This window comes from Salvelinus alpinus, chromosome 19, assembly GCF_045679555.1.
Source record: "Salvelinus alpinus chromosome 19, SLU_Salpinus.1, whole genome shotgun sequence".
Lineage (NCBI taxonomy): Eukaryota > Metazoa > Chordata > Actinopteri > Salmoniformes > Salmonidae > Salvelinus > Salvelinus alpinus.
The window spans coordinates 52,714,206-52,786,294 of record NC_092104.1 but is presented as its reverse complement, the minus strand read 5'-3'; the positions used below and the strand labels follow the sequence as shown (position 1 = coordinate 52,786,294).

Below are 72,089 nucleotides of genomic sequence, written 5' to 3'. Positions count from 1 at the left end.
TTTGTGGATCCGGCTATTTCAAATCAAATCAAATTTATTTATATAGCCCTTCTTACATCAGCTGATATTTCAAAGTGCTGTACAGAAACCCAGCCTAAAACCCCAAACAGCGAGCAATGCAGGTGTAGAAGCACAGTGGCTAAGAAAAACTCCCTAGAAAGGCCAAAACCTAGGAAGAAACCTAGAGAGGAACCAGGCTACGAGGGGTGGCCAGTCCTCTTCTGGCTGTGCCGGGTGGAGATTATAACAGAACATGGCCAAGATGTTCAAATGTTCATAAATGACCAGCATGGTCAAATAATAATAATCACAGTAGTTGTCGAGGGTGCAGCAAGTCAGCACCTCAGGAGTAAATGTCAGTTGGCTTTTCATAGCCGATCATTAAGAGTACCGCTCCTGCAGTCTCTAGAGAGTTGAAAACAGCAGGTTTGGGACAGGTAGCATGTCCGGTTGAACAGGTCAGGGTTCCATAGCCAGAGGCAGAACAGTTGAAACTGGAGCAGCAGCACGGCCAGGTGGACTGGGGACAGCAAGGAGTCATCATGCCAGGTAGTCCTGAGGCATGGTCCTAGGGCTCAGGTCCTCCGAGAGAAAGAAAGAGAGAAAGAGAGAATTAGAGAGAGCATACTTAAATTCACACAGGACACCAGATAAGACAGGAGAAGTACTCCAGATATAACAAACTGACCCTAGCCCCCCGACACAAACTACTGCAGCATAAATACTGGAGGCTGAGACGGCCACACCCGTTGCTGACAGGTGTATAAAATCGATCACACAACCATGCAATCTCCATAGCTAAACATTGGCAGTAGAATGGCATTTCTGAAGAGCTTAGTGACTTTCAACATGATACTGTCATGGGATGTCACCTTTCCAACAAGTCACTTTGTCAAATTTCTGCCCTGTTAAAGCTGCCCCTGTCAACTGCAAGTGCTGTTATTGTGAAGTGGACACGTCTAGGAGCAACAACAAGCTCACAGAATGGGACCACCTAGTGCTGAAGCGCGTAGTGCGTAAAAAATTATCTGTCCTCGGTTGCAGCACTCACTAACGAGTTCCAAACTGCCTCTGGAAGCAATGTCAGAACAAGAACTGTTCGTCGGGAGCTTCATAAAATGGGTTTCCATGGCCGAGCAGCTGCACACAAGCCTAAGATCACCATGCGCAATGCCAAGCGTCGGCTGGAGTGGTGTAAAGTTTGCCACCATTGGACTCTGGAGCAGTGGAAACGCATTCTCTGGAGTGATGGATCACGTTTCACCATCTGGCTGTCCGACGGACTAATCTGGGTATGGTGGATGCCAGGAGAACGCTACCTGCGCGAATGCATAGTTCCAACTGTATGCATAGTGCCTGTCACATGAGTTGACGCTGGAGAGACAAAGCCGGTACGGGGAGTCAGGAACAGCATACAAGAAAACAAAGACAAAAGACAATCAATGCAGAAGCGAGGAACTGACAAATATAGGGGAGGTAATAACAGGTGATGAGTGAGTCCAATATCGTTGATGCGCGGGAAGGCAGGTGTGTGTAATGGATGATAGGAGTGCGTGATGCAGGGCAGCCTGGGGGGGGGGGGGGGGGGGGGCAGACGTGACAGTGCCAACTGAGGAGGAATAATGGTCAGGGGCTGTTTTTCATGATTCAGGCTAGACCCCTTTGTTCCAATTGTTAGGTTCTAAATAAACATAATAAACTCATGGACGACTAGTAAAGCTCTACCAAGTTTATTCAGCCACTGGGTCACGCAGCTGCATAGACAAAGACATATTTACAAAAGCATTGGTATTTAAACCTTCCTCCTATACTGCGTCTCCTCCTTACACATCTGGACAGCCAATACATCTTTGTTGCTAGACAGGACTTTAATGATGCCTGTTATTTCTCACTTCATCTGACCTGACCTCGGCCCACATTCCTCACTACTCCCCAACTCACGGCTGTCCTCTTGACTTGTACCAGACTGTGGCCCTTTTCCTTTCCATAGGATACCTAATGTCTAACAATAATATGTTCTGACAGAATGTAAACGTTCTGCATTCCCCTCCTCGGTAACAAGGATATATCATATTTCAAGTTTAGAACCCATCACAGTGAAGGGAAATCTTAACGCTACACCACACGATTCTGTGCTTCCAACTTCGTGGCAAAAGATTAGGGAAGGCCCTTTCCTGTTTCAGCATGACAATGCCCCCGTGCCAAAAGTGAGGTCAATACATAAATGGTTTGTTGAGATCAGTGTGGAAGAACTTGACTGGCCTGCACAGAGCCCTGACCTCAACTTCATCGAACACCTTTGGGATGAATTGGAACTCCAACTGCGAGCCAGGCCTAATCGCCCAACATCAGTGCCGACCTCACGAATGCTCCTGTGGCTGAATGGAAGCAAGTACCCGCAGCAATGTTCCAACCTCTAGTGGAAAGCCTTCCCAGAAGAGTGGAAGCTGTTATAGCAGCAAAGGGGAACCAACTCCATATTAATGCCCATGATTTTGGAATGAGATGTTCGACAAGCAGGTGTCCACATACTTCTGGTTAGGTAGTGTAGCTAGCATGATTGCACTATATGTTTTTAATAGGCTATCGGGTAAGTCTGTCATTATTTTAGGCTACCTGCTGCAATCTCTCTCTCTCAATGGCCCTCTTGCACTAACACACACGCAGGTGATGCACACATCATTACTTTTCCAGGATTTTCATGACCATATGAAAGACTGCTCGTGCCTGTCAATACAATAGGCTACAATTCTACTCCAATGCGCTCTGCTGAAATTGGGAGACCACTGATCCAATTCTGATCAAGTAATTGTTTTTGTCTGATAATTTTTTACTTGTCTGTTCGGACAACTTACATCTGTATTCTCCTTGCCCCCCCAAAACATGTTTTACTTGTCCCATAGAAGCGGAGAAGCATTATTGTCAAGCCTTGCACTATAACCCACCATCTCACAGCTGAAACTCTCAAACTGCTGTCTTTTTCCCTATTACACACACACACACATGACAGTTGATCTGTTCATTTTTGTCCTTTCATTTTCAGGATGCCATCTTGTTCTTCACTCCTCAAATAGTTCAAGCCCTCCGCTATCACAAGGTAAACACATAATTTGCGTGTGTGCATGTTTGTGCTTGTGCGCATGTGTATGTGTGTGTGCTTGTGCTCGTGTGTGTAGTTCCAGGTGCGTTACGTGTGTGTTCTAGATGGGCTATGTGAGGGAGTACATCCTGTGGGCGGCTCAAAGTCTCAGCGGCTTTGTCACCAGTTAATCTGGAACATGAAGACCAACATCTACCTAGACGAGGAGGGACACCAGAAAGACCGTGAGACCCTCACATACACACACACACACACACACACACACACACACACACACACACACACACACACACACACACACACACACACACACACACACACACACACACACACACACACACACACACACACACACACACACACACACACACACACAAGAGGGTATGACAAAGGAGAATACCTGGAGGATTGGGCTGAATGAAAAGGAAGACCCACTTTGTTACAATGTAAATAAGCTGTCCTTTGTGTAGCTGACATAGATGGTCGAGAAGATGACAGGTTCTCAGTGGGGTTCAGCCACAAAACACACACACAGACACTTTTACAACATCTCTCCTGTCTTTATCTCTCTCTTTGTAGCTGACAAAGGGGAATTATTCGAACAGATGGTCGAGGTGCTCTAACCGGTGCTCTCACTGGTGCTCTAACCGGTCCCGCTAAAGATTTTTACCAGAGAGAGTTTGACTTCTTCAATAAGATCACCAACGTATCTGCCATCATCAAGTAGGCCCCGACAAACACACCTCCTATACACATACACCATCCTAAACCACAATGCTAATGAGTTCCTCTATTGGCCTAGATGTTTATTGTCAGGCCGGTTCCCATAGGTACGTTCCACTGCTGTTATGGTCTAGTGGCCCCTGAATGCTGCTGTTCAACCATTATTATCCACTGTGCCTATGTGATTATTTAGCCATCTGGAATGACACTGGTGTCATGGAGCATTATGTCCCATTAGCTCCTTAGTTACCTGCCCATCTGTGTATTAATTGACTATCTGAGTGTAGGCTAAGGCTGCATCCCAAATGGCCCCCTATTACCTAAATATAAGTGTACTACTTCTTACCAGGGCCCATAGGACTCTGGTCAAATGGCGTCCTGACAGCCCATAAGTGCTGGATTATGGATGGAGTGTTTACACCCGATGAAAGGAACAGGTCGAATTAGAGAGGGAGCATTTAAACCCCCTACGAGGGATTCAGTTCGCTCTCCTCTCTCCTCATTAGGGCTGATAATGAGAGCTAATTATAACAAGCTGGGGGAAAACATATCTCCCTCCCTTCACTATTTCCCTTCCTGTTCTCCCCTCCTTCCTTTGCTCCCTTCACCTGAGGGACTACCCTAGCACATTGAGGGACCATCACATACAGGGGTTGCATCCCAAATGGCACCCTATTATATATAGGTCCCATAGGGCTCTGGTCAAAAGTAGTGCAATATGTGAGGAATAGGGTGCCAGTTGGGACACAGACATAGACGTAGAACAACCAGCAGAGCTACAGGTACAGAGTTCAGTCTGTGCTTGTTTACGATGTTGTTGTTTGTCAGGCCCATCCCTAAGGGAGACGAGAGGAAGAGAGCCTGTCTGAGGGCTCTGTCGGACATCCAGGTTCAGCCAGGCTGTTACCTACCCAGTAACGCAGAGGCCATAGTACTGGACATAGACTACACGTCTGGGACTCCAATGCAGAGGTAGGCCTAAGCCGCCATTCTTCAACCCTGGAATGAGAGAGCTAGCCTGGATGCCAGTATGTTTTTGCTCTCATGCGAACTCCTTATGGAATTGTCATGCCAAACATGTGTAAAAGCAGAAACAGATCTGACCAGGCTACGAGAGAGCTGCAGGCCTAGACTTTTACTATGAATTAACAATTAATAATGAAACTTATATAATCAATTCATACTAAGTTATTTTAAATAATTCATATTCCACCCCAATATTGTGTTGATCCCTGTTTGTCTCTTTAGTGTTGCCAAAGCTCCGGACCTGGCCAAAGTCAATAGGTATGGAGTCAGTGAGCTGGAGAAAGAAGGTACTTTCTCACTAAATTGAATAGTCTCAACTAATGTCTTATTTTTTCCTTACCCCTTACCTTTTTCTACCACTGATCTGAAAAGAACATGACAGATGGAAGCTATACTGTGTAAACCTATCCAGTCCTTTCACTCATAAGTGTTAATGAAAGAAGGGAAGGCATTTTATAGTTTTGTAGAAATATCCTCAACAAAGATTTAAAAAATACTAATCTAATTTCCTCTCCCCTGTTCCCCCTCTCACTCCTCCCCTTTTCTCTCCCTCACCCAGGTCTGCAGCGTAGGTCAGACTCCCTGGACAGTGAGGCTGACGGTGAGGAGGAGGTCTAGAGTATCTGCTGGCAGGCAGCCATCTTTAAAGTGGGCAATGACTGCAGACAGGTCTCTACACACACACACACTCTGTCTTTCGATCTATATCAGTATCTGTGTTCATCTTCTCTTGATGTCTTCTTTCTCTCTCTCCCATTGTCTTCACAGTCTACAATCTGTATCTTTCACACTATCGCTGTTTCTTCTTCTCTCCTCCTGTTTACTCCCACTTCTTCTCTCCTCCTGTTTACTCTTTCTGCCTCTCTCTCTCTCTTGACAGTACCCCCCCTTCTAGGAGCGGCTCCAGCCGCGGAGCCAGGGTGACCACCACGTAGTTGGTTGAAGTCCCGAACAAGTTCCGGATCCAGGATGTCTCGGGCAGACACCCACGCCCACTCCTTGGGACCGTAGCCCTCCCAGTCCATCAGGTAGTGCAGGGTTCCTTGGACCCGACGAGCCTCCAACAGATGCTGGACAGTGTAGGCTGGGCGACCATCAACAAGTCGAGGAGGCGGAGGGGAAGGTATGGGGGAGAGAAGGGACTGGTCCTTACCAGCTTGAGACGGGAGACATTGAAGGATGGACAGACCCTCATACACCTGGGAAGCTGGAAACGATAGATGACCGGGTTGATGCGTCTCAGGATCTTGAATGGTCTTATGTAAGGTGGTTCTTCCTTTAAAAGTTGCGTTGTACTGTAGCACAGCTTGCGGGCTGCTGCAGAATTCTATGGCATGTTCTTTTGTTACCAAATCACCTTATACCACCCACCACTGCGACCTATATGCTCTAGTCGGCTGGCCCTCGCTACATATTCGTCGCCAGACCCACTGGCTCCAGGTCATCTATAAGTCTATGCTAGGTAAAGCTCCACCTTATCTCAGTTCACTGGTCACGATAACAACACCCACCCATAGCACACGTTCCAACAGGTATATCTCACTGATCATCCCCAAAGCCAACACCTCATTTGGCCGCCTTTCCTTCCAGTTCTCTGCTGCCAGTGACTGGAACAAATTGCAAAAATCGCTGAAGTTGGAGACTTTTATTTCCCTCACCAACTTTAAACATCAACTATCTGAGCAGCTAACTGATCGCTGCAGCTGTACATAGTCCATCTGTAAATAGACCACCCAATCTACCTACCTCATCCCCATACTGTTTTTATTTTATTTACTTTTCTGCTCTTTTGCACACCAGTATCTCTACTTGCACATCATCATCTGCTCATTTATCACTCCAGTGTTAATCTGCTAAATTGTAATTATTCGCTCCTATGGCCTATTTATTGCCTACCTCCTCATGCCTTTTGCACACACTGTATATAGACTTTCTTCTTTCTACTGTATCATTGACTTGTTTATTGTGTTATTGGCTTGTTTATTGTTTTACTCCATGTGTAACTCTGTTGTTGTCTGTGTCACACTGCTTTGCTTTATCTTGGCCAGGTCGCAGTTGCAAATGAGAACTTGTTCTCAACTAGCCTACCTGGTTAAATATAGGTGAAAAATTTAAGTGTCAGCCGTTGTTGCCATTAATGCTAATTACTGCTAGTTTGACCATCAGAGGGCATCTTTGAGAAGCGTTTGACATTTTTTAATATTGGCTGTACTAGAGAATTTAAAACCTTTTTTGTAAGAACATAGTATATGGGATTGATTCATTTGATTAATATTATGGTGTTTTTATTCCAAGAAAAAAAATAACTCATGGTTTCCGTTAGGAAAATATTGCCCTGTACAACGTGACTGGTAGGTAGTAGGCTACTAAGTGACTTCGAGTGAAGAGCAAAATAATCCTAACATTTCCACACCCTAATTGTAGGCTAAACAATATCGAAATAGAGTTGCGCGAAACGGTGCTGAAATAGTTGACCACATGCGGGTAGGCTATTGCTTCAAATCCTATTATAACAATTGGATGACTTTGGGTGTTGCAGTAAGCAACAATTCGTTGCCTTCATTAGCCTACATTATTCCAATATTTCTGTCATTCAGTGATATTTATTCAGATAGTAATTCGTTATGGATCCATCCAGATATGGTTAGAAAACAATGCATTTGGTGGACTTGGTAAGAGTCTATTGTCCTGCTGATAGCCCATCAAGGGTGCATGGCTTCTTTTGTATTCCTAAAAGAACTCCGGGCCTAATAATGCTAAAAATAATGCTTAAATAAATCGACTGCTGGTCTTTACTGTATGCTGCACATTTTTACATTGTATTCCATTTCCAGCGAGACGATTCAAGGCATCGACTCACTGATGGGTGAAGATGATGAGCGATCAGCAGAGGCAATCAACATCGCTCTAATCACAGTTGACAGTCAGAAGACAGTTGAAGAAATGTGGGCCCATGTGCACCTTCATCAAGTGAACCACAACATGTAGGAAAAAGCGATTTAATTCATGAATCATTTGAACGTTTTTAATATTGTGATAGTGAAGAGCAAAACTAATCTTAACATTTACAAATAAAAATCTGATTGATTTATCAAGACCAGTCCCCATGCTATGTCATTCAGTGATATTTTTTCCCATAGTAATTCGTTATGGATCATTTAATATATTTAAAGTCCCTAAACTCGGCAAGAGGCTATTGTCCTGCTGATAGTTGAAATAAACATCTGCATTTTGAAAGAGTATTTGTATCATTATTTTATTAACGAAAGCATAAAGATGTTGATGAAGAAATACTCTACAGTTTACTGTATGCTTTATCCAACATTTTGCTATTGCATGAAGTTTGGAGTTAGAAATGTAAAACTTTAGAGTACTTAATACATTGCATGTTGGGGGGATTTTTTTCACACCTACCCGAGCTATCCTTTTGTAAAGATTGAAGATCCTATTGTCCTGCTAATAACCCATCATGGAAACGTTGGTTGCACCCATAGGTTTTAGGCCTGCAGTAGGTTATAATAATCCATGCCTTCTGGGAATGTTTTAAGTCTTTTGACAGTTTTGGCTGTCCGAAGTATTAAAATCAACCAATGTCAGCCTTTAAATGCTTTATTATCCAAATGTTTAAAGTGCGTGTGGGCGATGGCGAGAAACCAAATGGTGCAGTTTGGGCACAGGAGACAAAATAAATGAGTAAAAAAAAAAATAAGGAAAAATAAACTTGCAACACGCGTTCAAAATGAATAGGATTTATTTTGTTTACATTCTTCATTGTAACCAGGTCACAAATAATTGAACACACACAACATGAGCAGATTAACTTGGTCAAAACATTTATTTATTAAAGACTATCAGACTGAAACAGCTCCATTAATTTATGAACAGATACTCAATTTGTGCCACAGGTTAGACTATCGATAGATCAGCGATATTTTGGAGATTTTGTTTTCAAATAACCAAAAGTGAGCGGTTGTCATCTGAATAAAGGGAAAATACCATTCTTGAACATGGGGTGAGACAACAGGCCCTTTTAATTTTGTCTGGCTTGCCATTCCAAATATAATTGAATATTTTTTGCTAATGTAATTTAAACAGGTTGCTGGGTGTAGGCAAAACCATAAGCAAATAGATAAACTGTGATATGTCTAAAGAGTTAAGCAGGGTGATTTTTCCACAAATAGACAGGTATTTTCATCAAGGACGTTGTTTGCAGAGTCCACAAACAGGAGGTGGAGTTCCAGAGCTCACAGGTGTGCATGGATTGTGACTCTCTTGTTCCTCTCCCTCTTCAATGCGTGACTCTCCGACAATACCGTCTGACTCTCCGCCAATGACGTGACTCTCCGCCAATACCACCTGGCTCTGGATCAATGCATCAGCTGATTAATTTTACAATCACAGCTAAAGCGATTTAATTAAGGGTTTCAGTTAGGAAAATATGGCGCTGTACAACGGGACCGGTTCAGACTACTGTAGGTCTAAACTACTAAGTGACTGCAAGTGAAGAGCAAAATGTTACTAACATTTCCAAATAAAAATCTGATTGATTTATAAAGACCAGTCCCCATGCTCTGTCATTCAGTAATAATAATTGGATAACAGATCGGCTCTCTGAACTCATTAAGATGCGGCTTTTATCTTCAATATAATCATTAATTCAGAAGGTTAAACCCATAGGTTTTAGGCCTGCAGTAGGTTATAATAAACGAAAAATTGCATGTCAATTCATAAACCGTATGCCATGGAATTGGTATATCGAAAATCTCTTCCCAACTATTTAGCAATATATATGGCACAGCTGTACATTTTTTGGTCCTTAAATGAAACTGGTATATATTTTGATTTATCACAGTTGTCTTTAACCAATTTTGGGCTTTAATTTGGGGCCGACAGAAAAGTTCCTTACTTTTTCCCCCTTCCACTTGATAAAGGTTCCAATTTTTTAATTTAACCTTTATTTAACTAGTCAAGTCAGTTAAGAACAAATTCTTATTTACAATGACGGCTTACCAAAAGGCAAAAGGCCTCCTGCGGGGACGGGGGCTGGGATTAAAAATAAATAAAATGTAAATATAAATATAGGACAAAACACACATCATGACAAGAGAGACAACACAACACTACACAAAGAGAGACCTAAGGAAACAACGTAGCAAGGCAGCAACACAACACGGTAGCAGCACAAAACATGGTATAAACATTATTGGGCACAGACAACAGCACAAAGGGCAAGAAGGTAGAGACAACAATACATCACGCAAAGCAGCCACAACTGTCAGAGTATCCATGGTTGAGTCTTTGAATGAAGAGATTGCGATAAAACTGTCCAGTTTGAGTTTGTTGCAGCTCTTTCCAGTTGCTAGCTGTTGCGAACTGAAAAGACGAGCGACCCATGGATGTGTGTGCTCTGGGGACCTTTAACAGAATGTGACTGGCAGAACGGGTGTTTTATTTATGTGCAGGATGAGGGCTGCAGTAGATATCTCAGATAGGTGGGAGTGAGGCCTAAGAGGGTTTTATAAATAAGCATCAACCGGTGGATCTTGTGACTGGTATACAGAGATGACCAGTTTACAGAGTAGTATAGAGTACAATGATGTGTCCTATAAGGAGCATTGGTGGAAAATCTGATGGCCACATGGTAAAGAACATCTAGCCGCTCGAGAGCACCCTTACTTGCCGATCTATAAATTATATCTCCGTAATCTAGCATGGGTAGGATGGTCATCTGAATCAGGGTTAGAGGGGCGATTACGATAGAGGAAATCAAGTCTAGATTTAACTTTAGCCTGCAGATTTGATATGTGCTAAGAGAAGGATAGTGTACCGTCTAGCCATACTCCCAAATAATTGTATGAGGTGATTACCTCAAGCTCTAAACCATCAAAGGTAGTAATCACACTGGTTGGGAGAGGGGCATTCTTCTTACCAGTCCGCATTAACTTTGTTTTGGAGGTGTTCGGAACAAGGTTAATGGCAGAAAAAGCTTGTTGAACACTAAGAAAGCTTTGCTGTAGAGCGTTTAACACAAAATCCAGGGAGGGGCCAGCCTAGTATAAGACTTTATCATTGGCAAATAAATGGATGAGAGATCTTCCTACTGCTTGTGCTATGTTGTTGATGTAAATTGAGAAGAGCGTGGGGCCTATATTCGAGCCTTGGGGTATTCCCTTGGTGACAGGCAGTGGCTGAGACAGCAGATGTTCTGACGTTATACACTGCACTCTTTGAGAGAGTTAGTTAGCAAACCAGGGCAAATCAGAGAAGCTGAAATGGTCTAACCACAAGGACACCGTAGTGAAGAACGCACAACAAATGCAAGTAGTCCGGGTAGCCATTTGACTAGCTGTTCAGAAGTCTAATTGAGGTAATATGTACATGTAGGTAGAAAGTGACTATGCATAGATTATAAAGAGAGAGTAGCAGCAGCGTAAAAGAGGGGTCTGGGTAGCCCTTTGATGAGCTATTCAGGAGTCGTATGACTTGGGGGTAGAAGCTTGTTAAGAAGCCTTTTGGACCTAGACTTGGCGCTCCGGTACCGCTTGCCGTGCAGAAGCAGAGAGAACAGTCTATGATTAGGGTGGCTGGAGTCTTTGGCAATTTCTAGGGCTTTCCTCTGACACCGCGTGGTATAGAGGTCCTGGATGGCAGGAAGCTTGGCCCCAGTGATGTACTGGACCGTACGTACTATCCTCTGTTTTGCAGGAGTATTCAAAAGTTTTAAACAGTAATTAACACATCAATAGGCAAAAAGTAGAGAATATAAAATGTTGTTTTTAAAAGGTGTCAAAACAATAACTCTGCTCACCAAAACATATCATTTTGATTGGACATGAATTATCCTACCAAAGAAGCATTTGGGCTTAACCTATTCTCTATCAAATTTGGTTCAATTACACCCATTTCAATCCAGCTAAACTATTTTCTATTACAATAGAATAACGTTATTATTGTGTAGGAAAAAAAACGACATTTCCAAATATGGTTTCAACAAGGCTACATGTTGTTGTTTTAATTAATCAACAATAGATAATTATTATATAACATAAATTGTTCAGGGAAAGGAAGATAGTGTCAAAATTGTGTCTGGGTTAGGAGATAAACTATTTACCAGGCTTATCAAAGCTTGAATGACAATGATCATATTATTTCATTAATTAATCACATCTAACCTTCGATAGTAGCCATAGGCCTATCCACAGTGTAACAATGTTTTTAACCTACATGAGAAATATTTATACAGGCCTTTAACCTATATAATTCAGTACCTATTTTCAACATATTCACACTTAGAATCAAATTCTCTTCAATGTCTTGTCCCCCTTTATTGCAACATTCCTAATGTTTTGAGATGATCCTCTCTTGTTTGTAAGGGAACCTCATGTTTTGAAGACAGTATTGACCAGATGTCCGTTAGGTCCAGGTCGTCGTGGTCCTGGACTCACACTAGAGAAAAGAGGACATAGAAGCATTCAGATGTTAAACAACCCTTATGTAACCTTCAGGTCATTTTCACATTTCGAGTTTTAAGGAACTCATAATGTGGGCACATGACAGGTATATTTTCATCCAAATTGCCTATAATGAAAAATTGGTTTTCCTCAAAGGAGAAGAAGGCCACCTAACTCAACATGGAAAATTAACAGTGTAATATTGGCTACTTTAGAAATAAATAAAACAGAATTATCATAGGCTAATAATATATATGGAGACCTATTTATATATGCAATTATTTTCCAATAGAAAGTGGAGAACTCTCCACAGTATGACAACTAATTCATTGTAACAAGAAGATATCTGTTAAAAATGTAATATAAAGCACGACCCTTCAAAGTCATTAAACAAAATCTGCATGATGGGGTATGTGGACACCACTTCAAATTAGTGGATTTGGCAATTTCAGTCACACCCGTTGCTAACATGGGTATAAAATCAAGCACACAGCCATGCAATCTCCATACACAAACATATGCAATAGAATGGCCCGTACTGAAGAGCTCAGCGACTTTCAACGTGGCACCGTCATAGGATGACACCTTTCCTGCTAGAGCTGCCCTGGTCAACTGTAAGGGCTGTTATCGTGAAGTGGAAATGTCTTAGAGCAAGAACGGCTCAGCCACATAAAAATCATCTGTCCTTGGTTGCAACACTCACTACCGAGTTCCAAACTGCCTCTGGAAGCAACGTCAGCACAAGAACTGTTCATTGGGAGGTTCTTTAAATGGGTTTTCATTGCAGAGCAGCCGCACACAAACCTAAGTTCACCATGCGCAATGCCAAGCGTCGGCTAGAGCGGTGTAAAGCTCAATGCCATTGGACTCTGGAGCAGTGGAAACGTGTTCTATAGTGGCAGTCCGACAGATAAATATGGGTGTGGCAGATGCCGGGAGAACGCTACCTGCCGAATGCATAGTGCCAATTTTAAAGTTTGGTGGAGGAATAATGGTCTGGGGCTGTTTTTCATGGTTCAGACCAGGCCCCTTGGTTTTAGTGAAGGGAAATCTTAACACTAGAGCATACGATGACATTCTAGACAACTCTGTGCTTACAACTTTGGTAACAGTTTGGGGAAGGCCTTTTCCTGTTTCAGCATAACAATGCCCCTGTACACAAAGCGAGGTCCATGAAGAAATGGTATGTCGAGATCGGTGTGGGAGAACTTGACTGGCCTGCACAGAGCCCTGACTTCAACTCCATTGAACACCTTTAGGATGAATTGGAACGCCGACTGCTCACTAATTCTCTTGTGGCTGAATGGAAGGAAGTCCCCGCAGAAATGTTCCAACATCTAGTGGAATGCCTTCCCAGAAGAGTGGAGGCTGTTATAGCAGCAAAGGGAGGACCAACTCCATATTAATGCCCTTGATTTTGGAATGAGATGTTCAGAAACCTTGGTAGTAAGCTCACTTTAAAATAGAACTTTCATTTTTTGGAAGCATAAATCAGCATAACAGTCAGATTTAAGATATAAATCCTAATAGGATTTATAATCATTTACATGGAAACAAATGGATGTGGACAGGCATATTGACATGTATATCAACTAATGACAAATTATGCATTCTTGTTCAACCAAAGAATACACTTCTAGGTGCTTGGCCTGAAAATGTTTAATTGCACAATCAACTTTTGGAGAGTTGGCGTGCAGGCATAACAAATACTTTTTCTAAACATACTTTCGGGTAGAAATGTGCCCTAAACACATAAAGACTCCAATTCAAGATTACAAGAAAGGTGTCCAAAATGCTTGACTAATACCTCCTTCTACAGCAAGGTTTCCAAACCTTGGTGAACAGCGTTGCCCTGAGTGAGGCACAGCCTCTGATGTACAACAGCGGGGTTAACACAGCATTTAAGCGTGGAAGAATTCTAAGGGGATCGGTTCCTTCGTTTCTAAACGAATAACACGTTGACCCGATAAAATTACAACAAATTATGTGGATGAAAATGGGTAACCATGCCACCAGGAAAAACACTGCTACAACTATGATTAGGTACACCGAGGAGCGCTTGTTCTCTCTCTCCACAGAGGGCGGCTCTCTCTCCAACTGGAATTTAGCTATAAAGAACAGTCTAATATTCAGGCCTATCATAATGATCACAGTGAAAATGTTCCCAACAAAGGTACCGATACCCGTGACTTGTTTCGCGATCCCCATTGAAACTAGATTGTTCACCGCTACAATGGCAAAAGCGTAAACCCAGTAAAATAGGATGACAAGCAGCGTCCTGTTGCGGGTCATTCTCTGGGAGTATTTAAAAGGTGCTGTCACTGCGTGATACCTATCGGACTGTGCTGCCAGTATAGCCATGTACGAGAGCCCCAGGAATGTGGGAGCGATGTAAAACGTTCTTTTAGGGGAGTCATAGCTGTCCCTCACGTCTAGGACGCCCACATAGTAATAGGATACCCCAGAACAGATGTCGCTGAAAGAGGTACTCAGCATGTACATAAAGCGGTTCTCACTGCGCAGCGACTTGTTCATCATGATTGAGAGAAACACCGAGATGTTGAGGAAAATAATTGCGGCTGCCAGCACTATGCTGAAAAGAAACATCAGCACATTCCCGAAACTATTGAGGGGCAACACGGGTGACAGACCCACACTGTGGTTACTCATTGAGAGATACGAGAGGGAGCAGAGAGAGAGAGCGTCAGTCTTGTTACTCATGCCATAGCTCGCGCTTCTAAAGAGTCAGAGAGAGGTGGAGAGGTGCGCACTGTAAGCACTTGCGGGTGATAGGTATGCCACATCTATGACTGGACACTGGGTTTATATAAAAGATGCACGAGGGGCTGGTTAACAGGGATGGGCTCAATTCCCTTGGATTCTAATTAATGCATTGTTCGTATTCAAGGGAATGGTTGTATAGCCTAACAAATTGGGTTGAGATGTCAAGGGAAAAATGTATGCAATTTAATGAGCTATTGCCTATGTTATGAATATCCGATGACAAATATCCACTTGTTACAGGCCCATGGCTAATGGCTATGGTTCATCTCTAGGTTTCTTCCTAGGTTCCTGCCTTTCTAGGGAGTTTTTCCTAGAGACCATGCTTCTAAATCATTGCTTGTTGTTTGGGGTTTTAGGCTGGGTTTCTGTATAGCACTTTGTGACATCGGCTGATGTAAAAAGGGCTTTATAAATACATTTGATTGATTGATGCACTTTGTCCCATTTTCAGGATTCATCTTGGGTTGATTCGAACCTACAGCATATATCCAATATAGTTGATGAAATAAATTGAGGCATTGAACAAATATAAATAAGACAGCTAGATACACCTACTTCGAACCCTAGCAAACTAATAAAACATTGCTATGCCTACACAATACCACAGATTATTTTACATCAGCCAATGTCACAAAGTGCTATACAGAAACCCAGCCTAAAACCCCAAACAACAAGCAATGATTTAGAAGCATGGTCTCTAGGAAAAACTCCCTTAGGTCGGCAGGCACCTCGATACAACATGGTGCACTGGTCATTCGCATCAGGTTTAGTGGCTCGCGAGTACGGCACACATCATGATTTAGGTGTCACTCTGAAAAAATATGGGTAATCTTTTGAACTGCTAGAAACAAGCCATTTTCTCTGTAGTAATGGTGGCAAAATAACGGTCACGAATCTGCGCTCAGTGTATTCTCTATGGCACTCAGAGGTGATGTTTTTCTAGGTCACAAAGCTAGATATTTACGAGAAATTTAGAGCAGACCGAAATGGCTTTTGTCAATTTGAGCTAGCTAGCTAGCAAACATTAGCCAGCTATCTAGCTAGGTTAGCTAAGGAAACATGCAGTAATTCAACATTGGCAAGCGTTAAATATACTTATAAACAAGGCAAGGTACCTACCCAGCAGCTGATGAAAATATTATTCCACTTCACAGCCGCTTCAAGAAGCTATTTGCAAAAATTGTCTGAGCTTCATGTGTCTCACCTGACAGCATGAGGTTGGCGCCTGAAATGGATCATTTGAATCTACAGTAGGCATAAGCTATTACTGTAAGTAGATACAGTATGTTAGAGTAATTTCTACAGTAAGCTTCCGAATTACAGTTAACTTCTTTGGGCTAGGGGGCAGTATTCGGAAGTTTGGATGAATGAGATGCCCAAAGTAAACTGCCTGTTACTCAGGCCCAGAAGCTAGGATATGCATATAATTGGTAGTATTGGATAGAAAATACTCTAAAGTTTCCATAAAAGTTCAAATAATATCTTTGAGTATAACAGAGTTGATATGGCAGGCGAAAACCCAATGTAACAGGGTTGGTTATGTTTCCACTTGCCTCTAAAGAAATGTGTATTTGATGTTCAAGCATTCTTATTGGTTAGTTCAACTCTGATGACAATAAGGGGTGTTGTGATTGGCCCCGCTTGCAGATAGGGGGAGATCGCGAACGTCAGGTCTTCCCAGTATGAAAATGTGATGCAAGGGGTAGGTCACGTTCTGAATACTGTTTTCTATTTTCTATTTTACAATGTGTACAAGTTTGCTGTACGTTACTGATTTTATACATGTGTGGGTATATGGTACCTGTTAGGGATTGAAGGGCTTTCTGGGATGTGCTTTGGCATATGATTGCTATAAATAATTGTGTTAGCTAGCATACACCGATGTCATGGTCACATAAGCCACGGCTAACACAGTTGTCTTCATGCTACAGATTTTGCCATCGACAGCCATCAACACTGTTAAGCCCTGCACAACTAACGTGCTGTTTCCAATTTAACAACAGGTATTTACACATGTTATATTTTGTATTGTATTTTTGTATTTTGTTGGGCCAGTATGAAAATGTGATGCAAGGGATTTTGCCATCGACAGCCATCAACACTGTTAAGCCCTGCACAACTAACGTGCTGTTTCCAATTTAACAACAGCAGAAATAAATGATGCTCAACTGGGACTACTGGCCGAAGTTATTTATTTTGTGAAAACACAACGCATGGAGAGTACACTATACATCTGTTACACTGGTGCCGTGACTCGTCTTCTTGTCTTCGCCGGACGTCACGTGGAGGGATCGGAGACCCGGCTTCAAGAAGTACTGTGGTTGCTGATACACGCCTAAGGCCTAGGTTTTGTATTCTGCGCAAGTGGAGTTCTCAGGGAGCTCCTGGTAGCATGAGTGAGTGGGGAATATAATATACTGTTTATTAGTTGTATGTGTTGATGTTATGATTATTTAGTGATGTAATTGTGCTGTTACGCTACTGACCTTCGGAAGCCAATTAACGTGAGGGTGATGCCATTTTCTACCACACGGTGGCGACAACTATTTATTAAGGCGTTTCTTGTTACTTTTCTGTGTTGATTCTTGGCCTTGTTAGACAACCACTACTGAACTTTTATTTTGAGTGCATTATGTTCAAGCTGATTTTATAGAAGTGTTCATATTGATTGTGATAATTTTCATTTTTATTTTTTTGGGGCACTTAATATTTACAACAACAAAACAAAAAAAATATTTTTTTTTATTTTAAAAATGGAAAGTTTTGGGAGAGGTAGGGGAGTTTTCATGTTTAACCCTTCACTGCCAGTGGGTAGGGGGGCATCTATTTCTCCAGTTACTTCCACACCTCTGGCCAGGCCAACTACGCAGGCTAGTGTGCACCTTCCACATGATTTAGAGCTACCTCAACTCAGTGCATTCGAGCCAGTTTCACCTAATCCTAGGAAGGAGGATGTGTCTATGGATTTCCTGGCAGACATTGTTAAGCAGATAGGTTACTCAATAGGTGAAAATATTGCCTCTTGTTTGGAATCAAAGGCTATGGGAGATGGGGTGGGACAGAAGGTTGATTATGTTGGTGGTACCAAGGTTGGGGCCAGCTCTAGTCTAAATGTAGTGGTGAAAAATGATGTCAGGGAACCAGCGTGTTTCAGGGGGGATGGTTCAGAGGAATGCACAGTGCATGAGTGGGAGGAGACTATGTTAGTGTACATGCAGAAGAAGGGCTATGGTGGGCAGGAGAGGTCAGATGAAGTTTTGGGTAAGCTGACAGGGCGGGCACGTGACGTGGTAAGAGTAAGCCTACGCAGTAACCCAGTTGACTTAAGCCAGGGCCCTAGACCGGTTTTTGACATTCTGAAGCATCACTTTAGCGACACAATCAACTCTGACATGCCCCTAGCTGATGTTTATTCTACGTTGCCAATGGAAGGTGAGACTCCATTTGATTACTGGATCAGACTGAACAGAGCCATAGAGGTGGCAGAGGACTGTTTGAAGAGGCAGAACAAGGAGCTAGACAATCCATCACGTGTTCTGACTGTCATGTTCATCAAGCACTGTCCGAACCCAGAGCTGTCATTGATATTCATGTGCAAACCATTGCATGAGTGGACGGCTGCGGAGGTCCATGGCAGGCTGGAGGAGTACCAGAGGAAGTGTAAGGCTCCAAGTCCCTTGCGGCTGGCCCCACTGGTCACCACACTGACGCAGGAAGTAAGTAGGCCAGTGTCGGCTGTTGCAAACTGCCCGGACCCCTTGCAGCAGCCCACAAATGGCTCATCCGAGGCATTGGATCGTGTGATGTGCATGCTTGAACGGGTCTTGGAGCAGAGGCCTCAGCAACCTGTAGGCGGCTATAATAACCGTTTCCAGAGGAAGCCCAGAAGGGAGAACCCGCCTTTGCAATGCAAAGTGTGTGGGGATGCGAATCACAGCACAATGGATCATTGTTATTCTAACCACCTATGCTTCCTCTGTTATGCAGCTGGGCACACACGTCGGGAATGTCCTCGCACTTCATCGGTAACTCCCGTCGCTCCATCAAACAGCAACACGACACAGCGGCAGGAAAACTAGCTGGCCCGCACTGGGTAGGGGGAAGTGCTGGGCCTTGTGAGGTGCCCCAATTCGATAGTGTTGTAGATTTAGAGTCAATATATTCAAGTGTTTGTGATGAAGTCAAGTCGAACGAAAAAGTCATTATGCAAAATACACAGAGAGTGCTCCACAACGATGAACTCTTCTATACTAGTGTGTTACTGGGGGATGTTATAGAGGTGAGCGCTATGATTGACAGCGGTTCTATGGCATGCACATTGAGCTCTACAGTGGTGCCACGCCTTGAGAAAGCAGGTGTGCTCAAGAGTGGCTCCCTCAGTCCGACTGAAGTGGTGTTGGTTGGCTTCGGGGGGTTGAAGACCAAGCCTGTAGGTGTGTGTGAATTGAATCTGTCTGTGTATGGCAGCAGTGTCTCTGTCCCTGTTCTAGTAGTGGATGGCCAACGTGATGAGCTCATCCTAGGCAGCAACGTGATAAAACACCTCATCAGGGAGCTGAAGACGACCAGTGACTTCTGGGAGAAGATGTCATCATCTGAACACAATGGAGATGACAAACTGTTCCGTCTGCTGGCTAATGTAGAGAGATGGAAAGGAACAGAAGTGCCGGAAAGAGTGGGCACGGTAAGGCTGAAGCGGGCGGTCACATTGGAGCCCATGCAGGAACATTTAGTCTGGGGACGGTTGTGTACGCCTCAAAATGTATCTGCGGGCAGTGCTGTCGTTATTGAGCCTACGAGGGCACGCTCAAGACCGAAAAACATTCTAGTGGGGAGAACAGTAGCGACATTGTGGAGCGATGGCTGGGTCCCTGTCAAAGTTATCAATCCCTCACCAAAGCCAGTAACAGTGAGACGCAATGCCAAGATAGCGGATGTTTTTCCTTGCATGGCATTAGAGGACTTTGACACTGACTACATAGATGGGCCCACTGTCGAACCGGTCCCCCTGGTGCAGCAGGTACACAAAATGGATGCCAATCAAGACTTTGACAATGGTAGTGGAGATAGCTTGACCGTTGACAGTGCCGTAAAACCGCACAGAGTGACAAGTGAGGTGTTGCACGAGTTAGGGCTAGGTGACATTGACATTGAGTCCACTCAGTTGTCGCAACAGTGTAAGGCCCGGCTAGTTCAGCTAATAGCCCGCTACGAGTGTATCTTCTCCCGGAACAAACTAGATTGCGGGAAGGCTACTGGATATGTCCATCGCATCAGACTCAGTGACACTAAGCCTTTTAGGCTACCTTACCGTAGGCTCTCCCCTAACCATTATGACAAGCTCAGGCAGGCCTTGGATGAGATGGAAGAGCGAGAGATAATCAGGAAATCCAGCAGTGAGTATGCCTCCCCGCTCGTGCTGGTCTGGAAGAAGTCTGGCGATCTGAGACTGTGTACAGACTTCCGATGGCTCAATGCTCGCACCGTAAAGGATGCTCACCCTCTACCTCACCAAGCTGATGCTCTGGCGGCCCTGGGTGGCAATGCCTTCTTCTCTACAATGGATTTGACCTCAGGCTACTACAATGTGGAGGTGCATGAAGACGACAAGAAGTTTACAGCCTTCACTTCTCCTTTTGGGTTATATGAATATAACCGTCTTCCACAAGGACTGTGCAACAGCCCAGCTACATTCATGAGGATGATGTTGAGCATTTTTGGGGATCAAAATTTTTCTAGCCTTCTATGCTACCTGGATGATGTGCTGGTTTTTGCCCCGACTGAAGAACTTGGATTGCAACGCTTGGAGTCAGTTTTTGAGCGTCTCAAGGCCCATAATCTGAAATTGGCTCCAAAGAAATGCCATTTCATGAAGAGGTCAGTGCGGTTCTTGGGGCATGTCATCAGTGAAGGAGGTGTGGCCACAGACCCGGAAAAAGTGAAGGCTATTGCAGGGATGACAGAGAAGGATCTCATGGAGGATAACACGGACGTGCCCTCCCAGGGGAAGATTCGGTCCTTTCTCGGAATGATAGTCTATTACCAGCAGTTCATTGAGGGGTGCTCCACCATCGCTAAGCCGCTGCATGGGCTGACAACTGGGACGAAGGCACCACGCCATGGGAAAAGAAAGAGGAAAAGAAGAATACATAGGAAACTCACAGCAGCAGACTGGACTGGTGAGTGCAAACAGGCCTTTAGTCAGTTGAAACAAGCTCTCCTCGATCAGGTCATGCTAGCCCACCCTGATTTTAGTAGACCTTTCTTGCTGTCTGTAGACGCATCTAGTAATGGATTAGGTGCTGTCCTCTCCCAAGTGCCAGAGGATGGGTCTGCAGCCAGGCCCGTAGCATTCGCTAGCAAATCTCTTACTTATGCACAGTCAAAGTATCCTGCCCATAGGTTAGAGTTTTTTGCTTTACGCTGGGCAGTCTGTGAGAAGTTTAGTCATTGGCTAAGGGGCAAGCCTTTTACTGTATGGACAGACAACAACCCATTAACATACATCCTGTCCAAGCCCAAATTGGACGCCTGTGAACAGAGATGGGTTGCTAAACTCGCTCCATTCGAGTTTGACATAAAGTACATCCCCGGTCCCAAAAATGTCATTGCTGATGCACTCAGTAGACAGCCATTTGTGCAGCCGAGCGCTCTCCACCGCATCACAAGGGTTCCATACAAGGCCTTGCTGGAAGAAGCTGCGGGAGTACATGCTGAGAAGGTGCAAGATGTGTTCCGCTGGTCGAACCACCCATTCGACCTCGAAAGCTGCTCACCGTCAATTGAGGCAGATGCCTGTGAAATTGTCATGGACTGCCAAACTACCTCCTATCCTTCTCCTGGTTCTCTGTCAAAGGAAGCGGTGTCAGCAGTCCTGAGGTCGCAAGAGGAGGCTGGTCTACAGAACTGTGCGCTGCTACTGCCTCAGCTCACTCAGTCACTGGTGCCATCTGAGATGTCAGATGTGAGAGTGCTGTCCCGTGATGACCTGATATCAAAGCAGCGCCAGGATGATGCACTCGCCAGAGTTGTCTTCTACGTGGACAGGGGCCGTAGACCTTCTAGGAGGGAACGTGGCCATGAACCAATCGAGGCTCTGCGGATTCTGAAGACCTGGGAGAAGCTCACTCTGAAAATGGGTGTACTATATCGCGTTACCAAAAGTTTGCTGTCAAAGAGGAAGACGTACCAGTATGTAGTACCCACCTCAATGAGAGCGACAGTTTTGAAGGGTGTCCACGATGAAGCCGGTCATCAGGGGCAACAGCGGATGTTGTACTTGACGAGACAGAGGTTCTTCTGGCATGGTCTGGAGTCGGATGTGAGAGAGTATGTCAAGACCTGCAAGAGGTGTGTGTTCAGTAAGGCCCCCAAGCCAGAGGCCAGAGCTCCACTGGGGAACATCATCACGACTGAGCCCCTCGAGTTGGTGTGTGTGGACTTCTGGTCTGCTGAAGACTCCAACAACAAGTCCTTGGATGTTCTGGTCGTCACTGATCATTTTACTAAGATGGCCCATGCCTTCTTGTGTCCGAACCAATCAGCTAAAGCAGTGGCCCTTCAGCTGTGGAACAACATCTTCTGTGTGTATGGTTTTCCTCGTCGTATCCACTCCGACCAAGGGGCCAACTTTGAAAGTAAATTGATTGCTGAGTTGTTGAGTGCTGCAGGAGTCCAGAAGTCGCACACAACTCCCTACCATCCGATGGGGAACGGGGAAGTCGAAAGGTTCAATAGAACGCTGGGAAACATGATCAGGGCTTTACCTACGAGAGCGAAGCACAGGTGGCCCCAGAAGCTGAAGTCGTTGACCTTCGCCTACAACTGTACAGTCCATGAAACCACGGGCCACGCCCCTTTCCAGTTGATGTTTGGGAGAACCCCACGTCTGCCTGTCGACATGATGTTTGGTACGGTGCTACAAGACTCAAATGTTGTAGACTATGATGAGTACGTTAAGTCCCTGACGAGAGACCTGAGGGAGGCCATGGAGACTGTACAGTTGTCGGCAACCAAACAGCTGAAGAGGCATGCGGGCCTCTACAACAGGAAGATCAGAGGAGCTCCAGTGGAGGTCGGTGATCGGGTGCTGCTGGCGAATAAGGGTGAACGTGGAAAGAGGAAGCTGGCGGATCGCTGGGAGAACAACCTCTATATTGTTACGGAGAAGAATAGTGACATCCACATCTTTAAGATACAGAACATGTCGACTGGCCAGGAGAAAACGGTCCACCGTAATCTGATAATGCCTGTAAACTTTTTGCCTCTCCCTGACACTGCCTTAGAGACACCTAATACGGGAGACCGTGAGGATCCGAGTGAGGAGATGGAGGACTCATCCATGAATGATATACCAGAAATGGACATCGGTGAGAGGACTAGTGTGTGGGTATCAGAACAGACCTCGGAGGAAACACAGTCGGAGCCCTCTGAAAAAGAGACCCTAGATGTGCTGGAAGATGGGCCACTGGCGAGGGACCCTCAGAACTCACCACATTCTGAGGGTGCCACTGGTGGCACAAGCATGTCAGAGGTAACCTTTGGAGAAGAAATGTCCGAACCCTCTGAGGAAGAAAGGCATTCTGAAGATGCCACTGGTGGCACAAGCTCCAGCAACAGTCACAGAACCTTTGACCTTGACTACCCATCGACTGTGGACAGTGACCCACCAATGGTGGTTGTAGTTGAACAGGTTAAACGTAATGATAACTCTGTTAGGACTGTCAGGTCAGGGGCTGGTCGAGTTAGGAAACGCCCAGTGAGACTCATTGAGACTATGCAGACACAGAGGGTTTTTCATACAGAATTCATTAGAGTACCTGTGTGGGTGTAGGATTAGAATCCAAGTCTGTAGCCACATTTTATTTTTTTTAACTTTTAACTTTCAAGAGACCCTATAGAGGTAATGGGTCAGGGGTCATGTAGGCCAAGGTTTTTCTGTCTGAGGTTCTTATTGTCACTGAGTGTACTGAACATGTAACGGGCATGTTTTCCTACGGGGTCTTTGAATTCCCCTAATTCTCTTTAGAGAATAGTCTTTGCACTGGAATATTTGGTGACATATATATTGCAAGGTATTGCATACCTCATTTAGTTTCTTTGTAGTATGCAAGTGTAATTCAGCAGGGGAGAATGTAACAGGGTTGGTTATGTTTCCACTTGCCTCTAAAGAAATGTGTATTTGATGTTCAAGCATTCTTATTGGTTAGTTCAACTCTGATGACAATAAGGGGTGTTGTGATTGGCCCCGCTTGCAGTTAGGGGGAGATCGCGAACGTCAGGTCTTCCCAGTATGAAAATGTGATGCAAGGGGTAGGTCACGTTCTGAATACTGTTTTCTATTTTCTATTTTACAATGTGTACAAGTTTGCTGTACGTTACTGATTTTATACATGTGTGGGTATATGGTACCTGTTAGGGATTGAAGGGCTTTCTGGGATGTGCTTTGGCATATGATTGCTATAAATAATTGTGTTAGCTAGCATACACCGATGTCATGGTCACATAAGCCACGGCTAACACAGTTGTCTTCATGCTACAGATTTTGCCATCGACAGCCATCAACACTGTTAAGCCCTGCACAACTAACGTGCTGTTTCCAATTTAACAACAGGTATTTACACATGTTATATTTTGTATTGTATTTTTGTATTTTGTTGGGCCAGTATGAAAATGTGATGCAAGGGATTTTGCCATCGACAGCCATCAACACTGTTAAGCCCTGCACAACTAACGTGCTGTTTCCAATTTAACAACAGCAGAAATAAATGATGCTCAACTGGGACTACTGGCCGAAGTTATTTATTTTGTGAAAACACAACGCATGGAGAGTACATTATACATCTGTTACACCTACACAATACCACAGATTATTTTACATCAGCCAATGTCACAAAGTGCTATACAGAAACCCAGCCTAAAACCCCAAACAACAAGCAATGATTTAGAAGCATGGTCTCTAGGAAAAACTCCCTTAGGTCGGCAGGCACCTCGATACAACATGGTGCACTGGTCATTCGCATCAGGTTTAGTGGCTCGCGAGTACGGCACACATCATGATTTAGGTGTCACTCTGAAAAAATATGGGTAATCTTTTGAACTGCTAGAAACAAGCCATTTTCTCTGTAGTAATGGTGGCAAAATAACGGTCACGAATCTGCGCTCAGTGTATTCTCTATGGCACTCAGAGGTGATGTTTTTCTAGGTCACAAAGCTAGATATTTACGAGAAATTTAGAGCAGACCGAAATGGCTTTTGTCAATTTGAGCTAGCTAGCTAGCAAACATTAGCCAGCTATCTAGCTAGGTTAGCTAAGGAAACATGCAGTAATTCAACATTGGCAAGCGTTAAATATACTTATAAACAAGGCAAGGTACCTACCCAGCAGCTGATGAAAATATTATTCCACTTCACAGCCGCTTCAAGAAGCTATTTGCAAAAATTGTCTGAGCTTCATGTGTCTCACCTGACAGCATGAGGTTGGCGCCTGAAATGGATCATTTGAATCTACAGTAGGCATAAGCTATTACTGTAAGTAGATACAGTATGTTAGAGTAATTTCTACAGTAAGCTTCCGAATTACAGTTAACTTCTTTGGGCTAGGGGGCAGTATTCGGAAGTTTGGATGAATGAGATGCCCAAAGTAAACTGCCTGTTACTCAGGCCCAGAAGCTAGGATATGCATATAATTGGTAGTATTGGATAGAAAATACTCTAAAGTTTCCATAAAAGTTCAAATAATATCTTTGAGTATAACAGAGTTGATATGGCAGGCGAAAACCCAAGGACAATGCATTCAGATTTTTTCCCCCCCAGCTCACCACTGATTACAATGGCTGGGAATGGGAATATAAAAGGAAGACCTCCCAGATTGCAGTTTCTAGGGCTTCCACTAATGTTAACAGTCTTTCGAAAGAGTTTCAGGCTTTCAGGTGTGCACTTCATTATTTATCTCCGGTAATTGTCTCCGGTATTCTCCATCTTAAATTTTATCATTTATTTCCATATTAGGGTACCTGAGGATTGATTAGGAACGTTGTTTGATATGTTTGGAAGAAGTTTATTGGTAACTTATGGTATTCATTTGTATGCATTTTGAATGAGGGAAACCGGTGGATTACTGAGTCAAGCGGGCCATTGAAACTTACTTTATCGAACAAAAGGACCATTTGTTATGTAGCTGGGACCCTTGTGATTGCAACCAGATGAAGATCTTCAAAGGTAAGTGATTTATTTTATCACTATTTCTGACTTTCGTGATGCCTCTGCTTGGTTGGAAATGTATGTAATGCCTTTGTGTGCGGGGCGCTGTTCTCAGATAATCGCATGGTGTGCTTTTGCCGTAAAGCCTTTTTGGAATCTGACAAAGCGGCTGGATTAACAAGAAGTTAAGCTTTTAACTGATGTATAACACTTGTATTTTCATGAATGTTTAATATTACGATTTCTGTCATTTGATTTTCGCACTCTGCAATTTCACTGGATGTTGTCGAGGTGGGATACTAGCGTCCCAATGATCCGTAAGAAGTTAACAACAGTATTTTTCAGCATTTTACCCATAATGCAGTGCAATCTACAGCATGTAAAATACAGTGTTTTACTGTTGAAATTACAGAAAAGTCTTACAGTGTAGGCCACTGTGGGCGGCCCTCACTTATCATTGGTATGAGTGCACTCTGGCATTTGGTATAGTGCATACTGACCCTCACAGCATGCAGTGTCCACAATGGCCATCATCACAATTATTGTGCACTTTTCTGCCCCCCACAGCGTGGTATTGTGCACTCTGGCGCTCATCACAGCTTAAATGTGAAAACTCTTTGTGGTGACTTTGTCATGTGGAGAAGGAAAAGACAAACAAACAAGTGGACCAAACCCAAGAATGCAAATAACAACAATAGCGGGAATTCAACACGATGGACAGAGGTCGACCAAATCCCTGCGAATCTCAGGTTCAGAACCACAGAGATGTGGACAGCGGACGTCAGGAGAAGCTGGGCCCAATCCCAAATGGCACCTATAGGCTACCTACACCCTATGCACTTATGGAGATCTAAGAAGATTTGACAGGTGTATGCAAGATGGTAATACATCTACCTTGCCATTTTTTTTTTGCAATTATGTTGAAGTTTTTCCATATTGCTTCTACCAATCAAATCATCTCAGATCTTCACAAGTGCATCAGACATAGGGTTTAGGGGTCCATTGGGATTGGGCCATGTTCACTCTTGACCACAGGGAGAATCAAATCACCTCTATGATTAATAGCCTACTGGAAGGCCTAGTGTAATTGTTCCCAGCTATAAGCCTGAACAAGAAAGTGTTTCATGTTGACTTTAGATTTGTAAATAACATGGGAATAAACCTACCAACAAAGAACATATTGCATCCCAGTGATTAATTAAAATACCCACACAGCATGGTATATTGTGTAGCCTACTCTGGCCTCATAGTTGCATTGTATAGCTCTCTGGTTCTCATTCATAGCATGTGTGTCACACCCTGATCTGTTTCACCTATCTTTGTGATTGTCTCCACCCCACTCCAGGTGTCGTCCATCTTCCCCATTATCCCCTGTGTATTTATATGTGTGTTCTCTGTTTGTCTGTTGCCAGTTCGTCTTCTTTCTCAAGTCAACCAGCGTTTCTGTATCAGCTCCTGCTTTTCACCAGTCTCTCTTTTCTCATCCTCCTGGTTTTTGACCCTTGCTTGTCCTGACCCCGTACCCACCCACCTGACCACTCTGCCTGCCCCTGAGCCTGCCTGCAGTCCTGTACCTTTGCCCCACCTCTGGATTACCGACCTCTGCCTGACCTGAACCTGCCTGATGTCCTGTACCTTTGCCCCTGTTGCTGTAATTAACATTGTTACTTCGATACGGTCTGCACCTGGGTCTTACCTTGATTCCTGATAATACGAACAGGCCATGACTGACCCAGCAGACGCAGGCCAGCTGCGCAACACCATCTCTTCCCAAGGAGCCACCATTGAGAGGCACAAGGAACTGCTTCGTGACCTTATGGAGGGGGTCCAAACGTTGGCTGAACGCCATGACCGGGCATTGGAAGGTTTGCTGGTGCAATTCCGCCAGTTGTCTGGGAGGCAGTAACCCCACAGCCCCTCAGTAACAGCTGCTAGCAACGCCGTCTCATCGGCCACTCCACATTCTCGGGAGCCCCGTTTATCCCCCCCCCCCGTTCTCCTGGAGAGAAGCTGCCCGGAGGCTAATCAAGCTTCGGCAGGGCTCCTGCAGTGTGTCTGACAATGCATTGGATTTCCGGACTTTGGCAGCGGAGAGTGCTTGGACCCAGGAAGCACTGTTCGATATGTTCCTGCACGACCTCTCAGAGTAGGTCAAGGATGAGCTTGCTGCTTGGGAGTTACCCACGGATCTCGATTCCCTCATCGCTTTGACCATCTGGATCGATGGGCGACTACGGGAACAATGGCGGGTTTGGAAATTTGGCTTTGCTCGCACATCCAGGGATTCCACCTTGCCTCTGAGTAATCCCGGGAAGTCCCTGACGATCCCATTGCTGAGAGAACCAGAGGATTCCTGACCTTCCCCAAGAGTCGCCGAAGACGGCTGAGTCACCGCTTCCCGAGCTTATGCAACTAGGTAGCGGAACGGCAATACAGGATCTACACTGAGTTGTCTGTATTGCGGGACTCTCGTCATTTTCTGTCCTCTTGTCCTTTGAAAGAGATCAGGCTCACTGGTAGGAGTACTCTGGTGGGCCATATGGAGAACTTTCCTGTTTCCCTTGCTCGCACCCCTGTTCATGCCATTCTGCTGTGGGGAGGCCAGTCTAAATCTCTCCGGGTCATCATTGACTCTGGGGCCGATGAGAGTTTTTTTGGACGCTACCCTGGCTTCCGAGCTGAACCACTCCTATGGATGTTAGAGCGCTTGACGGGTGCTCTATAGGCTGGGTCACTCGTAGTACCACTCCCATCAACCTACGGGTGTCAGGGAATCACAGCGAGATTATTCGATTACTGCTCATCAAGTCTCCATAGATTCCCCTGGTATTGGGATTCTCCTGGCTCCGGTGATGCAATCTCCTCATCAACTGGTCCACTGGTGCCATCATGGGCTGGAGTCCGTTCCGCTACGCCCAGTGTCTGAAGTCAGCACGACCTGCCCCGGGACGTCTTTCTGGGGGCTCCGAAGATGCCCAAGACCTCGCAGCCTTTCCCGTGGAGTACCAGGACCTTCAGGAGGTGTTCAACAAGGCCCGGGCCATTTCACTTCCGCCGCACCAACCTTATGACTGCGGGACTGTCCTTCTCCCTAGCACCACTCTGCCCCAGGGACGACTAAATTTGTTGTCGGGACCGGAGACCAAGGCTATGGACACCTACTTTGAGGACTCCCTAGCTGCAGGATTTATAAGTCCTTCGTCCTCTCCCACCGGTGCAGGGTTCTTCTTTGTGGAAAAGAAGACCAAAGACCCTGTGCCCGTGCATCGACTACCGGGGACTCAATGACATAACGGTGAGGAAACGCTACCCGCTACCTCTCATCTCCTCTGCCTTTGAGCCACACCAGGGGGCCACCATGATTTCCAAGCTGGATCTGCGGAACGCCTACCACCTGATGCAGATACGGGAGGGGGATGAGTGGAAGACCGTCTTCAACACAGTCAGCGGCCACTATGAGTATTTGGTCATTCCATTTGGCCTCACGAACACCCCTGCTGTATTCCAGGCCCTGGGAAATTATGTTCTCTGCGACATGTGTTAAAATATTTTATCAAGGTTTAAGATAAATGATTAAATATTTCTACCCGGAAACTTAACCATTAGGATTAGAGGTTATGTAGCATGGACAAGGGGTAATTAAAAATGATAACCATTGGCGAAGAAAGGAATGTATGTGTGTGCCGAAAGAAAGCAGAGAACCGACACAGCTATAACTCTGGGGAGATAAGATAAGACAGGGAGAGCCCCTCCAGGTTTCCCGTATCTGGGGGGGACTGGAACTGTCAGCTGAGTGGTAATAAACTGTGGTAAGACTTCAGGAGAAAATCCAAATATTAGTGTGTATGTATGTGCGTAGGTTAGTATAATAGTATAAAGGGAATGTTTTTGTATATGCACCGTAGAGCTCTCGCAAATAAAATTGTATCTGACTAATTGTGAGATGGGAATTCTGTCTGTTTCATTTAAACCAGAACTTTACAACCTCTGGGTTTCAGACTTATAAAGATAATTGCAATTTATGAACATTAATTACTTAATTACATAACAAATGTTGAACCAGTTTGTCTTCGTTTTAAATTGATGACGTCCTTATCTTCTCCTGCTTCCCGGAGAAACAGCTGTTTTTTAAGGCAGAGAAGTGCGAGTTCCATCGCGCCACCATCCCCTTTCTGGGGTTTCTGGGGTCTCTCATCTCCGCTGGGAGTGTCCAGATGGATCCCGGGAAGGTGAGAGCGGTGGTGGATTGGCCCTAGCCTTCGTCCAGAGTGCAGCTACAATGTTTCCTGGGGTTCGCCAACTGGGTCCCCTGCTGCTGACCGGGTGTTCCGGGACCTCAAAAACCGCTTCACCACTGCTCCCATCCTGGTTCATCCTGACCCTTCCCGTCAGTTCGTGGTGGAGGCCGATGCGTCGGATGTAGGAGTGGGGGCGGTAATGTCCCAGCAATCTGCCCTAGACCTGAAGCTACATCCCTGAGTCTTCTTCTCCCATCGCCTCAACGCCACAGAGAAAAACTACAATGTGGGAAATCGTGAGCTTCTCACAGTGAAGATGGCGTTGGAGGAATGGAGGCACTGGCTGGAAGGGGCGGAACATCCGTTCATCGTATTGACCGGCCAGAAAAATCTGGAGTATCTCCGCACCACCTAATGCCTCAACTCCAGGCAAGCTGGATGGGCCCTACTGTTCACACGGTTCAACTTCTCCCTCTCATATTGGCCCGGGATCCAAGAAGGTCAAGATGGCTGCACTGTCTCGCCGTTATAACCCCAAGGCTATTACCCCGGAACCCGAGACCATCCTTCCCACCTCGTGCCTAGCAACGGCACTCAGCTGGGGTATAGGGAAACAGGTCCGGGAGGCATAGCGTTCCCAGGTGAACCCCGGGTGGTCCTGATAACCACACGTTTGTGCCTGACGATCCGCTCCATGGTTCTGGATTGGGCCAAGTCCTCCAGACTGGCTTGCCACCCAGGTTCCCCCCGAACCCTGGTTTTGTTCGATGACACTTTTGGTGGCCCACCATGGTTCCTGATGTCTCTGCATTCATTGCCGCTTGCACAGTGTGTGCTCAGAACAAGACTCCTCGGCAAGCTCTGGCTGGCCTTCTGCCACCTCTGCCTTTCCCTCACCGTCCCTGGTTCCACATATCCCTGGATTTTGTTACGGGTGTCCCCCCATCTGAGGGCAACACTGCCATCCTGATGGTGGTAGAACGGTTTTCCAAAGCTGCCCACTTCATTTCTCTGACCAAACTACCCTCTGCCAAGGAGACAGCCCAGCTCATGGTGCAGCACGTCTTCCGGATCCATGGACTGCCAGTCGACATGGTCTCTGACCGGGGCCCTCAGTTCTCTTCTCGGTTCTGGAAGGCGTTCTGCACCCACATTGGGTCGTCGGCCAGCCTGTCCTTTGTTGGTCAATTTCTTCAACAGATGATCAGGTCTATATAATTATCAAACTTATAAATTGGTAGTAGAAAGGAAACACAGACTCTGTGTTTAAGTATTAGGATTCTCCTTTAGTAATACAATTTTATGGCAGAAGTTGGTACAGAGTACACTATATGATAGCTCTCCCCAAGTTCTGCAAGGTGTTTAACCAGGTAAGCTAGTTGAAAACAATTTTTAATTGTTCTAATTTACAACTGCGACCTGGCCATGATAAAGCAAATCAGTGCGACAGATACAACAACACAGAGTTACACATGGAATAAACAAGCGTACAGTCAATAACACAATAGAAAAAAAGAAAGTCTATATACAGTGTGTGCAAATGGCATGAAGAGGTATGGTAATAAATAGGCCATAGTAGCAAAGTAATTACAATTTAGCAGATTAACACTGGAGTGATAGATGAGCAGATGATGATGAGCAGATGATGATGTGTAAGTAGTGATACTGGTGTGCAAAAGAGCAGCAAAGTAAATAAAAACAATATGGGGATGCGGTAGGTAGATTGGGTGGGCTATTTACAGATGGACTATGTACAGCTGCAGCGATCGGTTAGCTGCTCAGATAGCTGATGTTTACAGTTAGTGAGGGAAATGTAAGTCTCCAGCAGTGATTCAGTGATTTTTGCAATTCATTCCAGTCACTGGCAGCAGAGAACTGGAAGAAAAAAGGCGGACAAAGGACGTGTTGATTTTGAGCAAGTGCTACGGGTGGGTGTTGTTATCATGACCAGTGAGCTGAGATAAGGCGGAGCTTTACCTAGCATAGACTTATAGATGACCTGGAGCCAGTGGGTCTGGCGACAAATATGTAGCGAGGGCCAGCCGACTAGAGCATACAGGTCGCAGTGGTGGGTGGTATAAGGCGCTTTGGTAACAAAACGGATGGCACTGTGATAGACTGCATCCAATTTGCTGAGTAGAGTATTGGAAGCTATTTTGTAGATGACATCGCCGAAGTCGAGGATCTGTAGGATAGTCAGTTTTACTGGGGCATGGTTACGCAGGAGGGTCATGAGGAGAGAATTAGTCTCTTCCTCATTGATTCTCCTGCGTTTCCGATGGTGCTGGGGATCCCCTGGTTGGCCTGTCACAACCCTAAGATTTCGTGGCAACAGAGGGCTCTAAGGGGGTGGTCAGAGGAGTGCTCAGGTAGGTGTGTAGGGGTTTCCATCGGTGCAACGACGAGAGTCCAGACCAAATCTCCACCGTGCGCATTCCCTCAGAATATGCCGATTTGGCTATCGCTTTCTGTAAAAATAAAACGACCCAATTACCACCTCATCTACGAGGGGATTGTGCGATAAATCTCCTGGTAGATCCTTGAGTTTCTTTTTTGTGAAGATGAAGGAGTGAGGTCTGCGTCCGTGCATTGACTATAGAGGTCTAAATTCCATCACGGTGGGGTACAGTTACCCGCTACCTCTCATCGCCACAGCGATTGAGTCATTTCACGGGGCACACTTTTTCACAAAAATCTCAAGAGTGCGTATAACTTGGTGCGTATCCGGGAGGGAGATGAGTGGAAGACAGCGTTTAGTATCACATCCGGCCATTATGAGTACCTCGTCATGCCGTACGGGTTGAACAATGCTCCAGCAGTCTTCCAATCGTTTGTAGACGAGATTCTCAGGGACCTGCACGGGCAGAGTGTGGTGGTCTATATCGATGACATTCTGGTCTATTCCGCTACACGCGCCGCGCATGTGTATCTGGTGCGCAAGGTACTTGGGCGACTGTTGGAGCATGACATGTATGTCAAGGCTGAGAAATGCTTGTTCTTCAAACAGGCCGTCTCCTTTCTAGGGTATCGCATTTCCACATCAGGGTTGGTGATGGAGTGTGACCGCATTGCAGCTGTGCGTAATTGGCCGACTCCAACCACGGTAAAGGAGGTGCAGCGGTTTTTAGGGTTTGCCAACTACTACCGGATTTGATCCGGGGTTTTGGGCAGGTGGCTGCTCCCATTACGTCACTGCTGAAGGGGGAACCGGTGCGTCTGCGGTGGTCGGGCTGAGGCGGACAGAGCTTTTGGTCGCTCTGTTTACCTCGGCTCCCGTGCTGGCTCATCCGGATCCCTCTTTGGCATTCATAGTGGAGGTGGACACGTCCGAGGCTGGGATTGGAGCCGTGCTCTCACAGCGCTCGGGTACGCCACCGAAGCTCAGCCCCTGTGCATTCTTTTAGAGAAAGCTCAGCTCGGCGGAGCGAAACTATGACGTGGGGGATCGGGAGTTGTTGGCTGTCATCAAAGCTCTGAAGGTGTGGAGACATTGGCTTGAAGGGGCTCAACACCCTTTGCTCATCTGGACTGACCACCGTAATCTGGAGTACATCCGGACGGCGAGGAGACTGAACCCTCGCCAGGCAAGGTGGGCTATGTTTTTCAACTGATTTAGTTTTACTATATCATATAGACCAGGTTCCATGAACATTAAGGCAGACGCACTGTCCCGACTGTGTGATACGGAGGAGCGGTCCATCGATCCTACTCCCATTCTTCCGGCCTCTTGTCTGGTGGCACCGGCGGTGTGGGAGGTGGACGCGGATATCGAGCGAGCGTCGCGTGTCGAGCCTACTCCACCACAGTGTCCAGCTGGACGGATGTACGTTCCGCTTGAGGTTCGTGACAGGCTGATCTGGCGGGCTCACACGTCCCCCTCCTCTGGTCATCCGGTAGGATGGTGCGAAGTCTTAGTGGGAAGTACTGGTGGTCCACTTTGGCCAAGGATATGAGGGTTTATGTGTCCTCCTGCTCGGTGTGCGCTCAGTGCAAGGCTCCTAGGCACCTGCCCAGAGGGAAGTTACAACCCCTTCCCGTTCCACAGCGGCCTTGGTCACACCTGTCGGTGGACTTCCTGACCGATCTGCCTCCGTCACAGGGCAACACCACGATCCTGGTCGTTGTGGATCGGTTTTCTAAGTCCTGTCATCTCCTCCCTTTGCCCGGTCTCCCTACGGCCCTACAGACTGCGGAGGCCCTGTTTACACACATCTTCCGGCACTACAGGGTGCCTGAGGACATAGTTTCTGATCGGGGTCCCCAGTTCACGTCCAGGGTGTGGAAGGCGTTCATGGAACGTCCGGGGGTCTCGGTCAGCCTTACCCCGAGTTTTCACACCAAGAGTAATGGGCAGGTGGAGAGAGTGAACCAGGATGTGGGTAGGTTTCTGCAGTCGTATTGCCAGGCCCGCCAGGGGAGTGGGAGAAGTTCATCCAATGGGCAGAGATGGCCCAGAACTCACTCCGCCACTCTTCTACGAACCTGTTGCCCTTCCAGTACGTGTTGGGGTATCAGCCGGTCCTGGTACCGTGGCATCAGAGCCAGACCGAGACTCCTGTGGTGAGGCACTCAAGGGAGACCTGGGAGGCCGTCCACGGGTACCTTAAACGGGCCGAAGGGTGGCAGAAGGCAAGCGCTGACCGCCACCGCAGCGAGGACCGGTTCTGGCTCTCAACCCGAAACCTGCCCCTCCGCCTACCCTGCCGGAAGCTGGGTCCGCGGTTTGTGGGGCCATTTAAAGTCCTGAGGAGAATAAACAAGGTGTGTTATAGGTTACAGCTCCCCCCCTTATTACCGTATTAACCCCTCGTTTCATGTGTCTCTCCTCAGAAGCTGAGGTGCGGGAGGTCCCTCCGCCCCCCCTGGACATCGAGGGGGCCCCGGCGTATGCAGTTCGGTCCATACTGGACTCGAGCCATCGGGTGAGGGGCCTTCAATACCTCGTGGATTGGGAGGGGTACGGCCCGGAGGAGAGATGCTGGGTGCCGGTGGAGGACGTAGTTTCACCACCTCCATCCGGATCGCCCTGCGCCTCGTCTTCCGGGTCGTCCTCGAGGCCGGCGTCGGCGCGCTGCGGGAGCCACGCGTCAGGGGGGTTACTGTCACGACTTCCACCGAAGATGGTTCCTCTCCCTGTTCGGGCGGCGCTCGGCGGTTGGCGTCGCCGGCCTACTAGCCATCACCGATCCTTTTTTCCTTTTCCGTTTGTTTTGTCTTTGGTTCTTTCACACCTGTTTTCATTTGCCTTAATTTCTGTGTGTATAATTACCCCTGTTGCCTGCCTAGGTTTGTGCAGGATTATTTGTTTGATGTTGCTCGTTAAGGTTGTGCCTTGTTTGTTTTCAAGTATTATACCAAGTGTGTATAAGTTTAGGAGTGTTGCTTTTTCCTCCTTCCGTGAGTAACTGGTTTCTCTGTTGTCAATGGCATTTATTTTGGTATTGTACCTGACCTATATGTTTGTGGACTTGCCTATTAAAAAACGCATCTCGGACATCTCTTCTCTCCTGCACTTGACTCCTTCACCTACCTCTAAACACAATCTCGTAACACTGACATCATTCAAGACAGTCTATGGAGGGAGGAATCAGGTTGAGAGGTTACCATTAGGCCTATAGCCTACTGATTACAGGTCTAATTAACTCCAACTAATGTGTGGGCTCTTCTTTCCCTAGCAAGGCCCAATATGTGTATAGTTAGCAGTAAGTAAGAGAGGGAATTAGGCTCCTTCTACCCCTCACCTCGGATAATAAAGAGCATTGGGATTTGGCGATGGAAAACATGAATTCCTTGACATGGCAATTAAGTTATTGTCCTTTATACATTTTGTAATCTAAATACGATAAGGCATTGTTTTTCAGCCAATACAAATCATATAGTGGTTAAACTTTCCATGTTCCCATCTCAGGCCCAATCTACCCTTGACCTTGCATAACAACGCTAATTGTGTGCCTGTAAACATATTTACTCTGGTGACAATGTGCTGACCCTCAGGAGAGACGTGCATTCATTAGACATGGTGGTTCGGCTATAAATACTGATTCATCGCTCACCATCTGACGGAACGTCACGATGCTCTCAAACGCGACCATTCCACTGTCGGTTGACTTCGACAGCCCCGAGGGCGTTCTTATCTTTATTTTCCACATTCTGTTCGCTACAAGTGCCATTCTCCTAGCTGGCTCGGTAGTGATCGCTATCTTTAGCACGAGATCTCTGCGAATACAGAATCGGTTCATATTCATGTTGAACACCAGCATCAGTGACACACTGACTGGTTTTTCCATTTACTACCTCGGTCTCTTCGACGTTCAAGAAGGCTACCCATCCAGAAATGGAACGTTTTACATTTTGCCTTCATTCCTAGGGGTGAATGTGCTCACATTTTTGTTTGCACAATTTGACAGGTACTTTGCAGTGTGCCACCCCTTTTTTTACAATCGCTTCATCTCGCGTTCGTTTGTCATTGGAATTTGTGCGTTTTGTTGGATTTACACCTATTTCATATTATTGGTGCAAAACATGGTTCCCATCTCAAAAGCTGCGCAGATCAATGCATTCGGCGTTATGACTTTGCAAATAATAGTTCTCACCAAGGTATTGATGACCATCAAGTTGTACATCATAGCCAGAAACCAGCTAGGGCGAGAGGCACCCAGCACTGAGAGAGATAACAAGAAAGAGTCTCTGCGCATCATAGTGTTTGTGGTCATATGCTTCTTAGCGTTATGGGCTCCCTCCTTTGTCAATATCATAGTGCGGCAGCTAACTTACCGTGGTCTGAAGTTTAGGAATGAGGCAACTAATCTGTTTGCCATCTTGGCGAGGTTTAACGCATTGGTCACACCAGCGTTGTACATCTGGGGCAGCCCAGCGCTAAGAGGTGCGGTATGGAGAACGGTGTGGAGGAGAGTGTGTCCCAAACGGAAGGGAAGGTAGGCTATTACAAAGGAGTCACCAACCCTGGTCCTATAGAGACCCCCCAAGTTTCTGTTTCAGACCTATAAACCAACTGAATCAAGATCTAAATGTTAGAACAAAAGTCTACAACCTGGCTCTCCAGGACCAGGGTTTGGAGTTAACACTGTGTCAACTATTTACGTAATGTGTCAAGACTGTAGGTGTTGATGTTTCTGTTTTTTTCTCTCACACACAGAATCGGTTTTGATCACTAAAGGATGAGCAAAGACGGAGGAAGAATTTTAAGCATAGTGAGGGTCTTGGGGCAACCGGTGTGAACAATCTATATGCCAAATTTTGCGCAACACCCTTGTTTGCTTCAATTTCCTTTTCCACTATTTCTCCCCAAACTTTCTCTGGTAGTCTACCCACGCTCTTGTATTTCGTTTTTGTTTTTACTGTAAAGACTGACACATTTTCCTTTCTAACCTGGTATTAATTTAATTAATTAATGCACATGTTGTGGTGACATATTTATGAAAAATATAAACTACACCTCATTTATCTTCTGTAAAAGGAAATTAACCGGGTTCAAAGTGAACACCCAAAATATATTCCTATTCCCATCATTATCGGAGATAGGCTTCTGTATCCTTGTGTTGGGACCCTTCCAAGAATGATGCATGTGAAATGTAACTTCACCTTTGTTGTGGACTGAGGTGAAATGGGATTTGAGAGATGGAATGGACCAGACTGTAAATATGTCTCTCCTAACCAGCATTTATTTTTCCAGCTATCCAAAAATGTTCCACTAGGAATGTCATAGTATCGAATGCTACCTCAAGATGGATGATTCATTAACTTGCACGTCTCTTGTTCGACTATGTGGCAAATTCTTGCAAACCCTGCGCCTATTTTATTACCCTGCATGTAAAATGTACGTAGTCCATCCATATGTGGTATGTCATCATGGCCACAGACGTTCACCTATGGACAATATTGAAAATGTTTAGATTTAAGCCTACATAGGCTACACGAGTTGCACAAGAGTTGTAGCCTACAAAACTACACCTGCTTATTTGTAATTTGTTGACTGCCTATATGTCATCACTAAAATGTCAGTATTTGTTCTAAATGTGAAGATGAACGTCAAAAGCCTGACTAAATAAATATGTTTAATGTATGACTTCACACTGTTTGCCATAGCAATCTTAGCATGAAAATCTTGATGCAATACAGTAAAGCCACTACACAACACTAAACAATACATTAATTGCACTATAATGATGCCAAACGATGCCCACAAACTGTTAGGGCTTGCATAAAGCTGTCCAAACGGCAGAGCTTTCTTTTCAGCTCCATGGAGTGAATCCTTACCACCGCTACCCCTGGCTATCAGCGGAGCCTTATCTGGCAGCAAAACAGTTAATTCAGCCTCATTTACTGCCTTTTTAAAAAACAGAGCTGATATGGCTGACTTGCTTAAACAAATGTGGTTTCTACTGACAATTCAGATGTACAAACCATGGCATAAGGGCACAACGAGCAGATAAGAGACAATCCGTAATTTAGATTAAGACATTAATGAGCGAGCTAGGACGGACGTAGTCAATATAACTATTTGTTCAGCACTTTTGAAAAGTACAGCGAAAGAATTCAGAACATGGACTGTTCTTACAGTATTCTCCCTGTACACCAAGTCAGAACCATAGGATAAATAAAAGGGGCATATAAGCAGACAATGAAAGCTCTTACAATATTCGATGATGACATTTCTCTAAAACAGGCTATAGGCTACATGTGCACCACCAAGGGGGAAAGGGACCAAATGTGACTGACCAGCTCAAATCGGTATGCAGCAAAATTTGATATTGGGTTTGGGAAATTGAGACTCAGAGCTACAAAATGGTATATCATACACTGCTATTGAGGAATTCTGCTTTGAAAGTTGATCAACTTGTAAACTCACTTTTGAGAAAAGGGCATTTGAAAGATTTGATACCTACTGGGGTGCTCTCCTTTGTCTACACCCATTCAGCATTGTTCACACCCTTTTAAGCCAACCCCACCCATCTCTTTAAGGATTCACATGTGAGGTCATGTGCTAAACATTGTGTAGTGCAGTAAATATTAAGACTAAAAGTGGTACAGTGGGTCCTCCTTTAAAAGTTGCGAGCTTACACCACGGGACTTAGAGGTACCCAGCGTTACAGCTTCGTTGCTCCAGACCACCACAAGGGGGAGTTAGAGCACTCATTATGCATTTGGGTCCAAAGGTTTTTATATGACCAATCATATCGGGTGGTTCCAATGACAAATTTGATGCGGAGCCACCCCTCCCTGGTGACTTTCTTCAGCAAAGTTGGCTGACAAAACATTACGGGGAGGCAAATGTAAGTAGTTATAACATCATAACGAGTCAAGCAAAAAATGTACAATTGAGAGGAATATGTTAGTTAATGTAGAGACAAACGATTGTGCATATTTTTGGGCCATAAAGGTAATTTACGAAAATCGCTATTTAGCAAGTTGTTTTCTGTCATATCCAATACCAGGTGTATAAAACTACATTCTGTGAATGATGCTGTGTCTCCATGTATGTATTACAATCATACACTGTGTTATCAACAGTGTTTACTACTCCTGCTCCTGGGACATCAATTATTACACATTGTAACTATGCAATAGACTAGAAACATGAGTTTTATCATTCATATATACAGAATAAAAAACAGTACATCCTGCCAATGACGTGTGGAAGGGAGCGAGGAATGAGATGGGAATAACAATCCAGGCTATTTGCTCTGAGACCTGCATACTAATGTAATGAAACAAGCAGGGAGCAGGTTTCGAACCCACAACATTCTTGCCCGAAGTACAGCATGCTATCGACCGTGCCCAAATGTATTAATTGGGGTTGGGGTCGATTGTGGCTAAAAACACTTTATCTATTGGAATCTTTAACATGTGGAAAGGGGGAAAAGTATTATTATTAGTTTTTCACAAGCGTAGCAAGATGGGCTATTAGCTGAACAATAGACTATTCAACCTTTACTAAAGAATTGTCTAATATTTTTTATTTCACCTTTATTTAACTAGGTAGGCTAGTTGAGATCATTTAAAACTGCAACCTGGCCAAGATAAAGCAAAGCAGTGTGACACAAACAACAACACAAGATGGAATAAACAAACGTACAGTCAATACCACAATAGAAAAAATCTATATACAGTGTGTGCAAATGAGGTAAGATTAGGGAGGTAAGGAAAAAAATAGGCCATAGTGGCGAAGTAATTACAATTTAGCATTTAAACACTGGAGTGATAGATGTGCAGAAGATGAATGTGCAAGTGGAGATACTGGGGTGCAAAGAAGCAAAAAAATAAATAACAATATGAGGATGAGGTAGTTGGATGGGCTATTTACAGATGGGCTATGTACAGCTGCAAGGATCTGTGAGCTGCTCTGACAACTGATGCTTAAAGTTAGTGATGGAGATATGAATCTCCAGCTTCAGTGATTGTAACTATGCAATAGACTAGAAACATGATTTTATAATTCATATATACAGAATAAAAAACAGTACAAAATGGTACATAAGAGCCGAGCTAGGTGTGAACCTCCCCTCCCCCCTCCCCAACTTGCAACAAATTATTTGTATCTACCTTTCCACATCTACCTACACACAGTTAATGTTCTGGGAAAAAAATATATATCTATGGTTCGAATTCAGGCTGAATCACATCCGACCGTGATTGGGAGTGCCATAGGGCGGTGCACAATTGGCCCAGCAGGTTTGGCTGGCGCAGGCCTTCACTGGCCGGGGTAGGCTGGTGCTGGGAAAGGCTGGTGCTGAAAATATAGCTAGCTTGTTAAGCAAGTGTTGCACACCAACAGATGGAGAAAACCTACACCAGTCGAGCAATTCATTTCAATAATAATCTTCATTTTAAGTTGACTTTACAAACAACAAGAGAGCTTAATTGGAGTCTATTTCTTCAGAGCCTAGACCTATATAAAATAACTTAACTGGCTGAGGTAGGCTATGAGGCTTTATAAGGACTACTTACAATTGCAACTGGTCAAAAATGTAGCATCCTACATAAAACAATAATTTAAAGAAAAAAAGTCTGCACGTTCGATCTAAACAAAGTAACTAATAATTAAAAGTGCACATTTTTAAATCCCAAACACTGAAAGTAATTGGAAAGGTAGATACAAATGATTTGTGACACAATAAAGAATGATTTACAGTAGTGATGGACAACTGGAGGCATTTTGAAAACAGGTTTTCAAGTACTTGTTTTCACAACTGTAGCAGGTGTAGCCCATCATGCAATTGTTTCCTATTAGCAGGACAATAGACTTTTTATAACCCGGCTACTGTTGGGAAAAATCCCCCAACTTGGAATGTATTTGATGCTTAAGTACTCTAAAGTGTTACATTTCTAACTCAAAACAGCAGTACAGTATTTATTAAGCAACATCTTTATGCTTTTGTTAATAACATAAAATAACGAGAAAAAAGACATTCAAATGCGGATGCTTATATAAACTACATTTTAGTCGCAATTCCACCCAGCTCCACGACCACAGGTTTATTTGTTGCGTTGTTGTATCGTCAATTTCTCTAGCCAAAACATCTTGATGGCCTTGACCAGTTCATCTTTGAGCAAATTGCTCAAGGGCCACGGTTGAGTCGTCTGTGAAGATGACATTATTGAATGTCTCGCCAGCTTTGATCCATGCCTGGGCCTGCAGGACGCAAAGTTCTTTGTTTGTCAGATGAATCATTGGGTCGAAACTACAGAAAGGTACAGAACAAGCAAACAATCAGGGTTATTGTTCTGATCATTTTTTTAAATGTGAAAATGTGCAGCATACAGTAAAGGCCAGAAGTCGATTTATTTAAGCATTCCTTTTAGCATTATTTTACTAGGCAAGAACAAATTCTTATTTTCAATGACAGCCTAGGAACAGTGGGTTAACTGTCTTGTTCAGGGGCAGAACGACAGATTTGTACCTTGTAAGCTCAGGGACTCAATCTTGCAACCTTTCGGTTACTAGTCCAACGCTCTAACCACTAGTCTACGCTGCCGCCCCCTACATTAAAGTATCGTAGCCTACTGTACCTGTTCATTTTCCTGGGCTTTCGAGTTCGGCGTAAAACAGGCATCTGATGATAGTGTTTGCGAATAGCACTGTCCGTGACCAAAATCCCCAAGTCTTTTTTTGAAATGTCTCCAGTAGATTTTCCATTCCTCCTGAAAGCCCTAATCTGCTCACTTAAAAGAACAGAGATCCTGGTCATGGTGATACAGTATAATCAAAGTGAGGACAATCGGTAATCTGCTGTATACTTAAAGCCTATTGTAACCTGAAAGTCACGCCTTTCCTCACCCTGCCCAAAACTCCACCTTTAACAAAGTTACCATTCAAAATGAGCTATTAATAAAAAATAATCACATTGCGTTTTCATCAAACCCGCTTCTTTCTATGGTGCTACTTGTTCCAGGGTTAGGACTGTAACCACCAGAGGACTTGAAAATGAGCCGGAGCTGAGAGGATCACCAAAACTAAAGGTATTTTCGTTTCAGAGCATTTTATAGGTATATAGCCTATCAATGTGTAGGCATACTGTATAATAAAATCGATAATTGTGTACTAAAAACGTGAATATGTTTTTGCAGAGCAGTGGACAAAGGGCTAAAACAATGGGTCGCACCGAAAAAATGCATGGTCGCCAAGAAAGTGGTTAGTTAAGCTAGATTCTTAAAAATGTGTACGCAGCATTTGTGTGTTGGAGTCACTTTTAATTCTTAATTGATCTACCGTTTTTATCATAGGCCACTGTAATCGATGGGGGCTCAGGGCATTACCATTCTGCTCTGATGAAGTGCTCATGGGTGAGATTCAAACTTTAAAGACCGAGATCGAGTCATTGATGGCAGACCATCAGAAAGAGAAACATTCTGAGGGCAGAGATATGGGCGACAGCTGATGCATTGGTCCAGAGCCAGGTGGTATTTGCGGAGAGTCACTCCTGAGTAGCGGAGAGTCAGGCGACAATTGGCGGAGGGTGGGTCAAGCACCACTACGCTTCCATGAGTCACAACTACTCGAGCACTTGAGTAGTACAAAAGGTGGTAGCTAACATAAACTCCCTCACTTTTGTACATCGCGCTGGTCCGTACAATTGACCTTATTTTAGTGCCCAAAAAACGTAATACTTCCAGATCAACTGTAATATCAATACCAATGTAAAGCACAATTTCTCCCCTTTCCAACAAAATCAATAACAAGACCTTCATGATGCCCATCGCTGCATGATTCAAGAAGGCAATGAGCTCCATCAGGTCTTTTTAAAAATGTCGGGTGGGGAAGCTAACCTATTGTGTGATAGTGAGAAGGAGAGATGTCGTGTTGGGAAACGGCTTTTTTCACTCGATCTGTCCAACTTATCAGCTTATCGCCTCTAAGATATAAATAAAACACTATAAAGAGTTTATATAATGTGTCATTACATACCTATTTGAAGGTTTGTGTCGAATTTGAATCGAGTTTTTAGGGCGTTGCTAAAGTGATCTTCAGAAGTAAACAGCAGCTTTTAAAAGTCATAGCTTGCAGTGATGATGCAAAAAATGACTAGGTATCCCCCCTTACTCTGTCCCTGTCCCTTTCTTGTTTTTGAATGGTGAGAGAAGTGCTACACCTAGTGGAGAGAGGCTGTAAGACAAAATTAGTTGCTTTACGCGTGCTGTACGTTACGCCATGACACGTCATGATGTAACGTACAGCGTCGGAGGGGTCAGTTTTTTCAACTTTTCTCCAATACTGTACAGCCATCTATCTACTAGCTGAACTTATTTATTTTAGGGAAAGTGATTTACAAAAGTAAACCTTCAAAATGCTGGCTACTGTTGATAGTCTACAAAAACAAAATACACTTTAGCATTCGTCTGGCTAGTCTACTGTAGCCAGGTTTATATATTTTTTGGAATGCAATTGTCTTAAAGGGGCAGCGCCCCATTGATAAACTACTCCATTTCCGGGCCAATAGAAATTCTGTTCGGTGCAGTGAGAAAAAAGTTTACGTTAATGACCAGGTCATGAGATCAGGAAAAACTTTTGAACCTGTGGTGCAACTTCTGCAGCTATAATTTTTATATCTTAATAATAGTCCATGGTCGATTGGCTGAGGTTACTGTCAGTCATTTCAAATCAAATCGTATTCGTCATGTTCTTTGTAAACTACAGGTATAGATTAACAGTGAAATGCTTACTTATGGGCCCTTCCCAACAATGCCGAGAAATCAAATAGAGAAATAATAGAAAAGTAATAACACATAATAATAAATACTCGATGAATAACAATAACCTGGCTATAAATCAAATCAAATTGTATTGGTCACATACACATGGTTAGCAGATGTTATTGCAAGCGTTGCGAAATGCTTGTGCTTCTAGTTCCGACAGTGCAGCAATATCTAACATGTAATATAACAATTCCACAACAACTACCTAATACACACAAATCTAAGTAAAGGAATGGAATAAGAATATATACATATAAATATGAGCAATGACAGAGCGGCATAGGCAAGATGCGTTAGATAGTATAAAATGCAGTATATACATATGAGATGAGTAATGCAATATATTTCAAGATTATTAAGGTGGAATTATTAAAGTGACTAGTGATCCATTTATTAAAGTGGCCAATGATTTCAAGTCTGTATGTACGAATCATCCTCTCTGTGTTAGTGATGGCTGTTAAACAGTCTGATGACCTTGAGATAGAAGCTGTTTTTCAGTCTCTCGGTCCCAGCTTGATGCACCTGTACTACTCGCCTTCTAGATGGTAATGGGGTGAACAGGCAGTGGCTCAGGTGGTTGTTGTCCTTGATGATCTTTTTGACCTTCCTGTGACATCAGGTGGTGTAGGTGTCCTGGAGGGCAGGTAGTTTGCCCCCGGTGATGCGTTGTGCAGACCGCACCACCCTCTGGAGAGCCTTGCGGTTGGGGGCAGTGCAGTTGCTGTACCAGGCAGTGATGCAGCCTGACAAGATGCTCTCAATGGAGCATCTTCAAAAGTTTGTGGCGCTTTTAGGTGACAAGCCAAATTTCTTCAGCCTCATACCCAGGACTCGAGGCTGTAATCACTGCCAAATGTGCTTCAACAAAGTACTGAGTAAAGGGTCTGAATACTTGTGATATGATATTTCAGTTTTTTTTATTACATTTGCTCAATTTCTAAAAACCAGTTTCTGCTTTGTCGTTATGGGGTATTGTGTCAAGATTGATGAGAAAAACAAACAATATATACATCTTTTAATAACGCTGTAACTTAAGATAATGTGGAAAAAGTCAAGGGGTCTGAAAACTTTCTGAATGCACTGTATAACTAGCAATAACGTGACTAGGCAGCAGGATAGATAATAAAAATGTTTGTGCAAAAAGGGTCAATGCAGATAGTCCATGTAGCTATTTCGTTAACTATTTACAGTAACTAACTATTTAGCAGGCTTATGGTTTGGGGGTAGACGCTGTTCAAGGTTCTATTGATTCCAGACTTGGTGCATCAGTACCGCTTGCCATGCGGTAGCAAAGAGAAATGTCTATGACTTGGGTGGCTGGAGTCTAACAATTTTTAGGGCCTTCCTCTGACACCACCTGGTTTAGAGTTCCTGGATGGCAGGGAGCTCGGCCCCAGTGATGTACAGTCACTTGTCTTGTATGCTAAATAAAAACGGCTGAAATCGAGGAGCCATGTGCAGTCATACAGAGAAGCAAGGCAGTAGATCTATTTATAACTTGCACTGAGTTGACACACTGAGTTGGCGCAGCAGACAACTCTTCACCATATCGGTAATAACGTTCCCGCTACATGGTAAGGGGGAATAGTCAGGTTTTGCTGATTTGATATCAGATTCAAAATGCCTGTAAATCAGACCAGATCCAGGATGAGAGATCAGAATGACCCGATCAACAGACCCGAGTTTATGTCACTGAACCAGCCTCTCAGAAATAGCAACGAGGCACGGGGGACATTACGGCGGCCTGGTTCACTGAAACGCCAGCCATGCCAACAGCAGCAGCAGCAACCTCAAAATGTACAGCAGGAGCCGCTTGAAAACAGCACTGAGGACCGCAGAGAATCTGTTAAACTTCCAGAAGAGGATTGCATACAACTCAACCCCTCCTTTAAGGGCATTGCAATGAACTCTCTTATGGCGATTGATATATGCATGTCCAAAAGGCTTGGGGTTTGCGCATATGCTCACTCCTCGTGGGGCAGTGTGCGCTCCATGGTCAACCTGCTTGCATTCACTGGTCATGGCATCCCTTGGATTATTGGCACAATTATATGTCTCACCAGAAGCAACACAATGGCAGGACAAGAAGTTCTGGTCAATTTGCTTCTTGGTAAGTATTTATTTTTTCGATTGACCTTTTCTTTATCAAATGTCGCAGACTCGAATCATTCAAGCATAAGGGACACGTCTTCAGTGTTTTTTTCTGACTGAATTTAGTTTTCGTTCCCACCACTCTTGAGGAGTATTAATAGGATGTTGTCTGTGCATTTAATTCCATACCTTGGGTACAGCTTATTCAAATCAAATTATATGTGTCACATGCAATGAATACAACTGGTGTAGACTTCACTTCCCAACTATGCACAAAATAAAATAGTAGCATGAGGAATAAAAAAAATACATAAGAATGGAGCTACCTGTGCCAGATCTATGTGCAGAGGTATTTCAGGTAGATGTGTACAGATAGTGCTGTTGCGGTGACTGTATTACCACCACACCGGCGGTCAGGAGTCATGAAGGCAGTCAAATTCCACATGACCGTTTAGTCACAGTAATTAGGCTTCTCCAAGCTATGATACTGCTGCTGGTCATTAGTAGCTTACCAAACTAACTGCCTGGTACTCAGCCCTCTATTGTCCCTCTAATCACTCTGACATCAATGCAAATATATTCTAAAATCTAATCAAACACTTCATGAGAGTCCATGCGCTCATGTTGCGCACCATTTCTATAGGCTATGCAATTGCGGGAGAAAACAGAGTGATGGCCACTAATAAAAAGACGAGGTTCCCATCAGCTTTCTATAGGCTAGGCCTACTATATTTATTTGAAAATAAACCACGGGGAAAAGCATCCTCCATTCGCTATTTAAATGCATAGATGACATGTATCTTTTCCCGCTGCCCCTGTTTCGATATAGGTGCATGATAATGGTCCATTCTAAATCAAAACAAATTTCACACATATAGTATTTACTATATGTTAAGACAATATTATATCAAGAATAGTCTGATGGGTGACAATATTAGCCTACCACTTGTGAATTATATATTATCACTGGTGAATGATGCCCAGTATAAGAAACAATATTTTTTTTTTGCTGTCACCTTTTTCAATCATAGTCGCACACCTCATGTAGCCTGGCCCATAGGCCTATATGTTTTAATAAGGTTTGTATCACAACTAAAGTGGCCAAATAAGTTCTTCAATTTAAGGACATTAATCTGCTTTACAAGGGGTGTAGAGCATAACTGACATAAGCAGCGCATGAGTTTCAAGTTTGGTGAAAATAATTTTCAACATAAAACTGCACCTTTATAATAGAAGCATTACATGCATAATTGCAATTTGCGGTCACTTTTGATAATGGTGTTTTCCGCGAATGGAACATTAGCTGCTGAAATCGAGGAGACATGTGCATTCATACAGATACAGAAGCAAGGCAGTAGATCTATTTATAACTCGCGCCTCAGAGCAACACTTGATCTCTCTGCAGACAACTCTTCACCATATCGGTAATAACGTCCCCGCTACATGGAAAGGGGGAATAGTCAGGTTTTGCTGATTTGATATCAGAATCAAAATGCCTATAAATCCGACCAGATCCAGGATAAGAGATCGGAATGACCCGATCAACAGACCCGAGTTTCTGTCACTGAACCAGCCTCTCAGAAATAGCAACGAGGCACGGGGGACATTAAGACGGCCTGGTTTACTGAAACGCCAGCCAAGCCAACAGCAGCAGCAGCAACCTCAAAATGTACAGCAGGAGCCGCTTGAAAACAGCACTGAGGACCGCAGAGAATCTGTTAAACTTCCAGAAGAGGATTGCATACAACTCAACCCCTCCTTTAAGGGCATTGCAATGAACTCTCTTATGGCGATTGATATATGCATGTCCAAAAGGCTTGGGGTTTGCGCATATTCTCACTCCTCATGGGGCAGTGTGCGCTCCATGGTCAACCTGCTTGCATTCACTGGTCATGGCATCCCTTGGATTATTGGCACAATTATATGTCTCACCAGAAGCAACACAATGGCAGGACAAGAAGTTCTGGTCAATTTGCTTCTTGGTAAGTGATTTAATTTTTCGATTGACCTTTTCTTTATCAAATGTCGCAGACTCGAATCATTCAAGCATAAGGGACACGTCTTCACAGTGTTTTTTTCTGACTGATTTTAGTTTTCTTTCCCACCACTCTTGAGGAGTATTAATAGGATGTTGTCTGTGCATTTAATTCCATACCTTGGGTACAGCTTATTCAAATCAAATTATATGTGTCACATGCAATGAATACAACTGGTGTAGACTTCACTTCCCAACTATGCACAAAATAAAATAGTAGCATGAGGAATAAAAAAAATACATAAGAATGGAGCTACCTGTGCCAGATCTATGTGCAGAGGTATTTCAGGTAGATGTGTACAGATAGTGCTGTTGCGGTGACTGTATTACCACCACACCGGCGGTCACGAGTCATGAAGGCAGTCAAATTCCACATGACCGTTTAGTCACAGTAATTAGGCTTCTCCAAGCTATGATACTGCTGCTGGTCATTAGTAGCCTACCAAACTAACTGCCTGGTACTCATCCCTCTATTGTCCCTCTAATCACTCTGACATCAATGCAAATATATTCTAAAATCTAATCAAACACTTCATGAGAGTCCATGCGCTCATGTTGCGCACCATTTCTATAGGCTATGCAATTGCGGGAGAAAACAGAGTGATGGCCACTAATAAAAAGACGAGGTTCCCATCAGCTTTCTATAGGCTAGGCCTACTATATTTATTTGAAAATAAACCACGGGGGAAAGCATCCTCCATTCGCTATTTAAATGCATAGATGACATGTATCTTTTCCCGCTGCCCCTGTTTCGATATAGGTGCATGATAATGGTCCATTCTAAATCAAAACAAATTTCACACATATAGTATTTACTATATGTTAGGACAATATTATATCAAGAATAGTCTGATGGGTGACAATATTAGCCTACCACTTGTGAATTATATATTATCACTGGTGAATGATGCCCAGTATAAGAAACAATATTTTTTTTTTGCTGTCACCTTTTTCAATCATAGTCGCACACCTCATGTAGCCTGGCCCATAGGCCTATATGTTTTAATAAGGTTTGTATCACAACTAAAGTGGCCAAATAAGTTCTTCAATTTAAGGACATTAATCTGCTTTACAAGGGGTGTAGAGCATAACTGACATAAGCAGCGCATGAGTTTCAAGTTTGGTGAAAATAATTTTCAACATAAAACTGCACCTTTATAATAGAAGCATTACATGCATAATTGCAATTTGCGGTCACTTTTGATAATGGTGTTTTCCGCGAATGGAACATTAGCTGCTGAAATCGAGGAGACATGTGCATTCATACAGATACAGAAGCAAGGCAGTAGATCTATTTATAACTCGCGCCTCAGAGCAACACTTGATCTCTCTGCAGACAACTCTTCACCATATCGGTAATAACGTCCCCGCTACATGGAAAGGGGGAATAGTCAGGTTTTGCTGATTTGATATCAGAATCAAAATGCCTATAAATCTGACCAGATCCAGGATAAGAGATCGGAATGACCCGATCAACAGACCCGAGTTTCTGTCACTGAACCAGCCTCTCAGAAATAGCAACGAGGCACGGGGGACATTAAGACGGCCTGGTTTACTGAAACGCCAGCCAAGCCAACAGCAGCAGCAGCAACCTCAAAATGTACAGCAGGAGCCGCTTGAAAACAGCACTGAGGACCGCAGAGAATCTGTTAAACTTCCAGAAGAGGATTGCATACAACTCAACCCCTCCTTTAAGGGCATTGCAAGGCCTACTATATTTATTTGAAAATAAACCCCGGGAAAAAGCATCCTCCATTCGCTATTTAAATGCATAGATCACATGTATCTTTTCCCACTGTCCCTGTTTCGATACAGGTCCATTCTAAATCAAAACAAATTTCACACATATATTATTTAGTATATGTAAGACAGTATTAAATCAAGAATAGCATAAGAAACAATTACTTTCTTTGTTGTTGACTTTTTCGAATCATAGTTCCACACCTCATGTAGCCTAGCCCATAGGCCTATATGTTTTAATATGGTTTGTATCACAACTAAAGTGGCCGAATAACTTCAAATTAAGCACATTAATCTGCTTTACAAGGGGTGTAGAGCCTAACTGGCATACATAAGCAGCACATGAGTTTCAAGTTGGGGGAGGATAATTTTCAGCATATAAATGCACCTTTATAATAGAAGCATTACATGAATAATTGCAATTTGCGGTCACTTTTGATAATGGTGTTTTCTGCTAATGGAACATTTGTGCTTGTAGCCTACTACCATGTGCACATTGCTGCGCTTATAATGTGATTAAATAATATTTTGTACTATGGGGGATAGTAAATTGACATAGGCTGGTGCTTTTGCTGTTCATTAGGCCTACTCATCTTGTTGGCTGACGAAAAGTAAATGTGGACAGTTCTTCCAATATCTTCAATATGGACCTCAGAATTGCATAAGGACGCATGCAATTGCGTCCCCAATGTGTCTGTCTTCACTTATAGCCTGTGAGAGAGACCCGATCACTTGACGGAGCGCGCAGCACTCAGAGAGAAGGGCACAACGGCCACTAACCACAAAAGGCATGGATTTTTTTGCGTGCATTACAGCCACACAAATTTTAGGCATTATCAAGTGTTGTCAAATTGTGAATGAGTGACTGATGTAGTGTGTACAGCCTGCACAAAAAAACTAAGCAGAGCTCATGCCTTTCAAGCAACTTTTTTCAAATCATCATTAGAGTGGCATCATGCAGCCTTACAATGTATTAAAAATCATCAAAACATGTAGCCCAACGTTTGTAGAACCGGTAAAGTTACATTAATACATCTAAATTAAGCATATAGGAATATATAAACTACCGTTCAAAAGTTTGGGGTAACTTAGAAATGTCCTTTTCTCTTAGAAATGTCAAATTGATCAGAAATACAGTGTAAACATTGCTAATGTTATAAATGACTAATGTAGCTGGAAACAGCTGATTTTTAATGGAATATCTACATAGGCGTACAAAGGCCCATTATCAGCAACTCCAGGATGCTGGCCTTCTAGGCAGAGTTGCAAAGAAAAAGCCATATCTCAGACTGGCTAATAAAAATAAATGATTAAGCTGGGAAAAAGAACACAGACACTGGACAGAGGAACTCTGCCTAGAAGGCCAGCATCCCAGAGTCGCCTCTTCACTGTTGACGTTGAGACTGGTGTTTTGCGGGTACTATTTAATGAAGCTGCCAGTTGAGGACTTCTGTGAGGCGTCTGTTTCTCAAACTAGACACTCTAATGTACTTGTCCTCTTGCTCAGTTGTGCATCGGGGCCTCCCACTCCTCTTTCCATTCTGGTTAGGGCCAGTTTGCGCGGTTCTGTGAAGGGGGTAGTACACAGCGGTGTACGAGATCTTCAGTTTCTTGGCAATTTCTCGCATGGAATAGCTTTAATTTCTCAGAACAAGAATAGTCTGATGAGTTTCAGAAGAAAGTTCTTTGTTTCTAGGCATTTTGAGCCTGTAATTGAACCCACAAATGCTGATGCTCCAGATACTCAACTAGTCTAAAGAAGGACAGTTGTATTGCTTCTTTAATCAGGACAACAGTTTTCAGCTGTGCTAATATAATTGCAAAAGTTTTTTCTAATGATCAATTAGCCTTTTAAAATGATAAACTTGGATTAGCTAACCCAACGTGCCATTGGAACACAGCAGTGATGGTTGCTGATAATGGGCCTCTGTACGCCTATGTAGATATTCCATAAAAAATCTGCCATTTCAGCTACAAGTCATTTACAACATTAACATTAACAATGTCTTTCAGATCAATTATTTCAAATTATTATTTAAATTAAATTAAATAATTAAATAATTTCAACAACAAAAAAATTGTATTTCAGATCAATTTTATGTTATTTTAATGGACAAAAATGTGCTTTTAAAAAAACAAAACAAGGACATTTCTAAGTGACCCCAAACTTTTGAATGGTAGTGTATTTCTTTGTTAACCGCTCAACACAGAATAGCCGCATGTGCGCACTCCCTCAAATCGTTTGGAGAAAATATCCTTTCTATTTTTTTCAGCTTTGTTCATTTGTATTCTTCATACTATAAAATAATGCCACGGAATTCTAAGAAAATCTTGTGTGCTAAATTAACTAGTGTAGCCCTCAGCCATTTGGCATAGCCAGATCAGGACCTAACATAAGGACAACTCAGAGTATGCTATTCTGTTCTTCTGAAATAGACTTCTTAGACTTCATGCTTCTTTAGACCTGTCTAAAATAATGGATTTATTGTGAAGGTGTAGGCTATATTACATGGATTTATTATACTTTTTAAAATGTAGATGTTTCAAAGGTCTGCATCAGTGGCTTGTAGGCTATGTGTGTAAGCCAGGAGAAGCTAAATGTGTTTATGTTAATGGTCAATTACTGTGAAAGTGACAGTTGTTTCCTTGACAATCACCGGCTGACGAAAGTTTGTGACCGCCACAGCCCTATACAGTGGGGAGAACAAGTATTTGATACACTGCCGATTTTGCCGATTTTCCTACTTACAAAGCATGTAGAGGTCTGTAATTTTTATCATAGGTACACTTCAACTGTGAGAGACGGAATCTAAAACAAAAATCCCAAAAATCACATTGTATGATTTTTAAGTAATTAATTAGCATTTTATTGCATGACATAAGTATTTGATACATCAGAAAAGCAGAACTTAATATTTGGTACAGAATCCTTTGTTTGCAATTACAGAGATCATACGTTTCCTGTAGTTCTTGACCAGGTTTGCACACACTGCAGCAGGGATTTTGGCCCACTCCTCCATACAGACCTTCTCCAGATCCTTCAGGTTTCGGGGCTGTCGCTGGGCAATACGGACTTTCAGCTCCCTCCAAAGATTTTCTATTGGGTTCAGGTCTGGAGACTGGCTAGGCCACTCCAGGACCTTGAGATACTTCTTACGGAGCCACTCCTTAGTTGCCCTGGCTGTGTGTTTCGGGTCGTTGTCATGCTGGAAGACCCAGCCACGACCCATCATCAATGCTCTTACTGAGGGAAGGAGGTTGTTGGCTAAGATCTCGCAATACATGGCCCCATCCATCCTCCCCTCAATACGGTGCAGTCGTCCTGTCCCCTTTGCAGAAAAGCATCCCCAAAGAATGATGTTTCCACCTCCATGCTTCACAGTTGGGATGGTGTTCTTGGGGTTGTACTCATCCTTCTTCTTCCTCCAAACACGGCGAGTGGAGTTTAGACCAAAAAGCTCTATTTTTGAATCATCAGACCACATGACCTTCTCCCATTCCTCCTCTGGATCATCCAGATGGTCATTGGCAAACTTCAGACGGGCCTGGACATGCGCCTGCTTGAGCAGGGGGACCTTGTGTGCGCTGCAGGATTTTAATCCATGACGGCGTAGTGTGTAACTAATGGTTTTCTTTGAGACTGTGGTCCCAGCTCTCTTCAGGTCATTGACCAGGTCCTGCCGTGTAGTTCTGGGCTGATCCCTCACCTTCCTCATGATCATTGATGCCCCACGAGGTGAGATCTTGCATGGAGCCCCAGACCGAGGGTGATTGACCATCATCTTGAACTTCTTCTATTTTCTTCTATTTTCTAATAATTGCGCCAACAGTTGTTGCCTTCTCACCAAGCTGCTTGCCTATTGTCCTGTAGCCCATCCCAGCCTTGTGCAGGTCTACAATTTTATCCCTGATGTCCTTACACAGCTCTCTGGTCTTGGCCATTGTGGAGAGGTTGGAGTCTGTTTGATTGAGTGTGTGGACAGGTGTCTTTTATACAGGTAACGAGTTCAAACAGGTGCAGTTAATACAGGTAATGAGTGGAGAACAGGAGGGCTTCTTAAAGAAAAACTAACAGGTCTGTGAGAGCCGGAATTCTTACTGGTTGGTAGGTGATCAAATACTTATGTCATGCAATAAAATGCAAATGAATTACTTAAAAATCATACAATGTGATTTTCTGTATTTTTGTTTTAGATTCCGTCTCTCACAGTTGAAGTGTACCTATGATAATAATTACAGACCTCTACATGCTTTGTAAGTAGGAAAACCTGCAAAATCGGCAGTGTATCAAATACTTGTTCTCCCCACTGTATGTACATGAAGGCAGGGTAAAGTGACTAGGTGTCAGGATAGATAATAATAAGAGTAAAATACAGAACAGAGTAGCAGCAGGAAATGAAGAGTAAAAGTGTGTGAGTGTGCCTGTGTGTGTGTGTAATGTTTATGTACTGTATGTGTTTTTGTGTTGTTTCGGTATGTGTGTGTGTGCGTATGTAGTGTATGTGAATGTGTGTGGGTTTTTTGTGGGAGTGTCAATGTTGTGTGTGTGTGTGTGTATGGTGTGTATACACTGAGTGTACAAAACATTTGGAACACCTTCCTAATATTGAGTTGCAATGCACTTTGCCCTCAGAACAGCCTCAATTCTTCAGGGCATGGACTCTACAAGGTGTCGAAAGCGTTCCACAGGGATACTGGTCCATGTTGACTCCAATGCTTTCCACAGTTGTGTCAAGTTGGCTGGATGTCCTTTGGGTGGTGGACCATTCTTGATAAACACAGGAAACTGTTGAGTGTGAGAAACCCAGCAGCATTGCAGTTCTTGACACACTCAAACCGGTGCACCTGGCGCCAACTACCATATCCTGTTCAAAGGCACTTTAATATTTTGTCTTGCCCTATGAATAGCACACATATACAATCCATGTCTCAAATGTCTCAAGGCTTAAAAATCCTTCTTTAACCTGTCTCCTACCCTTCATCTACACTGATTAAAGCGGATTTAACAAGTGACATCAATAAGCGATCATAGCGTTCACCTGGTCAGTCTATGTCATGGAAAGATCAGGTGATCCTAATGTTTTGTACACTCATTGTATATAGTCTAGTGAGTGTGCGTAGGGTCAGTGCAAGATAGAGTCAATGCAGATAGTCCAGGTACCATTAATTGACTTTTTAGCAGTCTTATGTAGGTAGAAGGTGTCTCAGAGCCTGTTGGGCCAAGAAATGATTTATTTACTTAAAACCAGGTAAGTTGACTGACAACACATTCTCATTTACAGCAAGTACCTGGGGAATAGTTACAGAGAAAAGGAGATGAATGGGCCAGTTGGAAGCTGGGGATGATTAGTTGGCCATGATGGTATGAGGGCCAGATTGGGAATTTAGCCAGGACACCTGGGTTAACACCCCTACTCTTACGATAAGTGCCATGGGATCTTTAGTGACCATAAAGAGTCAGGACACCTGTTTAACATCCAATCCTAAAGACGGCACCCTACACAGGGCAATTTGGGATATTTTTTTCTACATTCAAGACAGGATAAACAAATTGATTCAGAAGATAATAAAATAAGTTTATTTTAATTACTTTTTTTCTCAACTTGTTTCTATTACTTTCTAGCATGTCAAGCTAACATACTCAGTAGGTAGCTAGCTAGTCATCTAGCTTTGTAGCCATGGATTGTGCACCTTCCATTGTTTAGAGAAGTAGCTACCTGCTGTAGACACCTAGTGGTTGTTTTTCTTTTCAAACCAGGGCAGAGGAAAGCAACATTCACCTACACAAATGCTGTTTACATTTTTACATTGATTTCCATACTGAATGAAGCACTTAAGGGACCTCATGGGAGCCATTTTTCACTTAATTTAAGAGGGACATTTTCCTTAAAATGTTTTGTGCAACTGACTTAAAGTTAAGGAAACTTTAAGGGAAAAGGTAAGAGGGAAATTTACTTAAGATGTTTTAGGCAACCGGGCCCTGGAGTCTTTGGCAATTTTTGGGGCCTTCCCCTGACACCGCCTGATATACAGGTCCTGGATGGCAGGGAGCTCAGCCCCAGTGATGTACTTGACTGTCCACACCACCCTCTGTAGCGTTTGCGTTCATTTGGTATACCAAGCGATGATGCAGCCAGTTAAGATGCTCTTAATGGTGCAGCTGTCTAATTTTTTGAGGATCTGAGGGCCCATGCCAAATCTTTTCAGCCTCCTGAGGAGGAAGAGGTGCTGCCATGCCTGCTTCACGACTGTGCGGGTGTTTGTGGACCATGTTAAGTCCTTAGTGATGTGGAAACCAAAGAACTTTAAGCTCTCGACCCGCTACACAACAGCCCTGCCTTGCATGCATTTTTTGTAGGTAGAATAAAAGTGGTCTAGAATTTTAGCTTACTCTGGGTGAGGGGTTTCGTGTTTGTTTCTGGCCCCATCCAGACGTGTCTAGGAAAGCTGTCTGTGATATCTGTGTCCTCAGTAAGCTCTCTCATGTTGAAACAGTTGGAATACTGGTCATGAGCTGATTCACAATATAAAGAATGTTTTCAATAGGCTACCATCAGTGATAGACTGGCCACAGGGCAATTCTATCATATGCCAGATGGGCTGGTACATATTCAGCCACATGGGCCTTTCTAATATTTTTTGTTGTATAATAATAATAATAATAATAATAATAAAATGCTAATAATAGGGGCCAGTGTGCGGACTGCTTGTTGCAATTTTGATGAGGCTCTTGTTCAGGGCATGAATGGGATAACAAATCCAGTTTTTGGGGTCATCCGTAAAGAAAACTTTAAGCTTGTCTCTCAATTTAAAAAAAATGTGTCAATACATTGCCCCTTGATAACCAGCACTCCCCATATCATTGCATAGTGCAGAAAATACATGAGAGTTCAGGGACCTTGCTTTAACTTGTTATGGATAGGGGGCAGCATTTTCACGTTGGGATGAAAAGCGTGCCCAGAGTAAACTGCCTTCTACTCAGTCCCAATTGCTAATATATGCATATTATTAGTAGATTTGGATAGAAAACACTCCGAAGTTTCTAAAACTGTTTGAATGATGTCTGTGAGTATAACAGAACTCATATGGCAGGCGAAAAACTGAGAAAAATCCAACCAGGAAGTGGGAAATCTGAGGTTTGTAGGTTTTCAACTCTTGGCCTATCAAATACACAGTGTCTATGGGGTCATTTTGCACTTCCTAACGCTTCCACTAGATGTCAACAGTCTTTAGAACCTTGTTTGATGCTTCTACTGTGATATGGGGCCGAATGAGAGGGGAATGAGTCAGGGCTCTGGCAGAATGCCAGGAGCACGTGACGCTCGTTCACGTGAGAGCGAGCTCTGTTCCATTGCTTTTCTGAAGACAAAGGAATTCTCCAGTTGGAACATTATTGAAGATTTATGTTAAAAACATCCTAAAGATTGATTCTATACTTCGTTCGACATGTTTCTACGGACTGTAATATGACTTTTCGTCTGAACTTTTGCCTGGACCTGCCCGCACGACGTGAGTTTAGATTGTGTACTGAACGCACGAACCAAAAGGAGTAATTTGGACATAAATGATGGACTTTATGGAACAAATAAAACATTTATTGTGGAACTGGGATTCCTGGGAGTGCATTTTGAAAAAGATCATCAAAGGTAAGTGAATATTTATAATGCTATTTCTGATTTATGTTAAATCCAACATGGCGGATATCTCTTTGGGTTGATTTGTTGTCTGAGCGCCGTACTCAGATTATTGCATGGTTTGCTTTTTCCGTAAAGTTTTTGGGAAATCTGACACAGCGGTTGCATAAAGGAGAAGTATATCTTTAAATCTGTGAATAACACTTGCATCTTTTATCAATGTTTATTATGAGTATTTCTGTGATTTGATGTGACTCTGTGCAAATTCACGGGATGTTTTGGAGGCAAAACCAAATGTAAACTGAGGTTTTTGGATATAAATATGAACTTGATCGAACAAAATATACATGTATTGTGTAACATGTTGTCCCGGGAGTGTCATCTGATGAAGAATATCAAAGGTTAGTGATTAATTTTATCAATATTTCTGCTTTTTGTGATTCCTCTCTTTGGTTGGAAAATCGCTGTTTACTTTCTGTGACTAACATAATGATATATTCTCCTTTCGCCGAAAAGCTTTTTTGAAATCGGACACTGTGGTTAGATTAATGATAATTTTATCTTTAAAATGGTGTATAATACGTGTATGTTTGAGAAAATTGAATTATGATATTTCTGTTGATTGAATTTGGTGCCCTGCAATTTCATTGGCTGTTGGCGAGAGGTTCAGCTAGTCCTAGACAGGTTAACTAAGTTAACCATTTTCCAAAACGTCTTTCAAGTTGTCAGGCATTCCCTTGGCAGCAAGAGCCTCTCGGCGGATGCTGCAGTGTACCCAAGTGGCGTCGGGAGCAACTGCTTGCACGTTACCACTCCACTATGTCTCCCTGTTATGGGCAGCAGCTACGTTTGGCTACATACGGACCGTTAGTGGAATTCCCGAGAGAGAGAGTAACAGTAAATGTGATTAGATGTTAATTATTTGACTAGGCTACCTGTATTTAACATTGTGTTATTTCGCTGAACACTAGATGGATTAATTTTATTTTTAGCAGTGAAACAAGGCTACTAAAAAACTCACCCAAATGTATAGCCCCATTGAAAAATATAAATGGACTGTTTGAAAATGTGAAGAATGTTTTTTAAATATATATATACAGTATATATATATCATTTCATTAATGTGAATCACATTTTTATTTGGTGTACCCCGATGGCATTGCGCGTACCCCTGGGGGTAACACAATTTGAAATATAGATTTTGATAGCTATCACAACATTTAAAGGAACAACCTCCTAATTGTTATTTGTTTTCATAAAATGCAACTAACTGGATTCATGTCAACTACTTCAGAGACCATAAAAGGCATTTCATTTTTAAATCTATTGTCCAACAAATGTTTAAAGGCCTTGCTTGTTTAATTATCAATGATAAGATTATTCAAATATATAATACAAATCTCCAAAGATCTTTTTGTTTTGTTTTATAGCATTATATATTGCTCCAGGGCTAATTTCATTGGCATATTTTTGTTAGCATTTTGTAGATATTCAGAAAATGTATCAACCTTTATAAAGCAAACATCATCCCTTCGGTCTAGCACAGCAAATACTTAAATAGTTTAAGCATATGTTGCAGAACAGTGATTCAAAAAAATATTTATTTTTATTTAACCTTTATTCAACTAGGCAAGTCAGTTAAAAACTTCTTGCCGCACGGATTCCTTTAGCGGGATCATTTTCGTAAACAACCGCTGAATTGCAGAGCGCCAAATTCAAAAAAAATAAAAAAAATATTTATAATCATGAAATCACAAGTGAAATATACCAAAACACAGCTTAGCTTGTTGTTAATCCACCTATCGTGTCAGATTTAGAAAATATGCTTTACAGCGAAAGCAATCCAAGCGTTTGTGAGTTTATCAATCACTAGACAAAACAGTAAGAACAGCTAGCCTCAAATTAGCTTGGTCACGAAAGTCAGAAAAGCAATCAAATTAATCGCTTACCTTTGATAATCTTCGGATGTTTGCACTCACGAGACTCCCAGTTACACAATAAATGTTATTTTTGTTCAATAAAGATTAGTTTTATAACCAAAAACCGCCATTTGGTTTGCGCGTTATGTTCAGAAAACCACAGGCTCATTCCGGTCCTGAAAGGCAGACGAAAATTCCAAAAAGTATCCGTAATGTTCGTAGAAACATGTCAAACGTTTTTTATAATCAATCCTGAGGTTGTTTTTAACATACATAATCGATAATATTTCAACCGGACGGTAACCTATTCAATACTACAGAGAAAGAAAATGTCGAGCTACATCTCTCGCGCGCAGGAACTAATCAAAGGACACCTGACGCGTTTTGAAAAATCTCGCTCATTTTTCAAAATTAAAGCTTGAAACTATGTCTAAAGCCTGGTCACAGCCTGAGGAAGCCACTGGAAAAGGAATCTGGTTGATACCCCTTTAAATGGAGGAGGGGCAGGCAACGGAACAGGGATTTTTCCAAATAAAAGGCACTTCCGGGTTGGATTTCCTCAGGTCTTTGCCTGCAAAATCAGTTCTGTTATACTCACAGACAATATTTTGACAGTTTTGGAAACTTTAGAGTGTTTTCTATCCTAATTGGTCAATTATATGCATATTCTAGCATCTGGACCTGAGAAATAGTCAGTTTACCTTGGGAACGTTATTTTTCCAAACATAAAAATTCTGCCCCCTAGCTGAAAGAAGTTAAGAACAAATTCTAATTTACAATGACGGCCTACCAGAAGGCAAAAGGCCTCCTGTGGGGACGGGGGCTGGGACTAAAAATAAATTAAATAAAAATATAGGACAAAACACACATCACAACGAGAGACAACACAACACTACATAAAGAGAGACCTAACACAACAACATAGCATGGCAGCAACACATAATAACACAGCATGGTAGCAACACAACATGACAACAACATGGTAGCAACAACATGGCAGCAGCATAACATGGTAGCAGTACAAAACATGGTTCAACAATTATTGGGCACAGACAACAACACAAAGAAGGTAAGAAGGTAGACACAACAATACATCACACAAAGCAGCCACAACTGTCAGTAAGAGTGTCCATGATTCTTTGAATGAAGAGGTTGAGATAAAACTGTCCAGTTTGAGTGTTTGTTGCAGCTCGTTCCAGTCGCTAGCTCCAGCGAACTGAAAAGACAAGCGATCCAGGGATGTGTGTTACTCATTTGCCTCAACAAGAGCCAGTCCGCCTGAGTATGCGTGTGCCGTTCAATACAAGTTCAATACAAACATAAGTAAAATATGGAAAATTAGTAATTTGACAACCCACAATAAAAACAATTCTATCAGGTGTTTTGGCACCTGATAGTGACAGTCTAACAGACTGTCATTATCGGCACTTGAAATGACAGTCTAACAGTCTATGATTTACAGAGTTGACAAAAGTGACATTTTTCTTATTCATTCAAGTGTTATACAGTGGCAATTTCGTTTTTGCTCACTTGCTTTATGACTGAAAGCTAAATAAAATAAACATAATTTAACCAAAATTAATATCCTATTAGGGAGATGGAGTTGATAGTTTATGATTGTGACCATGGTGATTTCAATATTGTTTGTTTAAATCTATCAAAAGTAGAGACCTTTACAGACCATGACTCATGTGGCACTATATGTAATTAAGACATGAAGAAGGGGTCCAGAACTGTTCGTTTGTCGTTTTTTGTTGTTTTGTTCAGTGTTCAGTTGATTGATTAAAATATGAACACTTACCACGCTGCACCTTGGTCCTCTTCTCCTTCTCCCGACGACGTTCGTTACAGAACTACCCACCACCAAAGGACCAAGCAGCGTGGTGGAATGGACTCCTGGACATGGGATGAAATCTTGGACGGCAAAGGACCATGGGCACAGCCGGGAGAGTATCGCCGTCCGAAAGAGGAGCTGGAGGCAGCTAGAGCGGAGTGGCGACACTACGAGGAATTGGCTCGAGGTAACGGGCACGAGAGGCAGCCCCAGAATTTTTTTTGGGGGTGGCACACGGGGAGATTGGCGGACTCAGGTAGGAGACCTGAGCCAACTCCCCGTGCTTACCGTGGCGAGAGAGTGACTGGGCAGGCACCGTGTTATGCGGTGAAGCGCACGGTGTCCCCAGTGCGCACGCATAGCCCGGTGCGCTACATCGCAGCTCCTCGAATCGGCCGGGCTAAAGTGGGCATCGAGCCAGTAGGGATGATGCCGGCTCAGCGCATCTGGTCTCTAGTGCGTCTCCTCGGCCCGGGTTATACTGCACCAGCCCTACGCACGGTGTCCCCGGTTCGCCAGCACAGCCCAGTGCGGCCTGTTCCAACTCCCCGCACTTGCCGGGCTACAGGGGGGGATCCAGCCAGGACGAGTTGTGCTAGCTCTGCGCTCGAGACCGCCAGTGCGCCTCCACGGTCCAATGCATCCGGTGCCTCGGCCAAGGACAAGGCCTCCTGCATGTCTCCCCAGCCTGGTGAGTTCTGTGCCTGTGCTAAGCCCTAACCCTCCAGCATGTCTCCCCAGCCTGGTGAGTCCTGTGCCTTCTCCCAGAGCCAGGCCTCCTGTGTGTCTCTCCATTCCAGTGGTGATCCATGGCACGAAGCCTCCAGTGATGATCCATGGCAAGAAGCCTCCAGTGGTGATCCATGGCACGAAGCCTCCAGTGATGATCCATGGCACAAAGCCTCCTGTGATGATCCATGGCACGAAGCCTCCAGTGAGGATCCATGGCACGAAGCCTCCAGTGATGATCCATGGCACGAAGCCTCCAGTGATGATCCATGGCACGAAGCCTCCAGTGAGGATCCATGGCACGAAGCCTCCAGTGAGGAGTTATGGCACGAGGCCTCCAACGAAGGACGTCAGTCCGGAGCCTCCAGCAACGCCCTCTAGTCCGGAGCCTCCAGCGTCACCCTCCAGTCCGGAGCCTCCAGCGTCGCCCTCTAGTCCGGAGCCTCCAGCGACGCCCTCTAGTCCGGAGCCTCCTGCGTCTCCCTCCAGTCCGGAGCCTCCAGCGTCACCCTCCAGTCCGGAGCCTCCAGCATGGCCCTCCAGTCCGGAGCCTCCAGCGACACCCTCCAGTCCGGAGCCTCCAGCGACACCCTCCAGTCCGGAGCCTCCAGCGACGCCCTCCAGTCCGGAGCCTCCAGCGACGCCCTCCTGTCCGGAGCAGCCAGAGTCTCCCTCCTGTCCGGAGCAGCCAGAGTCTCCCTCCTGTCCGGAGCAGCCAGAGTCGCCCTCCTGTCCGGAGCAGCCAGAGTCTCCCTCCTGTCCGGAGCAGCCAGAGTCGCCCTCCTGTCCGGGGCTGTCCGGGGCCCGCTGCGAGGGTCCCCGATCCGGGGTCGGCGGCGAGGGTCCCCGCTCCAGAGGCGCCACCTAGTGGGCCAAGGTAGAGCGGGGTCCACGTCCCGCACCAGAGCCGCCACTGCGGTGAAATGCCCACCCAGACCCTCCCCTATAGGTTCAGGTTTTGCGTCCGGAGTCCGGAGGGGTGGGGGGGGGGGGGGTGCTGTCACGCCCTGACCTTAGAGATCCGTTTTATGTCTCTTTTTTGGTTGGTCAGGGCGTGAGTTTGGGTGGGCATTCTATGTCTGGTGTTCTATGTTATCCTTGTTTTGTATTTCTATGTGTTTGGCCTGGTATGGTTCCCAATCAGAGGCAGCTGTCTATCGTTGTCTCTGATTGAGAACCATACTTAGGTAGCCTGTTCCCACCTGTGTTTATGGGTAGTTATTTTCTGTTTAGTGTGTGTCGTCACCTTACAGAACTGTTCGTTTGTCGTTTTTGTTGTTTTGTTCAGTGTTCAGTTGATTGATTAAAATATGAACACTTACCACGCTGCACCTTGGTCCTCTTCTCCTTCTCCCGACGTTTGTTACAGAATCCCTGCTGTCTATGAGGTCATTTTCCGACGGTCTCAAAATACAGTGCCTTCATGGAGTATTCCTAAAGTAGCCTGAATTCAAAATTGATTACATAGATTTTACAATACCCCATAATTACAGAAATATCTCATGTACATAAGTATTCCCACCCCTGAGTCAATACATGTTAGAATCACATTTGGCAACGATTACAGCTGTGAGTCTTTCTGGGAAAGTCTCTATTGTACATGGATTGTACAATATTTGCACATTATTCTTTAAAAAATTATTCAAGCTTTGTCCAGTTGGTTGTTGATCATTGCTAGACAACCATTTTCCAGTTTTGCCATAGATTTTCAAGCCGATTTACATCAAAACTGTAACTAGGCTACTCAGGAACATTCAATGTCATCTTGGTAAGCAATTCCAGTGAATATTTGACCTTGTGTTTTGGGTAATTGTCCTGCTGAATGGTGAATTTGTCTCCCAGTGTCTGTTGGAAAACAATCTGAAACAGGTTTTCCTCTAGGATTTAGCCTGTGCTTAGCTCTATTCCTTATCTTTTTACCCTAAAAAAACTCCCTAGTCCTTGCCGATGACAAGCATACCCATAACATGATGCAGACACCACCATGCTTGAACATATGCGGAGTGGTACTCAGTGATGTATTGTGTTGGATTTGCCCCAAACATAACGCTTTGTATTCAGGACATAAAGTTAATTTCTTTGCCATGTTTTTTGCAGTTTTACTTAAGTAACTTATTGCAAACAGGATGCATGTTTTGGAATATTTTCATTCTGTACAGGCTTCCTTCTTTTCACACTGTCATTACGTTTAGTATTGTGGTTGTATTGTGTGTTGTGTTGTTGATCCAGTGTCAGTTGTCTCCTATCACAGCCATTAACCTCTGTAACTGTTTTAAAGTCACCATTAGCCTCATGGTGAAATCCCTGAGCTGTTTCCTTCCTCTCTGGCAACTGAGTTAAGAAGGACGCCTGTGTTTTTGTAGTGACTGGGTGTATTGATACACCATGTCAATTTAATCAATTTTAAATGAAGGCTGTAACACAACAAAATGTGTAACTGATAACTGATTCATTATAATATGATACTAACAGATTATAAACAGTTCATGGATACTGACAAGGCTTATAATGGATTATGAGATCATCATAAAGGGATAGTTACAAAATTACGCTTTGGTTTCCTTAACCTATTAGCAGTCTATGGACAAGGTAAGACAGCAATTCACGCTTTTGTTTTGTTTACCTGGTCACTATCTGCAATGCTATTTTTTTGGCATTTTTGTCCAAAAACCAATGCAAGTCAACTGCTCTCCAGACCCTATAAACCCCTTTGTGTGATTGGTACAGTTGGCTAGGCTAGATGGGCTGGAATCTACAAACAGGGACAGATTTGGGGCATGCCAACTTTAAAAACAAGTGGTTGGCACTGGTAAAACTTGTACAGGTCCTGACTCAGATACCCTACTGTCTATCATCTAGGTCTAGGATGTTTTCTGTTAATCCTTTACGCTAACACATAATTTCCTCTCCCTCCTCAGCACTTTTACTGGACGTAATGACCGTCGCCGGAATGCAGAAACTCGTGAAGCGCAAAGGACCATGGGAGATGACGCCTGGCCTCTTTGATTACATAGCGATGGACATTTACTCTTTCCCAGCAGCACATGCAAGCCGGGCTGCCATGGTATCCAAGTTCCTTTTGTCACACTTAGTGCTCGCTGTCCCTCTGCGCATCTTACTGGTGCTGTGGGCTTTCCTGGCCGGCATGTCCCGCGTCCTTCTTGGCCGCCACCACCTGACAGATGTGGGATTTGGTTTTGCATTGGGCTATCTCCATTTCAATCTAGTTGAAATGGTGTGGCTTCCCTCCAACACTTGCCAAACTTTGATCTCCATCGGGAAACTCAGTTGGATCCCCCTCTAATGACAATATCAGCATTTTAGGCAACCCACAAAAGCTTGACATCCTCCTATCCCTCGGTCCCTATTTTAGTTACGTTTTTCTGTCACAGCCCCTCACTGGCCCTCATGTCATTTTAAATAGAAGTCTATGAAGACATAATGTATGTTAATCACATTTACCCCTAGATAATACGTTTTTTTTCAGCTTTGACTGAATTTCTTTCTCCAGTGTAAATGCAGTATGCAAGGAAATTAATGCATCCTTGTGACACATTTCCGATGCCTTTCTGACTAGCGTTTATTTATTACATTTTGATCCACAATTTTTAGTTTTGTCAACATATATGACAATTAATTTTTTACTATAAAAAAACATTGTTTTTAAAACTCATTCTCTGCACCTGAAAGTGTATGTATTTAAAAATTGCAAGTATCAGTAAAACAATCATAAGCTATCAGGGATTTTGTGAAAGACACACTTTTACATGACTCACTGTCAGATATTTTGTGTACAGTATGCAGGAGAAGATACAGGTAACTGCCAAAGTAAACACTTGAGTAAATGAGGGACGCAAAGTATATTGATAGCAGATGCTTCCAACCAAGTGTGGTTCCTGAGTTAAAAAAAGCAATTAACATCCCATCATGCTTAGGGTCATGTATAAAATGCCTAGTTGCCCATTACTTTGGCTACCATGGCAAGATGAAGAGATCTCAGTTACTTTGAAAGAGGGGTGTCAAAAGAGCATTATCTGGCCCAAGGACCCACAGCAAAAATCAGTTTTTTTTCTTCACTACTTTCATTTATCTGCAGTCCATATTTAGCCTTAAAACTAAGTGTTTTACCATTTTCTTTTCAGGACATTTAGGGCTACAAGTAGAATAATTTGACATAAACAGTTGCATTCATGAGTTTTATTGACAAATGTCAATAAAAAATGTTGGTCTGCCAATCAAAAACCTGACTAAATTAATTTCTAAGAATGCTGTAAGTACAGAAATGGTTTGCTCAGTGGGAAATGAATATCCAACTATTGTGTGGCTTGTGAGCATCATATACAGTTGAAGTCGGAAGTTTACATACACTTAGGTTCGAGTCATTAAAACTTGTTTTTCAACCACTACACACATTTCTTGTTAACAAACTATAGTTTTGGCATGTCGGTTAGGACATCTGCTTTGTACATGACACAATAATTTTTTCCAACAATTGTTTACAGACAGATTATTTCACTTATAATTCACTGTATCACAATTCCATTGGGTCAGAAGTTTACATACACTAAGTTGACTGTGCCTTTAAAAAGCTTGGACAATTCCAGAAAATGATTAGAAGCTTCTGATAGGCTAATTTACATAATTTACATAATTTGAGTCAATTGGAGGTGTACCTGTGGATGTATTTCAAGGCCTACCTTCAAACTCAGTGCCTCTTTGCTTGACATCATGGGAAAATGAAAAGAAATCAGCCAAGACCTCAGAAAAAAGACCTCCACAAGTCTGGTTCATCCCTGGGAGCAATTTCCAAATGCCTGAAAGTACCACATTCATCTGTACAAACAATAGTTTGCAAGTATAAACACCATGGGATCACGCAGCGGTCATACCGCTCAGGAAGAAGACGCGTTCTGTCTCCTAGAGATGAACGTACTTTGGTGCGAAAAGTGCAAATCAATCCCAGAACAACCTCAAAGGACCTTGTGAAGATACTGGAGGAAACAGGTACAAAAGTATCTATATCCACAGTAAAACGAGTCCTATATCGACATAACCTGAAAGGCCGCTCAGCAAGGAAAGGCCGCTCCAAAACCACCATAAAAAAGCCAGACTACGGTTTGAAACTGCACATGGGGACAAAGATCGTACTTTTCGTACTTTTTGTCCTCTGGTCTGAGGAAACAAAAATAGAATTGTTTGGCCATAATGACCATCTTAATATGTGGAGGAAAAAGGGGGTGGCTTGCAAGCCGAAGATCACCATCCCAACCGTGAAGCACAGGGGTGGCAGCATCATGTTGTGGGGGTGCTTTGCTGCAGGAGAGACTGGTGCACTTCACAAAATAGGTGGCATCATGAGGAGGAAAATTATGTGGATATACTGAAGCAACATCTGGAGACATCAGTCAGGAAGTTAAAGCTTGGTTGCAAATGGGTCTTCCAAATGAACAATGACCCCAAGCATACTTCCAAAGTTGTGGCAAAATGGCTTAAGGACAACAAAGTCAAGGTATTGGAGTGGCCATCACAAAGCCCTGACCTCAATCCTATAGAAATTTTGTGGGCAGAACTGAAAAAGCGTGTGCGAGCAAGGAGGCCTACAAACCTGACTCATTTACACCAGCTCTGTCAGGAAGAATGGGCCAAAATTCACCCAACTTATTGTGGGAAGCTTGTGGAAGGCTACCCGAAACGTTTGACCCAAGTTAAACAATTTAAAGGCAATGCTACCAAATACTAATTGAGTGTATGTAAACTTCTGACCCACTGGGAATGTGATGAAAGAAATAAAAGCTGAAATGAATCATTCTCTCTACTATTATTCTGACTTTTCACATTCTTAAACTAAAGTGGTGATCCTAACTGACCTAAAACGGGGAATTTTTACTTGGATTAAATGTCAGGAATTGTGAAAAACTGATGCTGTTCTAATTGCCTAAGATGCTATTTTTACATGAATGGAAATACGTGTCTCTACGTTTTCTTTACAGTAATTTCAGCAACACACTTTATATTGTGTTTAATTTTGTGGGTTTTGCCTTAAATATTGTCCGTTTCAAATGTGTAAGCGATAGCTTCCTGAAGCATTCAGATCAAAATATTTCTATGCGGTAATTCTTTTCATGCCACCACATAATGAAACTGCTGTCCTTTTGTAAGGCAGTCTACAGTTACTGGTTAAAACAAAAGTTCAGATTGAAATTAGATTTTTCAATAGATCAACATTTTGGATAAGTAAGGTGTGGGACAGGGTTGCGTAATAATAAAGTATTCAGTAAGTAAGCATTCACTGAACAGATTGATTTGAATTCAGATGGATGAAATTCTACTGGGTTAGGGTTGGTTTAATTCTATTACAAAGTGGGTCATTTATCTTTGAACAATGAAATGTTACCAGCAATCTTTTCATGTACTTTCTGATCTTGAATAGTGTATACACGCATGCGTCTATGTATTGGCATATCCATTAAACATAAATTATATCCTCAATTGATTTGCTGAAATGTGTGACATTTTGTATGGATGAGAACATAAGGGACAGTGCCCTCGAGATGCAGGTGCATTTTATGTAGGTGCATTCTATTTTTACAGAGGTCTGCTCCATCTAGGACACCTTTAACAATACCCTCCTCTGCGCTATACAGTAGCTGTACACTTTGTCAACATGGCAATTATTTGTTGGATGTGCCTGAACCAAACGCAATTTTAATATGTCAATTCAACTATTTATTCAATGGTATTCATCAACATAGTAATGTAATGCAATATTATGGACCTTTATCCCGTATATACACTACATAGCCAAAAGTATGCTCATCGAACATCTCATTCCAAAATCATGGGCATTCATATGGAGTTGTTCCCCCCTTTACTGCTATAACAGCCTCCACTCTTCTGGGAAGGCTTTCACTAGATCAGGGCTCTCCAACCCTGTTCCTGGAGAGCTACTGTGCCATCCTGTAGGTTTTCACTCCAACCCTAATCTAGCACACTTATTTCTAATAATTAGCTGGTTGATCAACTGAACCAGGTTAGTTACAACTGGGGTTGGAGTGAAAACATAGGAAGGTAGCTCTCCAGGAACAGGGTTGGACACCCCTGTACTAGATGTTGGAACATTGCTGTGGGGACTTGCTTCCATTCAGCCTCAAGAGCATTAGTGAGGTCAGGCACTGGCTCCCAGTCAACATTCCAATTCATCCCAAAGGTGTTCAATGGGGTTGAGATCAGGGCTCTGTGCAGGCCAGTCAAGTTCTTCCACAACAATCTCGACAAACCATTTCTGTGTGGACCTCGCTTTGTGCATGTGGGTATTGTCATGATGAAACAGGAAAGGGCCTTCCCCAAACTGTTACCACAAAGTTGGAAGTACAGAATCGTCTAGAATGTCAATGTATGCTGTAGCGTTAAGATTTCCCTTCACTGGAACTAGTGGCCTGGCCCTAACCATGAAAAACATTATTCCTCCTCCACAAAATTGTACAGTTGGCACTATGCATTGGGGCAGGATGTGATTTTCTGGAATCCGCCAAACCTAGATTCGTCCGTCGAATTGCCAGATGGTGATTCATCACATTTTTACGCGCTTGGCGCTTCAGCACTCGGCTGTTCCATTCTGTGAGCTTGTGTGGCCCACAACTTCCCAATAACAGCCCTTACAGTACAGTTGACCGGGGCAGCTGTAGCAGGACAGAATTTTGATGAACTGACTTGTGTCATGTTGAAAGTCACTGAGCTCTTCAGTACGGGCCATTCTACTGCCAATGTTTGTCTTTGGAGATAGAATGGCTGTGTGCTCGATTTTATACACCTCAGCAACGGGTGTGGCTGAAATAGCCGATTCCACTACTTTGAAGGGGTGTCCACATACTTTTGTATGTGGCCATGTAATGTATTTGTGTGTGTCAGCGAGAGAGATAGAGAATGGGAGCGAGAGACATCAGTGCATTTTTCTTATGCCTGTCATGTGATCTTAGTCTCACAGTTGCAATGGTAAGTATCTTGTTTGGCAATTAAAATGGCCGTCAGGGGAATTTTGTTGTTGCTGCAGCAGAGGCAGTCTGTGTTTCACAGAAGGTGTCACTAACACAAGGTTGTTGTTGTGCTGCCTCTCCTGCCTGGTCTCATAGACTAAAGGTAACATAGTAACTGTAAATCCAGGACACTCAAATTAGTATGATATGTTACGTTTGGTATGGTTACATAAGACATAAGGTAAGGTAAGGCATATACGAAGGTAGGGTGGTTGGTCAGGGGGGATGGGTAGGTGTATAACACAAATGTTTTGCAACCCAAAAGTTGTGTGTTCAAATCTCATCACAAACAACTTTAGCAACATTGCAAGTACTTATTACTTTTTAACTACGTTGCACCTACTTAGCATGTTAACTAACCCTTCACCTAATCCTAACCTTAACCCTTTAACCTAACTCCTAACCTGAACCATAACCCCTAGCCTAGCTAATGTTAGCTTAGGTAATGTTAGCATTAGCTACCTAACCACCTAGCTAATGTTAGCCACAACAAATTGGAATTTGTAACATACCATACGTTTTGCAAATATGTAATACATTGTTGAAATTGCAATTCTTAACATATAAGAATTGTAATTCAAATCATATGAGATGTATGATGGAAATCCACAAATTAATACTTAATACATTTACTATGTTACGTCTACCCCTGAGTCCGAGTTGCTCCTGACAGACTGAGGCTCATAAAGCAGCTGCCTTTATCAGTCCAAACACCACCACCACCACCACTCCTACCACTCCTCCTCCTCCTTCTCATGATGGTGATCCAGTAACTTTACTGGAGCTCAAGTCTGACTCAGCACTCTATAAATACCTGCCTGAGCTCAGACATTCACGTCTCTGGACAAGCATGCCTCATCGTTTTAACATCAAACCTTTCCTTACACCCCACCCTGGCAAATGCATTCGTCACATGGTCACTGTTTTGGCAGTACACTGTAAGACTTTTCTGTAATTTCAACCGTAAAACACTGTAGAATGCACAGTAAAATACCGTGAATGTGTTTTACAGATTTAATTATGATGCATTGTGGGAAAATGTTAAAATAATCCCTGGCTCATTAACATATCTTAATGTAGGCCTTGTAAGAGGCTATATTTGTTGCGCCCATGAGTGAGAAGGCTGTACACCACAGAATACAATAATATACTGTATCAAAACCTTATGTACAACACTAGTGGATACATGGTATTGTTGTTTCTGACTCATTAACCTATTTTGAGATGTGTCTTCTAAGAGGCTATATTTGTTGCACCCTTTAGTGAGAATGTGGTACGATTTAATTTATAACAAATTATTTTATGGAAGGGACAGATCAGAGTGGTAGTGTTAAAC

At 43.5% G+C, this 72,089-nt stretch overlaps 4 protein-coding genes across 4 annotated transcripts in view; all 4 read left to right on the top strand.

Annotated features, from left to right (window-relative positions):
• The window catches only part of LOC139545819 (phosphatidylinositol 4-kinase alpha-like), a 15,132-nt gene extending 10,343 nt beyond the window's left edge, over nucleotides 1-4,789 (top strand). Inside the window, exon 4 of the mRNA XM_071354035.1 lies at nucleotides 3,044-4,789. Within this exon, the coding sequence (XP_071210136.1) occupies nucleotides 3,044-3,109 (66 nt within the window). The 3' untranslated portion in view covers nucleotides 3,110-4,789. The remainder of the gene's footprint in view (nucleotides 1-3,043) is intronic.
• Nucleotides 4,790-36,596: 31,807 nt separating this feature from the next.
• Nucleotides 36,597-38,613, top strand: LOC139545896 (G-protein coupled receptor 183-like). The gene is made up of 2 exons (XM_071354081.1): nucleotides 36,597-37,459; nucleotides 37,681-38,613. Exons 1-2 carry the CDS (start codon nucleotides 36,597-36,599, stop codon nucleotides 37,697-37,699), a joined length of 882 nt encoding a protein of 293 aa, XP_071210182.1. The 3' UTR covers nucleotides 37,700-38,613.
• A 7,646-nt stretch (nucleotides 38,614-46,259) lies between these two features.
• On the top strand, nucleotides 46,260-46,987 carry LOC139545895 (inactive phospholipid phosphatase 7-like). The gene is made up of 2 exons (XM_071354080.1): nucleotides 46,260-46,848; nucleotides 46,956-46,987. The coding sequence occupies exons 1-2, from the start codon at nucleotides 46,359-46,361 to the stop codon at nucleotides 46,985-46,987; spliced, it is 522 nt and encodes a 173-aa protein (XP_071210181.1). The 5' UTR covers nucleotides 46,260-46,358.
• Nucleotides 46,988-48,224: 1,237 nt separating this feature from the next.
• LOC139545816 (inactive phospholipid phosphatase 7-like) lies at nucleotides 48,225-69,213 on the top strand. The gene is made up of 2 exons (XM_071354033.1): nucleotides 48,225-48,811; nucleotides 65,639-69,213. Exons 1-2 carry the CDS (start codon nucleotides 48,322-48,324, stop codon nucleotides 66,022-66,024), a joined length of 876 nt encoding a protein of 291 aa, XP_071210134.1. The 5' UTR covers nucleotides 48,225-48,321; the 3' UTR covers nucleotides 66,025-69,213.
• The last annotated feature ends 2,876 nt before the right edge of the window (nucleotides 69,214-72,089 follow it).

Bases quoted from the DNA above. Each gene is read 5' to 3' on its own strand.
- LOC139545896 (XM_071354081.1), top strand. From the start codon at position 36,597: ATGCTCTCAAACGCGACCATTCCACTGTCGGTTGACTTCGACAGCCCC.
- LOC139545895 (XM_071354080.1), top strand. From the start codon at position 46,359: ATGCCTGTAAATCAGACCAGATCCAGGATGAGAGATCAGAATGACCCG. The intron at 46,849-46,955 runs GTAAGTATTTAT...GACTGAATTTAG, and splicing joins TCTGGTCAATTTGCTTCTTG to TTTTCGTTCCCACCACTCTT.
- LOC139545816 (XM_071354033.1), top strand. From the start codon at position 48,322: ATGCCTATAAATCCGACCAGATCCAGGATAAGAGATCGGAATGACCCG. The intron at 48,812-65,638 runs GTAAGTGATTTA...CTCCCTCCTCAG, and splicing joins TCTGGTCAATTTGCTTCTTG to CACTTTTACTGGACGTAATG.